The 72,089-nt window shown below is 37.5% G+C and overlaps 5 protein-coding genes across 5 annotated transcripts; 1 reads left to right on the forward strand and 4 right to left on the reverse strand.

Annotated features, from left to right (window-relative positions):
* Positions 1-6,183: 6,183 nt before the first annotated feature.
* Positions 6,184-8,337, forward strand: LOC141533454 (uncharacterized). The gene is made up of 4 exons (XM_074252347.1): positions 6,184-6,198; positions 6,505-6,886; positions 6,983-7,810; positions 7,896-8,337. The coding sequence occupies exons 1-4, from the start codon at positions 6,184-6,186 to the stop codon at positions 8,210-8,212; spliced, it is 1,542 nt and encodes a 513-aa protein (XP_074108448.1). The 3' UTR covers positions 8,213-8,337.
* A 4,416-nt stretch (positions 8,338-12,753) lies between these two features.
* LOC141533455 (uncharacterized) lies at positions 12,754-13,725 on the reverse strand. The gene has a single exon (XM_074252348.1). It carries the CDS (start codon positions 13,723-13,725, stop codon positions 12,754-12,756), a length of 972 nt encoding a protein of 323 aa, XP_074108449.1.
* A 13,022-nt stretch (positions 13,726-26,747) lies between these two features.
* Positions 26,748-27,668, reverse strand: LOC141533456 (uncharacterized). The gene has a single exon (XM_074252349.1). It carries the CDS (start codon positions 27,666-27,668, stop codon positions 26,748-26,750), a length of 921 nt encoding a protein of 306 aa, XP_074108450.1.
* A 33-nt stretch (positions 27,669-27,701) lies between these two features.
* Positions 27,702-30,117, reverse strand: LOC141533457 (uncharacterized). Its single transcript, XM_074252350.1, has 2 exons — positions 30,088-30,117; positions 27,702-29,780 (listed from the first exon to the last, which is right to left on the reverse strand). The coding sequence occupies exons 1-2, from the start codon at positions 30,115-30,117 to the stop codon at positions 27,702-27,704; spliced, it is 2,109 nt and encodes a 702-aa protein (XP_074108451.1).
* Positions 30,118-30,209: 92 nt separating this feature from the next.
* Positions 30,210-31,124, reverse strand: LOC141533458 (uncharacterized). The gene has a single exon (XM_074252351.1). The coding sequence runs from the start codon at positions 31,122-31,124 to the stop codon at positions 30,210-30,212; it is 915 nt and encodes a 304-aa protein (XP_074108452.1).
* Positions 31,125-72,089: the final 40,965 nt, after the last annotated feature.

A 72,089-nucleotide genomic window follows, 5' to 3' on the forward strand; every position in this document is an offset into this window, starting at 1 on the left:
CGATTGGCTTATGCGAATGACCATTACCGTTGGGGTTGGAGATAGTGGACCGGTGTCTTATGGACTGAGGAATCTCAATTTTGTCTTCATGGCAGCGATAGACGATCTTTCGTTTGGCGCCGTCGTGGGGAACGAGATCGGGATGGTTTTACGAGACCAGTTGTTGGTCATCGTTCGTGGGGCGTTGACTGCCAATAGGTACGTCGACAAGATTCTGGGACCACACGCCCTGCTTATGCGCACACGCATGGGAGTAAGACGGTTCATTTTGATGCAGGATAATGCTCGTCCTCATACTGCAGTTCGCACGCGAACTTTTCTCCGCGCCAACAACGTAACAACGCTTAATCATCCAGCTATGAGTCCTGATTTCAACCTAATTGAGCATGTTTGGGACATGCTTGGGTGTCGGTTGCGGCGAGACTATCCGCAACTGCACAATCTTCATCATTTGACTCAAGCGTTGTTACGTTGTTGACAAGGAATTTCGCAACGTGACATTCGACGATGCGTCAACATGCAAGACCGCTTAAGAGCTGTGATTCGGAACAGAGGTGGCAATACACAGTACTGAACTGTTACTGCCGTGCGTACAGAGGTCCTTCAACAGCTGCAGACAGACAGCAAACACACAGACACACACACACACGACCGAGCAACCTCCTTGTGGTATGCTCTAGGTAACGCTGATGCCGGCGGTAAAAGAGCAGTCGAAAAAAATCTATAAAATTTCGAAAAAAATTGAAATTTTTTTTTTTAATTTCTCAAACAGCTAATCTTATTGATCAAAAAAATAAAGATTTTAGAGACTGATTGATTTGTGATTTGTCCGGGCACTCAGCCATGAAGCCATTGTACCCGGGCCCTTTGATGGGCTGTCACATTCTTCCTTAAGGAGACAGTTGGATTAAGCCCGCTTCTCCAGCAAAGTGAAGCAGTCTTCCTATCCCCGTCTCCAGGAGTTCAGTGATGCTGAAGAATTATAATAATAAATTTGCATGCTGAAAAAAATTGTGAAATAAGTTGATAAATTTTTTTTTGAAAAAAAAAATAATCAAATGGAAATAAATAAATAATTCTTTATAACATTGAAATATTTTTTTCATAGTTTCAGGAATACGAATCAACGTCAAACGATATTGATCGATCAATATATTGATTTTAATATAATCATACCAATGCTTTGGTATGATTACTTCAATTATGATTTAGAGGAACTAATTAACCACATACGCTGTGAGATAATAACTGTTGTGATTGCGGAAGAAATCTTTTACCATGCAAATATTTTCATCGGCCGCCTGGCTGCTGAATTAACCTTAGATCTGCCAACTCAGGCATGGTGGTTTAGAGTACCAAGAGTTGTTGTTTAAAATCAAACCTATTTGATGATTGAAAATGGTGCTCGAAGAATTTTTTTTTGCATGGAGGATTCCATCGTCGATTGGAGGAATCGAATTGACTATAATTTAATACAGGTCGAGAGGGAGCAGCGACGTCTCAGACAATAACGAAGAAGGTTGCGACAACAACGACAACAACAACTCAAAGCACTGCAAGTCCACCACTAGACCTAAATCCAGATGTGAACTCAACTCCACAACCACGTGGTGGTGTAAGCTGAGATTTACCAGCATCAACCACTGAAGCACCACGACGATTAAGGAGGTAGGGGGCTAGAACACCACCACCACTACTCTCGTCATTGACATCTCTACAAGCGTGAACGTTAAGTGTACAAGGAGTAGCAGTAGTAGAAGAATGGACACCTCCACTGCTACTAGAATAAGAGCTCGTGACACCATCGAAGCGACGATGTGAGTTTTGTAACTATAACACCAACTCACGTCATCGCTTATTCGGAAATTCACTAACGTCGTCAACAGCAACAACAGTGCTGTTGTCATAAAGACGTTTACAATCTGATGGGCGTTCACTGTCACTGTCACCAATTAGATTTGATGGGCGTTTACCATCACCATTTTCAATTTCTGAATTATCAATTTCAGATATTGAAAATGATGATGATGATGATGAATATTTTAATAACTATTGAATCATTATACGTGATAATTATTGATTATTATTTTGAATTGTTTATTATTATTATTATTATTATTATTTGTATTATTTTATTCATTATTATTATTACTATCATTATCATTATTACTTAAATAAACAAAAAAAGTTCTTTATTCTATTTATCCCATGTTTTTTCTATATCTATCGCTAAAAACATTTATCATCATCATCATTATTAAGCTAACAGAAAAGTAAGTATTATTATTATTATTATTATTATTATTATTTATTATTATTATTATGTTATTAAATGCACAGGGGGGGTTATCCCCGGAGTCCGATTCTCCGAGGGCCCAGCCTGAGCTCCATCCGTTACTGCTGGACCACTCCGCACAACAAAGCGGTTAGTGATCACAGCAGGCCAAAGTCATTTCCCTTAAGAGACGGAGAGAACCAAGTAAAACAGCCTTCTGCATCCTAACTGTCAAGAACTCAGCTTTTGATGAGCAAGCTGGAACTTTGGCAAGTGAGGATACAAAAGACTGTTTCATCCCTCCTAGGACGCCAACAATCAGGACGACAAGCTTGACACGGTAACCTGGGTAAAGTTTGCCAATTTCAAACAGGAGATCCTGATATATTTGTCTTTTGTGCTCTTCTTTGGCTGAGATGTTGTATTCAGCCGGGGCCGAGAACTCAATGACATAAATGTCACGAGTGGCCTTGTCGAAGAGCACAATATCAGGTTTGTTGTGATCTATCCGCCGGGTTGTTGCAAATGGCATGTTCCAATAAATTTTGCATCTGTCATTCTCAACAACCTGGGGAATATCTCCTGGCAAATAAGGCAGCACTGGTGTCACGTCAATACCGTAGCAATGACGAAGATAGTAGTACAGTACTCTCAGGGCAGCATTGTGACGCTGGATATATGCACCTCTCGCCAGCACTGGACATGCCGACAAAAGGTGCATAAGCGTCTCCGGATGTTGTCTACACCTCCTACAGGACGTGTCCGGAAGCTGCACCTGGAGCACCTTGCTACGGTACTCAAGAGTGTTAATGACACCATCTTGGCAGGCAAATATGAACCCTTCAGTCTCGGACATCAGGCCCGCTGACTTTAAGAAGGAAAACGTCAGCTGGATGGACAAGCCATGATCACGCACGTGTTTAAAGAACACGCTGTGCATGGACTTGTCCATCAGTTCGCCAAGGAGTAGTTTTTCCTCGGCGTTCCTGATGACGCTCTTAAATTCCTCCTTTCGGAGTTGCATAAGAGCGTTTATTTCTCCAAGACCAAGGGTTCTTGCCGCATATATTGCTGCCTTATACAAGAATGACTCCTTATGCGCATTTTCATGTTTATGTACAATTTGCATAAGAAAGTCATCCTCGTCTGCAGTGAAATTGACAACTTCGTGAGTTAAACCCAGGACCAAACGGTCGTGAAGCCGCTCCAAACTCTGCAAACCTCTCCCACCGATGGACCGGGAGAGGTATAATCTGGCGACTGATGAATTGGGGTGCATGCTCCGATTCATATTAATGATCTTACGGGTTTTGATGTCGAGATCTCGTAAATCCTTTCGGGTCCATTTCAGGACACCGAAAGAGTATAGTAAGACTGGGACAGCGAGCATGTTAGTAGCTGAGACTTTGTTTTTGCCGGAAAGTTCGGAGGACCAAATTTTCCGGAGTCTCCTAACATACTCGCTCTGGAGAGTTGTTCGGACTTCAGAGACCGCATGCATGCGGTGCTCTTCCATTCCTAGATATCTATACAACTCCCCGGCGTCTAATTGGCTTAAGACGCTCCCATCCACCAATTCGACATCATTACCAGTATCAGAGCACTTACCCCTCGCCAGATGTACGACCGCACACTTGTCCAACCCAAAAGACATTCCGACATCTCGTGTGTACTCTGCTACGATGTTGAGGGCCGCTTGTAGATGATCTTTATCAGCGCTATACAGCTTCAGATCATCCATGTAAAGCAGATGGGTAATCGAATAGTTTCGATCACCCGGAGGCCCCACAGAGTACCCATGAGTTTTACGGAGAGCAACAGATATAGGCAGCAGTGAAATGCAAAACAGCAGAGGGCTCAAGGAATCGCCTTGGAAGACCCCTCGTTTGTACTCTACAACTCCGGTTACGTGCAATGCGTTTCCACTTCCAATGTGAAATCGCGTTCGCCAGAGCTGCATTGTACGCCGAATGCATTCCACTATTTCGGGATTGACTCCCAGGCATTTGAGTAGATATAAAATCAACTCATGTGGAGTTGAGTCAAATGCCTTGCGATAGTCAATCCAAGCCATTGACAGGTTGCGTTGATAGTAGATCGCATCTTGTAAGACGCATCGATCCACTATCAGGTTCTCCTTGCAACCTGACAGGCCTCTTTTACTGCCACGTTGTTCATATATCTGTTGCCATACAGGCTCTATCTGCTGCAAAATACGGTTATTTAAAATTTTTGTAAAAATTTTATAAACCGCATTCAAGCAGGTGATAGGCCTGAAATTCTTAGGGTCAGACAAGTCACCTTTTTTAGGTATCAGTACGGTTCGCCCTTCTACAAGCCAGTCCGGAATCGGATCGTCAGCTCTAATGTATGATGTAAATATGCGGGCCAGATGGAGGTGGGTAGAAGTAAACTTCTTCCACCAGAAGACATTAATGCCGTCTGGTCCCGGGGCAGCCCAATTTTTGCTGCCATTTAGAGCTGAACGAACTTCATCCACACTGACTGCAGGGCTCTCTTCATCAGCATTCTGTCGACGGTGTTCCCGACAGAATACTTTGAAGTCGTGCAGAGCTGGAGTGTTGGCGTTCACGTTTGGTTGATCTCCATACAACTCAGTCCAAAAAGCTTCCACCCGCTCAGGTGTTGGATAATTCCCGGTAACATCAGTCTTTGGTGTCAGAAACCGTGAAGGGCTGGATCGAAACAACGAGTTGTCGACCAACCGCTTCAGCCTTTTCTCTAATGACTTTTTAGCAGCCACTAGAGCCCGCAATTTATTAAGAGACTCTTCCTTGATGACATGAAGAGTACTCTTGTTCAGTGTGTGATGACGCCACCGAAGTTCAGCAGCAATGCGCCGAATTCGGGGCGTGTATGGTGTTTGAGTTGTGTCGTACTCAATCACACACTTATTATTATTATTATTATTATTATTATTATTATTATTATTATTATTATTATTATTATGCTATTAAATGCTCAGGGGGGTTTTCCCCGGAGTCCGACTCTCCGAGGGCCCAGCCTGAGCGCCATCCATTACTGCTGCACCACTCCGCACAACAAGGCGGTTAGTTAGTGCAGCAGGCCAAATTCATTTGCCTAAGTAGACGCAGGGATCCCAAAATGACAGCCTTTTGGATCCGCACTGCTAGAGACACGGCTGCTGAACTGCAAGCCGGTATCTTCGCAAGTGAAGACACAAAAGACTGTTTCATCCCTCCAAGTACGCCGACAACCAAAATGACGAGCTTGACACGGTAACCTGGGTAGAGTTTGCCAATTTCAAACAGGAGATCCTGATATATCTGGTGTTTGTGCTCTTCTTTGGCCGAGATATTGTATTCGGCTGGGGCCGAAAACTCAATGACATAAATGTCACGAGTAGCCTTGTCGAAGAGCACAATATCAGGTTTGTTGTGGTCAATCCGCCGGGTTGTTGCGAATGGTATGTTCCAATAAATTTTGGAACTGTAATTCTCAACAACCTGCGGAATATCTCCTGGCAGATAAGGCAGCACTGGTGTCTCATCGATACCGTAGCTATATCTGAGATGATAATAGAATATTCGCAGGGCAGCATTGTGACGCTGTATGTAGGCACCTCTTGCCAGCACAGGACATGCCGACAAAAGGTGCATCAGCGTCTCTGGATGTTGTTTACACGTCCGACAGGACGTGTCCGGAAGCTGCGCCTGGAGCACCTTGCTACGGTATTCGAGAGTGTTATTGTTATTATTATTATTATTATTATTATTATTATTATTATTATTATTTGCTAAAACATTTTTTTTTGACGTGATAACGTCTTATAAATTGATGAACACCGCCAGCACTCACGAAAAAGTATCGCGTTCCGCTTGAGTCTGTGAGTGCAAGCAAGAGCGTGTGACAAAAAATAGAGAAGCATGATCAAACAGACGGTAGAAAGAACCAAGCTTGTGACACATATATATATCTCTCTCTTCTCGTGTAACGTTAGAGCTAACAGTTGAAATATTGTTCTATAACTAGTTGCTCATGATTATATTTAAACAAATTATTCGAATTCAATTTTCAAAAACTGTAAATTATATATTCTAAACAAAATTTTCAAAGTCGACACAGGTGTTCGATCGTAATAGCTTCCGCGCTTTCAGACCTTGACGTTAGACGCCAATTTATAATGTCTTGAGAATTCGGATGAGGAACAGATTTCGAACTCTGAATTTAGTTTCCTCTGAACTCAGATTCCTTGCCCTGAAAAAAGTTTTAAAAGAGGCACAAAAAGTTTAATAACTCCAAAACTGGTAGCAGCTTTAGATCGATGCCAATTAAGCATAAGGGACTCAGTTTATATTCTCCATGCGGTTGTAGAAGCGCTTGGTCTGAACAGCGATGATTTCCCTATAAACAAATCCTCGATTCAGCGAGTTCGTACTCAAGCGAGAAAATCCAGGGCAGAAGCAATAAAAACTGACTTCCAGAATAATTTGCCTGACGTAGTCACAATTCATTGGGATGGAAAACTATTACCTGGATTGGATGTACGAAGTTCAAAAGAAGAACGCTTGCCAATTATTGCTTCATTTGACGATAGAGAACAGCTTCTTGCAGTACCGAAATTAGAGAGTTTTTCTGGAAAACATCAAGCTAAAGCCATTTCAACTGCTCTCTTTGACTGGACCCTCCATGACAAAGTACAGATAATGTGCTGAGATACAACAGCTTCCAATACTGGCCGCTTCAGTGGAGCTTGTGCTATTTTGGAGCAGACTTTAGAAAGGAAATTGCTGCTTTTTGCTTGTCGTCATCATATTTATGAGTTGGTCCTTAAAGCTGTTTTCGAAACAAAGGTAAAACATATTACAAGTAGCCTAGATATTCCAATTTTCAAAAAGTTAAGAGATAATTGGAAAAATATTAACACTGATAACATTGAGTCACCTCTAAATTTCGTTGAAGCACATATTGCTAAGACAAACATTACATCTTTGTTAACTTTTTATAAGACTGAACTGGAAAAATCTTTTGTTAGAGACGATTACCGCGAATTGGTTGAACTATGCGTTGTGTTCTTAGGAGGAGACACAGAGAATAAACTAAAACTCAGGCCCCCCGGAGCTTTGCATCAAGCGCGATGGATGGCGAGAGCAATCTATTCTATAAAAATATGTTTGCTTCAATCGCAACTTAAAATTACTGCAAAGGACAAAAATGCTCTACAAGATGTTTGTTTATTTATCGTCACCTTGTATACCAAACCTTGGCTCGGATGTACAATGGCAGTTAAAGCACCTAACCAAGACTTGTCCTTTTTGAAAGCTCTAAAAGAATATGAAAAAGTAGACGCGACAAGTTCCAAGGCATCCATAAGCAAGTTTATTCATCATTTATGGTATTTGTGTGAAGAAACAGTCATGTTATCACTCTTTGATGAAGAAGTTGATACCAAAACCAAGACAAAAATGATTAATAATTTAAACAGAGACGAAAGTTCAGATTCCTCTAAACGCTATGTCCCATCGAAGGAAGATATTACGCAAAATTTGTTTGGTAAGTACTTAATATTTTCATGTTTCTTTTTCAAAGTTTTGTGGTTTAGTTTTTGCTTATTTTAATGGTTTTTTCTTTATTTCAGATATGACGCTGGATGATTTTGTGACTCAAAGAAGCAAACGATTTCTATCTCGACTACAGATCGACGACAGTTTTCTTCGGGAAGACGTATCTTCGTGGGGTGACAATCTTGCTTTTTTGGGAGCTAGAAGGCGATTAAGTCGTTTGAAGGTCGTAAATGACACTGCTGAAAGAGCTGTTAAATTAATGCAAGATTTTAATGGTCTTATCACGGCTGAAGAAGAGCAAAAACAGTTTTTGTTGCGTTGTGTTCAGGAACATAGAAATCTGTATCCAGACTGTAAAAAAACTACACTAAAGAGAAGTTACCCTAATTAATTATTATTATAATTTGTATTTAAATAAAAGTTTGTATTGATATTTTTTTAGTTTTACTCATATTTACTTTATTTGTTGCATTTTAATTAGTTTTGGATCAAACCAAAATGTCAGACCAAAACACCGTTTTTTATTAAACTTTAGAGCTCGGTCGGCACGGGTTGCAATCATGCTACAGATATGAAATTTCATATTTAAGTACATTTTAGCATTTATAAAAAAATTGGAGGGTATGCGTTTCGAAATTCTAAAAAAATTTTTTTTTTGCCATATAAGGGACACCTAATATATATATATATATATATATATATATATATATATATATATATATATATATATATATATATATATATATATATATATATATATATATATATATATTTATGGATTTGAAAATTTAAAAGTTATGTTTATAACAAGTTGTGAGAAAATATTTATGTCATATTATTATTGTTGATAAAATTTATGATTTTTGATTAACAATGTATCAATAAGTCTTTTTTTTCTTAATTAGTTATTATTTAGAGTCAGTTTTAACGGCTGTGGTCATATCGCCGACTTTAACTGTTGGGAGTGGTACGTTGGGGTGTATTTGGGTTGTGAAAATCTTAAATCTCCGCGGCGAGGGTCGAATATCAATCAAGATAGTTTCTAAGACCAGCTTGGGATTCGAACTTACGCCTGGCCGATGAGCCAGTCCGAGTGCTCTATAGGCCTTGCGTCTTAGACCACTCTGCTTACATCACTGGTTAAGTCGTTTATATGTTTAAATAATTTTTGAATATTTAACAATTTTTTTTAATTTTTTAAATACAAAATAATAATAATTCTATGATAGCAATAATTTTATTCAATTCAGAAGAGTATGCAATTTTTCATCAATATTTCTTTGTCGTAAGACTATCGTCTATAAACCGACTTTACAGACGACCAATTTTAAAAATTTTTTTTTTTAAATATTTGTTTTTTTTTAAATATTTTTTTTAAAAATATTGATAATTTCTCTTGTTTTAATTCAAGAATTAGTTAAAACATATTGATAAAGTTGAGGAAGGATGTATAAGTAAGGGCTCGAAATCATAGTTTTTTTTTGTTGAAATTGTTTGTTATTGTAAATTTCAGATTTTATTACTAATTTGAGACCCCAAAAATGTTGGCATGGAACTATAAAAATTGCGAATTTCCCTTGATTGCTCCTAATTGCTCAGCAATTGCTCAATTAAAATCCGCAATTGCTCAACATATTGATTAATTGTTTAATTAGTTATAAACAATTAAAAATACAAAACTTTTTTTTCATATTTACGCATAAACCACTCAACTTTTCTTATAAATCTTCTCTTTATAAAATTGCTCACTATTTGCTCATCTTATTTTTGTGCAGAGTTTTAGTAAATATCTTTTATTTATTTTTAATTAGTTAAAACTAATTATTAAATTTCAAAATGTTGATGTACTGCTAGGTAAGATAATATATAAGAAGGTATTCCAATCCTGCAAAGCATGATGGGAAATGTGTCAAGCGGTCGCGCCACCACGAGTGTGTCAGGCACACTAACTGGCAACTTAAGTACTTTCATGCTAACTCCAATAATAATGAAATATTATTTTTAATAATAAATCAACGTTTAAAAAAATTATTTCCACCCTCCAATAACAATAATAAATGATAATAATTAATTAGAAACTGTTAATTTAGTTTTTTTTTGTGTCCTCAATTTCTCCGGTTAAACCGGCTTCTCTTAAATGCGGCTTATCATTTACCTTTGATTCCATTCTAAGTGCTCATTTAGTAGCACGAATGATTTTTGCTTGCCAAAAGTTCCATGCCAACTTTTTTGGGGTTTGAGATAATTTGAGTAAATTATTTTCTTTTTGATGATAGTGTAGGTAAAGAAGATTACTTTCTGCAACTTCTGATAGTTTTGTAAAGATATCAGCATGAGCGTTGAAGTACTTAACAGTCTTAGCGGGGCAAAAAATTTGAAATTTTGTTACAATTATAGCGATGTTGTATTTCAAACTAAACTTAGTTGGTACCGTTTTTAGATGGTTAATCCCGTAGATTTTACCCTATTCCAAATCGTAGATCTTCTTCGTAGGTAGATATCTTGATGAAAAGTTGACTTTGTTAAGTTCTTGTAGATCCATTTTTATAGGTCAAAAGTAGTTCCTGATGAATATTTGATTAAAATAAGCTTCCACAGCTCGGTTCATAGTGTTCAAGTTCAAGAACAGAAATGGAATGATGATCTCGCAGTTGTAAGCTGACTTTATATCGTTTATTCCCCACCGCAATACACGATAAAAAGTCGAAGTAAATTGTACAGTAAGGATTGCGTCAGTAAAATGAGGTCATCAAACTAGTTATAAAATGGTGGAGGTAAAATGTAGCTGATGGCTAAAAAGCAGTGAAAGGGTTGTAGATATGGTTAAAATTGCGGCTACCAGATGGCAGACTAAAAAGGGTGATGTGGTCGCGGCAAATGGCGGCTACATCGTCAAATAAGGGTGAGAAAATGGTGGAAATAAAAATTCAAAAGATGGTGGGAAAATCGAGGAAATGAAAATCCAAAATAGTTGATAAAAAAGGGCTGAAAATATAGTCGACAATTTAGCATGGACACAAACTACTCGGTCGGGAATACAGATTCCTACCTAATCGATATCCAGAATCCCCTCTGCTATACTACTTATTTGGATCAAAAGAAGCCAAAGCAGTTTTTTCTTCAGTTAAATACCACCGATTGTATTTGAATTTGTGCAATACTGCCTCAGACATTTTCTTATCAATCGTCTTGTATTGATACACAATCTTGATATAATTCAAATCTTGGTATGGAGTTGATGCTGCAAGAGGTGCTACAAACCAAAATGATACTTAAATAAATATTACGCTGATAAAAAATTTAACTTGATTCAAAAGGGAGAATTTTAAACCAAAAACACTATTTTGAAGAAAGCGAATTTCTTGAGTCAAGAGGATAAATTCTTTAGTCAAGACATAATTTTTGGTTCGAAAAAATTTTCTTGATTTAAGAATTTTTCTTCTTGACTCGAAAGTGTTTCTTTCTTCAAAATGGTATTCTTGGTTCAAAATTCTTGATCTTGAGTCGAATTTAATTTCTTGCCCGGGTATGAATAAAAAAATGTCAAAAAGATTTTGTTGCGTTTCAAGATCCAACTTAAAAATGTCTCAAAAAATATATATTTTCAGCGAATAAATTGCTTTTGATGTCTATCGTACATGGTGAAACGCACCTGGGTTGTAAAATTAGATTTCATCGGCACTCTAATAAGGCGACTAAAAATTGCTTTACAAATAAATGTGAATAGGGACAGAAAAAAAAAATACAAATAACCAGAAATATTATTAAGAATGTATTCGATACATCAGATATCGTTAGCGTAACAGTAAGCAGTAACTGTTAATTTTTTTAATGAAATTTTTGGAACATATGAGGTACCCGCGGATAATAAGGCCTGTCGGGTATTAAGGCCCAAGTGATAGAAATGTTATTTGAAATAACCACTTCCGCTAAAGATTTCTCTAGTAGAAGCGTCTAGCATAGAAATGTCGCTACAAGTTTATAGAGTCCCGATACAATGTTTTTTGTCTTCTATATTTCATCATCCGTCATATGCTAAAGTAGCGCAGAAGAATTCCTAAAAAACGATTTGAGTAAATGGTAAACATTTTTTATGATTTTATATTTAATAATTTAAAATCATTGTTCTAAGTTTTATCAATATCTTAAAAACTCTTGTTGCTCAATTAAAGTGATGATTGATCTTTAATTCCAATTTTGTCAATTATAATATAACTATTTCCTTCCTTCAAACTTGGGTAGGTTTTCTTACAAATAAAATTATTTATTGGTCTTGAAAAAGACCGATTGGTTAAGACTACGTAGTAGTCTTGAGATAACTTATTAGTCACACGCTCTTAAATAAGAGAAAATGAATATTGAGCTCTGAAAAGAACTTTTTGAATTTTAGCTCTTAAAAGAGCTGATTTAATGATACTCGAACGTAGCTGAGATTGAGATGACTGGATAAAGACGTTCGATTGAAGATAGACAAGCTTTGCACGCTTGCTATCCTAAATACTGTACTGTTGATGTAAGCCTTGCTCGCTTACTGTAGACTGTTGGCGTATTTCCTTCTTCTTCTTCTTCTTCTTCTTCTTCTTCTTCTTCTTCCTCGCTTGATGGTTTAAAGTGGACTGTCGTATAGCTCTCCTCGCTACCTCCTTTTAAACAGTTTGTTGATTTGAGAGGGGATTAGAGTCTGTCAATTCACTGGCCCGGCAGCTCCGATGGACTGAGTGGGAGTTTCGAAGGTAGCGGCCCAATAACAATTTAGAATAATTTCCCACTATAATTGGAATAATTTTCCACTAGCTCTCTAGTTAAGGTCCGTGCTTTTGTTAGTACCATGACTAACTCTCTAGTCGTGGTCCATGCGATTTTTGATGCCAAATGATGATTTTGGCTTTTTTCAACATTCTCCCCCCCCAAATTCTGCAGGAATGCAGAATTTCAATCAGACGACTCTTGGTGAGGAGCTAGTGGGAGAAGAGCTAACTTGACAATTGGTCGAGTAAGAATTGATGTAGCGGTCTTGAGAGTGACTACTCGAGTAAGTCCATCTTTCCCAGGGTGAAGTTGGATTACTTTCGCGAGAGGCCATATTGAAGGAGGAAATCTTTCATCTGTTATTAAAACTAAAGACCCTAGTTTGATATTGTCTTGTTGGTTGCGCCACTTTGAGATGGACTGATGTGCAGATAAGCATTCTGCTGACCATCTGTTCCAGAATTGTTGGAATCGTTCCTGTATCCTTTGAAATTGAAATAATCTTGATTCGTTGACGGAAGTTAGAGATGGTTCAGGTATGGAGTTGAGCGCAGCTCCTCGAATGAAATGGCCTGGAGTTAGGGCTGAGAGATCTTCTGGATCATCTGATAAGGCACTGAGAGGTCTTGAGTTTAGTAGTGCTTCAACTTGTGCTAGGAGAGTAGAAAAATCTTCAAATGTGAAGCTGGTTTCTGATATTGACGATTGGAGATGACGTTTGACAGATTTCACTGCAGCTTCCCATTTTCCTCCCATGTGAGGTGCTCCTGGGGGATTAAATTTCCAATTTGTGCCATCATTAGTGAGTAGACGTTGAAGCTCTTTTGATTCTGAGGTAGCCTTGGAGAAGAGACGTTTCAATTCATTGTCAGCTCCTTTGAAATTAGTTCCACAATCACTATGTAGTGTTTTGCAGATTCCTCGTCGGCTAGAAAATCTTCGAAATGCCTTCAAGAAGGCTTCAGTTGAGTAGTCTGAGACTGCTTCAAGATGAATTGCTGACGTTGAGAAACAGACGAAGACTGCTATCCACCCTTTAAATTTCCTTGCACCTCTTCCTTGAAATGTCTTCAATGTGATTGGTCCAGCGTAATCAACTCCAGTTGTTTCAAAAACTAATGATGGAGTTACTCGAGATAACGGTAGAGGAGCCATGAGTTGTGTTCGGACTGCTCGGATTCGGGCACAGACTAAACAGTGTTGGATAAAAGACTTGATTGGAGCTCTTCCTCCTAATATCCAACATTGACGTCGTAGGTACATTAGTGTAAGTTGAGTTCCACCGTGGAAGGTCCGGGCATGAGCATCTGCGATGAGAAGTTCAGAAAGTTTACATTGTAACAGGGTAAATTACCCTAAATCGATAAGTCGCCAGAGATCGATAATTAGTCGACTCAGCACTGGTGCGCCCCGATCTTCGGGGTCTTCCGTTTAGTAATTAAGAAGGGGGGGGGGGTGGATTGGGTAAGTGCTCGGGAGTCGGAGAGTGACAAAATCAGAAGAGGTTTGATAGTCAGCCGCACCGGTCACTACTCAACGAAGCAGCAGGTAATTATTTTTTCGCACGTGAATTTTCGGAACGCTGCGATGATTTTTTAAGATTGTCTTTCCAATCTTTTAGACAAGATTTCTAACGTTAGTTCTGTTGCAGGAAAAACTGAACTTAGAGTGAGGACAATTCCCCGGAGTGAAAAAGAATCTAACAACCGGTACCTGGAGGACTCACCACGGTAGACAGACATCGTGGACGTAGTAAGACAATTACCCAGGTACATTATTTCATTCCGTGGGTGGAAAATAGACCGCGGTTTGTACTCGGTCTATCATTCCTCTTCTTTTCTTAAATTTTATTCAATAAATAAATCGTGGAACATTTGCTAGTTTTTGGATTGAGTGATTTTCATGGGGGTTTATACCCGAGGATCGCTCGATCGACCTTGCGGGGGAAATTTTTAATATCTAAAAGTTTTCAATCAATTAACTAACATCTAAGAAAATTCATTTAATTAATTTTTCAATAATTAACTGAGTAAAATTGATTAACTTTTGTCATTGAGAAAAATAGATAAAATTTTTTGTTCGCGAAATTTTCGTCAAGCGTCAGTTTTGTGTCGTATAAATTCCAATACCCAAGGTCAAGCAAGACTTGACTAGCGAATGTTCTAGCAAATGAATTTGACTATTTCGACTCGTGTCGAATTTTTATAATATATAAGACGAGTAGAACGCTAGTGATAATGTTTTATATTAAGAATTAATTATTAAGAATTCTATATTGAGAATTAATTATCGAGGATAATATAGAGTGGAAAATTATTAAGAATATTATATTAGGAATTATTTATTGAGAATATTATATTATAAGATTATTCCGTCAAGTGTGAATTTAATAATTTTGGGATTAAGTCCGTGAATTAATTAAATTAATTTTACTCTAATTTGATAATTATCGGCGTGGACCTTAAGTCCTAGGAATTAGTTAATTGAGTCAAAAATTGTCACAGTAAAAACTTAGTCAGAATTAATTAATTAAATTTGTGTTAATAATTTTGAAGTGATGTAAAAATTATATTGTGATTAATTTATTTAGTTATCAAAAGTTCATTCAAGGCATTAAGACCTTTTGTTCTAAATAAGTATTGTTATATTCTTAAGACCATGACAATAAGTTACTGAAGAATTTTAATCCATCTAAAATTTTAACGGAATTAAAATTAACAATTGGAATTTGAGAATGGTAATAGTTAGTTAGAAATTGGTTGTAAATTGAATATTGTTTGCCGTTTTATTAATTTACTAATGATTGAATAATTTAATTTAAATATTTTATCTAAAATTTAATTACATTCGATTTATTAAAAATTAAATTGTAAAATCAATTAAGCGAAGTGTGGGTTATGTGTGTGAAGAATTGAACGGGTTATGCGTGATAGAGAGTGTTAATAGTGTTAAGTTCGGTAGTCCTGTGGACTTAATATTAAGTTGTAAAGTGTGTAAAGTTAGTTAGTTTTGGTCGTCCGGTGGACGTTAAATTTTAAGTTTAGTTCTAAGACAGGTGTGGGAGACCGTTTGTTCGAAAAAGCCCAATTAGTTCTAAGACAGGTGTGGGAGACCGTTTGTTCGAAAAAGCCCGTCTAGTCATCGTATCGTCAATTGGAGGTTCGTTTGTAAATATCGTTTATTTCGCAGTTATTCTCCGCTTCGTTAGATTATAAGTGTGTGTGAGCGCTTAAATTTGTTAAGTTTGTTAAATTTTTATTGTTAATAAAACTGATCAGATTGTTAATTGAATTTTTATTATTTAACAGCACCTTCCTCCACTCTCTCTACCCTAAGATAAGTTTTCTCAGCTCTGGACCAGTTCCAGGAACCGTGATTAATAATCCTGGTGGCGCTCTGATAATTTTTATTGTTGTTAGTTTTGTTAGTTAATTTTAAAATTGATTAGGGGCTAACCTGAGCAGGTAAAACTGTTACATTGGCGCCCAACTTCTTAAAAACCCCATAGAGAGAGAATGGAAGTTGTTGAGTAATAAATTTTTGATTAATTAATTAGAAACATATTATTCAATCATTGGAAAAATTATTTTTTTTATTACTCGGAAAATTTTTTTTTAACTTAGAAAAGTGCGTTACTGAGTGTCGAAAAATTTTCTTTCTTCTAATTTTCCTTGAAATTCAAATTTTAACATTAATTTAATTCTTAAAAAAAAAAAAAAAAAAAAAAACTCATTATCATTCAGCTAAACCCAGTAGCTTGTGGTAGTTTTCTTTTTTTTCTACAATTCACAGCTATCTTGGGTACCAAAGAAAATCATCATAATAGTCAAACCCGGTAGTCGAATTAAGTCGAAGTATTTTTCTTTCAATAAGGATTAAAATACTTATCGATTTTGACTACCTCGGGTAACTTTACTTCTCATTTTTGAGGAATTTACTTGAGAAAATTCGACAATTGCTTTTGAAAAGAATCTTAATCCTATTCAATTTAAAATTAGCAAAAATTCTTTTCTTTCATAGAGAATTATAATAAAATATTAATTGACAAAATTTATAAAATCTTTTTTCTTTCGAACAAATTCTTTTGGTTTTAGAAATTTATTTCAATGTAAAATTTTCTTTTATTGTCTAAATTAAAATTTGACAATTGTATTACAACATCGTAAAGTACTTTTCAAAAGAAATTTTGACATATAATCCTCAAAAGAATTTTTATCCTATTTAAATTAAATTTATCAATAGTTTCTTTTCCTTCATAGAGAAAATAATTAGTTATATCTTATTTGGAAAAATTATAAAACTTTTTTCTTCTGAAAAATTCCTTTAGTTTTGGAATTTATCGCAAAAAAAAAAAAAAAAAAAAAAAAATTTCTTTTATCAAATATTTTATTTTACTTTCTTTAAATTATAATAGAATTAATATTGGATATTTCAATTACAAGTTTATTGTCATGTTTCAACAGTGAAACTATTCAGATTCGAGGAATATTTTGTAAATTTGGACACAATGATACGTCAAGGTGGACCGGGGACCAGGTCTCAATGACTCGAAGAGCCAGAAGAAGAGGCTCGACGACTTTCCTTCGGTAGAGGCCGGGGTAGAACATCACCGACTATTACTAATAGACCAGGATCCAACGTAGATCAGAGACCCTTGGGGGAGTCAGCTCAAGTACCCGGGTCAGGCGTCATGCCTGCGCCCATGGGTGAGTCGACTCATTTAAACCCGGGTTATAGACAACATGGATCCGCGGGAGTAATATCTTCGGTCCAAAACAAACAACGTATATCAATAGGCGAGACTCCAGGTACGAGTGGGACTGCGTTGTTCCCTGGAAATCAAAACATGGCCAGAATCAGCGATGTAATTGGAGGGAATACGATTACACCAGCTCCAGCAGGTTCGTCAAACTCTTCATTACATTTCGGAGAGGTTGCTGATACCATGAACGGAATAATTGACGACATGGACCGTGAGCTCTCCTGGATACAACACAGACTCCGAGATGATCCTACAACCAATCAAGCACCTCGAACACGACTTCTAGGAGTCGATGAAGCAATAAGAGAACGAGAGACACGGGAACAGGCATTAAGAGACCAGTTGCGACAAGAACAAATTCAACGAGAACGTCTCGAACGCCTGCATCAACAACAAGAGCAGGAAATTCGTCAACTTCGTGAACGTGAACGACTGGCTCGTGAGATTTACTCAGGGACAGCGCATCTTGGAGGAAATTCGAGTTCTCCTTTATACCAACAGATAAATAATCAAGAGACTCGACCAATCGGCTTGACTTCTCGCCCATTGATCAACATAGTAAACCGACAGAATTATCAAACAACTAATGTCGGACAACAAGATTGTTACCGGGGTTTCACACCAGGTAACACTTACATACCACAGGCTAATTATCCTGGGAATTGTCCCGATAATTATACACGTAGATTGCCTGGAGGTGACTTCAACGGGTTGAACACTAACATTAGGCCTGGACACATTTCCTATAGCCGCTGGAAGGAAATCAAGGACAGCATACAGATGTCCGGCATTTCCTTTCCTCAAAAAGACACAACAGCTAACGATTTCGTGAATGCATTGGAGGCTAGAGCGAGACGAGAGGATTGGAGTGAACCAGAGTTAATGAAGGTGATCAGTTACACCCTGAAGGGAGCAGCAGCTCGTTGGGTGGACACGAACTATTACAGATGGCAAAATTTCGCCCAATTCAAGCAGGAGTTCTGAAAAGCTTTCGGGAGCCCTGTTACCGACCATCAAATGATCCTGGACATAAGTGAGATGAGGATGAGTCCTGGGGATAATGCCACGGAGTTCGTGCTCAATGTCCAACAAAAATATCAATCGATGGAGATTCCTCCACCAGTCCAGGAACAGGTGAACTGTATCCGTAACCACCTAACAGACGAGCTGAGACTCATGGTCTTCTCCAGACAAGTAACAACATATGAAGACCTTCTCAACGTATTACACGAGGCAGCCAGGTGTACCAAAGACTCGAGTAGCAAGAACCAGTCTAATTCCCAATCTAAGAACACGGATAAACCTCGTTTTGGAGCTATTCAACTTCCTAACGAGGATATAGAGTTTGTTGAGGAAATGGTGGAACTCCCCGAATTCAATAATATGCAATTAAATTCAGGGGAATACGACAACCGTTATGGAGTCATCAGACGTCCGAATAACCAGTTTCCAGCCACCAAGCAATATTATCGTTCGAGGTTTTATCCATCACAGCCAACGAATACTACTCAACTAGAAAACCAACAATTGCCTGTACGGAATATGCGAACTGAAACCCCTAATACCATCCCATCAGGACAATATGGAACTCTTCAACAACCAGGACTACAATTTTCGAATGCACCTATACAAGACCTGGGCCAAATGTATAACTTAAAATACATCAGAGGACCGAGCCCCTGTTTCAACTGCGGCACACCAGGTCATACATTCGAAGTCTGCCCGGGTCCAAGAAGAGAAGTTTGTAATTTCTGCTACAAAACAGGTCATACCAGGGAGAACTGTCCCTTATCAGCTCTCTGGAATAACCAACCTGGATCAGCAGCAACTAATACTGAATCTCCTGCTGAGAAGGTCGTTCAATCAATTCAAAAAAATGCTTAGAGGTAACACGTAAGTTTCCCACGTGTTTACCAGAACAAATTGAAAACCAGGGAAACAATAATTTCACTGTATTAAACGAAACCAATCTAGATTCATACCCGGGAAAAGACGTGGGATTGAAACCAGTCTCTTCTCGAGGGCCCGATGAGGTAGACAGTGACAATGTCATTGATTCTGTTGCTGAATTTGATATACAATATAAGCCAATAACTAAACCACTCTGTGAAGAGGAGGTATTAAGAGCAATTACCTTATTAGAGGATCCCTTAGCGGTTCCTCCTGATGTAGTAATAAAACCCTGTATATCCTTGGCTGAACAAAACTCCGAGAATAATTCAGCAGCAGAAGAAATCTCTGATTCGGAGTGGGAAGACGAAGTTGAGACTCTATGTGAACCAGCAACAACACCAGCTGTCTTGGTACCTTCTCAAGCTTCATTTATACCTCGAGTACTTCAAGGCAAACCTCTCTCTGCGTCTTTTATTCACAGACTGGCTAGTAGACGAATTTTCAAACCTGGAAATGGGTCACCACCTGAAAAAACGTCACGTATCCCGACCTCGGTGTGGATATTTGGAGTAAAACTCCAAGGAATTCTGGACACAGGCAGTGAGAGGTCGTATATAAATGAAAAGGTGTACCAAGATATCAAACATCTAGCTGCTGGTGAGCTTCAAGACGATCAAACTAAGAAAGGAGTGCTTCTTGCTAATCTCTCTACTTGCAAAAGTAAGGGTGGAGCCCCTTTCATAATTCAGATCGGATCTGTTGCTGGAGAACAGTATTTGAGCGTTTTACCCGACCTAGGTTATTCCTTGGTCTTGGGGATGGACTTCGCGACAAAATTTGAGGTGCAGATCGACTACAAGAACTGTACATGGAAATTCACTGATTCTCTGGAGGTTTTTCTTTTCCAACCTATCAACTGTCACGAAAAGTCAGCACCTTTGTGTGCTATGTCAGAACTCCAAGAGGAGGAAATGGAAAAATTCTTGAAAATTGAGTTAAAAAAATTTGATGAAGTGTCAAACCTGGGGGCGACAAAAATTATTCAACATAAAATTCTTTTGAAACCCGGAACACAACCTGTGCGAATAAAACCATATCGCAGAAGCCCAGTTGTGAATGAAGAGCTGAATAAACAGATCGATGAGCTGTTAGAGAAGAAGTTCATCCGCCCGAGCTGCAGTGTCTGGTCATGTTCACCATTGATGGTTTCGAAACCAAACAACAAGTGGAGATTTTGTATCGACTATCGTCCACTCAACAAAGTCACGATTCCATCAGCTCATCCATTGCCGAACATGCTCAGAATTCTGAGTGCTCTTCATGGAGCCACCTTTATTTCAACAATGGACTTACGTGAAGCATTTCATCAAATTTTAATGTCTCCAGACTCAGTTCCACTGACAGCCTTCTCTGTAGAGGGAAGAGGCCAATTCGAATGGTTAAGAATGCGATACGGACTAGTAGGAGCTCCCAGTACCTTTCAAAAAGCCATGGATCATGTGAAAACAAGATTCTGTGAACTTTTGGTCCAGAGGGAGCTGCCTCTCAAGTGGGCTGAACAGGTTTTCGCTTATCTCGATGATTGGATTGCGATAAGTGAAACATTTGAAGAACACTTGAAGGTCTTGGCTCTGCTGTTCGAGGTATTTCGTGAATTTGGCCTCCTCATCAATCCAGAGAAGTGCAAATTCTGCAGAAACGAAGTTAGATTTTTGGGATTCGTGGTCAACGAAACGGGATTATACCCGGATCCTGAAAGGATTGCACCTGTTGTCAATTTCCCTACTTCTACTAACAAGAAACAATTAAGAAGCTTTCTGGGCCTAGTAAACTGGTACCACCGTCATCTCCAGAATGTTGCGAAGGCTCAAGGTCCTTTAAATAAACTAACTGGCGCAAATTCGGAGTGGAAATGGGGTCCAGAAGAAGAAAAATCGTTTCACGAATTAAAACAAGCTCTCGTTGATGCTCAGCCCTTGGCGATTCCAAAACCAGACTGGCCGTATGTATTATACACTGACGCCTGCGATACCGGTCTAGGTGCCTTTCTAGTGCAAAAAGAACCCGGAACGGACAAGGAACATTTAATTATTTGCCTTAGTCGCCAGCTCCGAGGTGCAGAAACTAGATATACGACTACAGAAAAGGAGTGCTTAGCTGTAGTCTGGGCGGTGAGGAAGCTGAGGTGCTATCTAGAAGGTGCTCCATTTACCGTAGTAACAGATCACGCTTCTCTATTATGGCTGCACTCACTTAGAGAACCCAATGGACGCCTGGCAAGATGGGCAGTGGAGTTATTTTCTCACGAAGTTACCATCAAGCATCAACGAGGTACGACGAACGAAGGCCCAGATGCTCTCTCTCGTCTATATGAAGATGATTCTCCCGAAGATTGGATGGAAATAAAGAACAGATTACAAACAGCAAGGTTTGTCAATATCCAGTCTTCCAGTTGGTATGACCTAAAATTCAACAATGTCAGAAAACATCCGAAGAACTTTCCAGACTGGCAAATACGGGAGGATTGTCTTTATTATCGCAGACCCGACCCCCTTAAGGAGATCCTGGGTGACGAAGACGAATGGAAGAAGGTCCTAAGAGACTATGAAGTACCAGAAATACTGAGGAGAAATCACGAAAAACCAGATGCTGGTCATCTAGGTCGTGACAAAATGTACGAGCGTATTAAAATAAAATTCTACTGGCCAGGAATGTCGAAAGACGTTGAAGACTTTGTTCAAGCCTGCGAGACTTGCAAACAGGTCAAGTACAAGCAGAGTACATCAAAAGCTCCATTTCAGACGAGACAACCGATTAAACCCTGGGCAGTGGTGGCAGCGGATGTCACGGGTCCCTTCACACGGTCAAAACTAAGGAATGCATACATTTTTATAGCACAAGACTTGTATACCCGGTTCTCATTATTCTACCCGCTGCGTAAACACACTGGTAGTCTCATACTGGAGTGTCTTAAGCGCTCTTTCTCACTCTGGGGATACCCAATGTTCCTGGTAACAGACAATGGGAAAGAGTTCATAAACTCTCAAGTACAAGAGTACCTGGGGCAAGTTGGAGTAAAGTTTAGCCCGATTGCAGTCTCTCATCCTCAGGCAAATCCAGTGGAGCGCATTAATCGTACTATAAAACCCATGATTAGAGCGTACATTCATAAGGACCAAACAGAATGGGATAGACATATAGGAGAGTTCCAATTGGCCTATAATAGTGCTTTCCACTCATCTCTTAAAATGTCACCCTATTATCTATGCCATGGCCAAGAACCACGTCAAGCGGGTGACATATGCCACCTGGAATTAGAAGACCTGGATTTTAAAAGCCAAGATTGGGCTAAGAGAATACAACGTCTCGATGAGCTCAGGCATAAAATAGAATCCAACATGAGGAAGGAAAATGAACGACAGGAAAAATACCACGGGTTAAATTTTAAGATTCCGGAGGTTTCCGTTGGAGATAGAGTTTATTATCCTAATCATAAGCTTAGTAATAAGACGGCCAGTTATAGCGCGAGTCTCGGAGCTAAGTACTTAGGGCCTGCAATAGTCTCTAAGTTAATTAGTCCGTTGGTCGTAGAGTTAAAAAACGAGAAGGGAAAATTGTTAGGTCAGCATTATATTCCTGATTTAAAACTCCCGAGGCGCAGTAATCGATTAGCTGATAAAAAGCTCTAGTATTAAGGAAAAGTATGTCGTGAAAATTTTTCTAATTAATGATTTTTCCAGGATTATGGAGAGAGATGGAGGAGGAACCAGAAACCAAGGGAAATACCCGAGGCAGGGAGAGACAGCCCAGACCAACATCGGAGGAGTAAGGCCAGGGACCAACTCGGTGGCCGTACAATGTACTATCCCCTCTGGGCTGCCAACAATTCAGCCTTCTACGTCACGGTTATCTGCTTTTTGGAGGCTGGGACCTCAAGTGCCTGGTTCTCACATAGTTCCAGCAACAACTACACCCTCGGTGGCAAGCCCTGTGGGGGTTGCCGTTTCCGAGGCGGGTACTCCAGCCATAGTGGACGCTGGTCCATCGGTTTCAAACCGAGAGGAGTCCGCTGTGACTGGGGGGCGCGCCTCGACGGCGTCAGCTGCCAAACCCTCGGTTTTCCACCGAATGGGGGTTGCTGGAACCAGCAAATTGGAACCAAAATCTGCTGAACCCTCGGTATCTCACCGTGCGGTACCAGTTCAAATTAAACAAAGAGTATCCCAAAGGAGAGTATACACTAGTGAGTCGAAATGGCACGGCTGCACTGAAGGACAGACCCGACTCAACAGGCGTCGTGTTAGGTTTAACCAGATGCTGCGGGATCCCCAGACACCAAGGGCGAAACTGCGGGCTGCGTGGGCAAGGGCATCGACAGTGGCGGAGCGGAAAGAGGATCGAAGGCCCAGACATCTAGAGCTGTTGACGTTTGCAGCTCGAGCTGTTCAGAGGGAGAAGGGATCGGAGACTTCCCCTCCGACAGTTCAAGTTTCCATTCCGCTGGAGTCAATTGGAGCACCAACTCCTGTGCTTCCTCTCGAGCCCCATCCGCCTATGCTTTCTCCTAAGAAGACCAAGGTGTCAGTAATCGCTGTACATACTGTAGCATCTGTTGGGGGGAATGGCGCTATACCCGGACACGCTCCAGATGTGTCCAAGGGTGCTATACCCCGTCCTGAGACGACCTCAGCTAATACGTCGGTTGAGTCTAGAATACCAGTGAAGACCAGAGTCTTCACCAGGTCTAATGTTGCCATGACTCCACCTCGGAGACTGTTTGCTCCATGGAAACCTCCAATATCTCGGTCCAAGCCAGTCCCATCCAAGAAACCAACATCTAGATATGTAGTTGATGTTGAAGCTGCTCCAACCCGAAGCCAATGCGCTGCTGACACTCCGGTAGCAACAACATCAACATCCACGTTCGTGCTTCCTGAGTGTCCACCACATCTTACGCCTGCCTTCGCTGCATATCGCGCCAGCCAATTTAAGGAGGCCATGGAACGAGCGGTCAGGACTGGCAGGATGGAGACTGGCACCCCGCGCGCCGAATTGATGCCGTGGCCGGAGCCAAGTGACGTCCCGGTCCGTCGACGAACGGCGAAGAGGAAGAAGAGGAGGAACAAGAGAGAACTACGAGGCCCGAACTGGAGCGAGATGGAGGTTGGTGGCCAGGGCGAGCCGATATCAGAGGACTCGGGCCTAGAAGACATTGGAATTTTCAACGACCAAGAGACCAGTGACGAAGATGTTCTCCAGCTGGACCTCGATGAAGACCTGTAATTGGGCTAAATAAAAAATTTTTTTGTTTAAGTTAAAATTAAATTACGCTGTTTTAGTTTTGATTCATCAACCCCAAGGAGAAGCTGAGGATCGGGACCCCCCAGTGCTGGTCTGGTGGGGAGGAGTGTAACAGGGTAAATTACCCTAAATCGATAAGTCGCCAGAGATCGATAATTAGTCGACTCAGCACTGGTGCGCCCCGATCTTCGGGGTCTTCCGTTTAGTAATTAAGAAGGGGGGGGGGTGGATTGGGTAAGTGCTCGGGAGTCGGAGAGTGACAAAATCAGAAGAGGTTTGATAGTCAGCCGCACCGGTCACTACTCAACGAAGCAGCAGGTAATTATTTTTTCGCACGTGAATTTTCGGAACGCTGCGATGATTTTTTAAGATTGTCTTTCCAATCTTTTAGACAAGATTTCTAACGTTAGTTCTGTTGCAGGAAAAACTGAACTTAGAGTGAGGACAATTCCCCGGAGTGAAAAAGAATCTAACAACCGGTACCTGGAGGACTCACCACGGTAGACAGACATCGTGGACGTAGTAAGACAATTACCCAGGTACATTATTTCATTCCGTGGGTGGAAAATAGACCGCGGTTTGTACTCGGTCTATCATTCCTCTTCTTTTCTTAAATTTTATTCAATAAATAAATCGTGGAACATTTGCTAGTTTTTGGATTGAGTGATTTTCATGGGGGTTTATACCCGAGGATCGCTCGATCGACCTTGCGGGAGAAATTTTTAATATCTAAAAGTTTTCAATCAATTAACTAACATCTAAGAAAATTCATTTAATTAATTTTTCAATAATTAACTGAGTAAAATTGATTAACTTTTGTCATTGAGAAAAATAGATAAAATTTTTTGTTCGCGAAATTTTCGTCAAGCGTCAGTTTTGTGTCGTATAAATTCCAATACCCAAGGTCAAGCAAGACTTGACTAGCGAATGTTCTAGCAAATGAATTTGACTATTTCGACTCGTGTCGAATTTTTATAATATATAAGACGAGTAGAACGCTAGTGATAATGTTTTATATTAAGAATTAATTATTAAGAATTCTATATTGAGAATTAATTATCGAGGATAATATAGAGTGGAAAATTATTAAGAATATTATATTAGGAATTATTTATTGAGAATATTATATTATAAGATTATTCCGTCAAGTGTGAATTTAATAATTTTGGGATTAAGTCCGTGAATTAATTAAATTAATTTTACTCTAATTTGATAATTATCGGCGTGGACCTTAAGTCCTAGGAATTAGTTAATTGAGTCAAAAATTGTCACAGTAAAAACTTAGTCAGAATTAATTAATTAAATTTGTGTTAATAATTTTGAAGTGATGTAAAAATTATATTGTGATTAATTTATTTAGTTATCAAAAGTTCATTCAAGGCATTAAGACCTTTTGTTCTAAATAAGTATTGTTATATTCTTAAGACCATGACAATAAGTTACTGAAGAATTTTAATCCATCTAAAATTTTAACGGAATTAAAATTAACAATTGGAATTTGAGAATGGTAATAGTTAGTTAGAAATTGGTTGTAAATTGAATATTGTTTGCCGTTTTATTAATTTACTAATGATTGAATAATTTAATTTAAATATTTTATCTAAAATTTAATTACATTCGATTTATTAAAAATTAAATTGTAAAATCAATTAAGCGAAGTGTGGGTTATGTGTGTGAAGAATTGAACGGGTTATGCGTGATAGAGAGTGTTAATAGTGTTAAGTTCGGTAGTCCTGTGGACTTAATATTAAGTTGTAAAGTGTGTAAAGTTAGTTAGTTTTGGTCGTCCGGTGGACGTTAAATTTTAAGTTTAGTTCTAAGACAGGTGTGGGAGACCGTTTGTTCGAAAAAGCCCAATTAGTTCTAAGACAGGTGTGGGAGACCGTTTGTTCGAAAAAGCCCGTCTAGTCATCGTATCGTCAATTGGAGGTTCGTTTGTAAATATCGTTTATTTCGCAGTTATTCTCCGCTTCGTTAGATTATAAGTGTGTGTGAGCGCTTAAATTTGTTAAGTTTGTTAAATTTTTATTGTTAATAAAACTGATCAGATTGTTAATTGAATTTTTATTATTTAACAGCACCTTCCTCCACTCTCTCTACCCTAAGATAAGTTTTCTCAGCTCTGGACCGGTTCCAGGAACCGTGATTGATAATCCTGGTGGCGCCCTGATAATTTTTATTGTTGTTAGTTTTGTTAGTTAATTTTAAAATTGATTAGGGGCTAACCTGAGCAGGTAAATCTGTTACAACATTGTCGAGGTAAGATGGGTGGGTACTTGCTGTCATGATCAAGTTGAGAATTTTGAAGACGTCCTCCAACTCGAAGTGTACCTTGATGATCTAATCTTGCAGTTAGTCTAGAGAGGGCATGAGATTTTGCTAGGGGTTTTCCTGACATTATGGTGCTGATCTCAGATGAGAAGTATGCTTGCTGAGTTGCTTTTATCCAAAATAGTTTTGCTTTCTCTAAGTCTGCCGGTCCAATTGGAGATGTTGATACGTTCGAGTTGGGGATCCGCTTGAAACATGAGATGGCTCGATGACATAGTGCTGTTATTCGTAGTAACTTGTTGAGGTCCTTGTGAAAGGTCTTTACACATGGAAGATCGATCAAGTCCCAGATTGTTGGTTGTATTACTGCTGTTAATGAAATGCCAGGTCGTTCTTCTAGATCTTCTGTTGGAGATGAAGCTACTGAGATTGGCCAATATTCAGGACATTGAGCTAACCAAGGTGGACCTGTCCACCAGAGATGATGACTAATTAGTTGAGAGGCGTTTAGGCCTCTTGAAGCACAATCTGCTGGATTGAGTTTTCCGGACGTGTATCTCCAACAGGCGTTTGAAAGTGTTTGATGAATAGATGAAACTCTGTTTCCAACGTATTCTTTCCATTTCATGGGGTTATTTTTAACCCATGCAAGGGTTATTGAAGAGTCGGTCCGTAGAAATACGGGGACATCTTGGAGTTCTAATGTAGATTGTGTATGCTTTATAAGATGGGCGAGAAGTACAGCAGCTGAAAGCTCTAATCGTGGAATGGTTAGTCGCTTGATTGGAGCGACTCTAGTTTTTGAGCAGACTAGAGTGACTTTCAACTTTCCTTGACAATCAGTGATCCTGAGATAAACAACAGCAGCCATTGCTAGCTGAGATGCGTCGGAGAATCCGTGGAGTTATACCGAATAAAAATTGGATTGCAGATTAATCCATCTTGCTATTCGAAGTTCAGTTAACTTTGAGATGTCTTCTCGAAATTTGGCCCATTGATTTACTGTATCAGGGCAAAGTTGATCATCCCAATCAAGCTTCTCAAGCCAAAGTTGCTGGAGTAAAATTTTTGCTTTAATAACCACTGGAGAGATGAGGCCGAGAGGATCGAAGAGTTGAGCTACTTCTGAGAGAATTGATCTCTTGGTTATTACTGCACTTTCTGATATGGAGCTTTGAAATGTAAACTGATCATGAGTTGATGACCAGGAGAGACCCAATACCTTCGATAATGATTCATCAAATGTGTGAAACGATGACTTGTCCTTGGATTGAGATGTCGATGGAATAATAAACTCTTGTGTGTTGCTTTTCCATTTATCTAGTGGAAGACATGCTGAAGCGCACATGCTGTTAAGCTGTTGAGCTATTGTGTTGAGATGGTCAATTGAATCAGCTCCACCTGAGATGTCATCAACATAACTGCCTTTTAGGATTGAATCAACTGCTAATGGGTAACTTTCCTTTTCATCTTCCACTAGTTGGAATAATGTTCTGCAAGCTAAGTATGGTGCTGATCGAGTTCCATACGTAACTGTTTTTAGTTGATATTCTTGGACTTCATTCTGTTGGTTGATCCAGAGAATTCGTTGTAAGTCCCAATCATCCTGATGGACTTGAATCTGTCGAAACATCTTGACTATGTCAGTCATGAAGATGAATTTGAAACGTCTGATGAACAGCAATACGTCAAATATATCTCTTTGAGTTTTTGGACCAGCATGCTGAATGTCATTGAGTGATACTTGTGAGGTGGTTTCACATGACCCGTTGAAAACGAATCTGAGCTTTGTAGTAGTGCTTTGTTCTCGGAGAACTCCATGATGAGGTAGGTAGTAGACTTGTTTAGGTTCAGGGGCTTCCTTTGGAACTGCTACCATGTGGCCTAATGTTTCATACTCGTGCATGAAGTCCATATACCGCTGTTTGAGAAGTCCGTCAGATTCCAGACACTTGAGAAGTTGTTTCAAACAACGATAAGCGATAGCTCTAGAATCTCCTAACTGTGAGATTTCAGCTGATAGTGATATTCGCACTACGTAGCGCCCTTCTTGGTTTCGTGAAAGTGTGCTAATGTAATATTCTTCACATTGCGCTTCTGCTAAACTGAGAGATGGCTTTGTTTGATTTGGTACTTCTTCCTGAATCCAGAATCTTGTGAGGGAGTCTTGAAGCTCATCGTTTGTCACAGTATGAAGAGACCTGAGAGGGAGATTTCGTGCTTGAGATGATGCTGGTCCAAGAAAGGCCCATCCAAAGATTGTGTGAATTGCTAATGGCTCATCTGATTGCCCTTTAATTATTGGAGATGTTTCTAGTATTTGATTAAGCGTATCAGCCCCTATGAGGATTTCAACGTGTCCAGGCTTCAGGAAGTCTGGCTCTGCTCTTTCTAGCTTGCTCAGATGAGACCAATGCTGGTCTGTGATGGAGACTGATGGAATCTTAGTAGTGATTTGAGGCAGGATATGTGCTCTGAGATGGACTTGTTTATGTGAGATGCAAGACTCAATGGTTAAGTTCGTTTGACCAAGAGTTTTGCTTGAAGACTGATTACCCACGCCTAGGATTGGTATCACAGCAGCTAGTTGGTTAAGTTTTGCTTCTTTAACTAGCTTGGCTGAGACTAATGTCAGTTCTGATCCTGGATCAATGAGAAGACGAGTTGTATGCTTTTTCATGTTAGGAGACAATACTAATGCTTTGCAAGTAGCCAGGATTACTGCAGTTCTTGTGTTAATTGCTGATAAGGCTATTGCATTTGCCTGAGCAGGCAATTGTTCTGGTTGAGATGACTTGGAGATGTCAATTATCTGAGATGACTGGTTTGCCTGAGCAGGCAACTGCTCGGGTTGAGATGACTTGATGATAGTAACCTTTTGAGATGACTGCTTGTATTTGGTGATGTTGGTATCAGTTTGAGATGCTCTTGATCTGAGATGTCTTCCTGGCTTGAGATGACTGCGTGGGTTTCGAGATGACGGCTGCCACCGTCATTGTGGAGCTGGCTTGTCTTCTGTCTAAGAATGTTGAGACAACGATGATAACTTTTCAGAGAAGGCTGTGAGAGATGTTGGCTTTTCCTTTGGTTTTGCAAACAAGCCGTGCAACAATGTGTGATGGCGTTCTTTACACAGCTTACAAGTTTGAGTGTTAATACACTTGTACAGGTAGTGTCTACCTAAGCAGTTGTAACACAACCGCTCGGTCTTGACTAACTGAAGTTTTTCAGCATCGGGCTTCGTTGAGAAGTCTGGACAGAAGGCAAGGTAATGATTCTTGCCACAGTACTTGCAGGTGTTGTTCAAGTCCTTCACCCATGGCTTTACTTCAGTTTGAGATGACGTTCCAGGTTGGTCTGAGATGACGTGATGTACTCTTGATGGTTGAGATGGCCTTGTAGTAGTTTTTGATTATTCCTCAATGCTTTCCAGAGCTCTGGCAGCACCAGTAAGAAAACCAGTTAGCTGCTCTAGAGATGGATACTCAGTTGCTGAACCAAGGTGCATTTCCCAATCTTCACGAGTCTTGGGATCCAGATGGTGTGTCATGAGATGGACTATCATTGAATCCCAGTGGTCAACTGGAAGTCCGAGGGCTTTCAGTGAATTAGTTGACTCAGAAACCACGTTCAGAAGTGCGTTGATAGTAGTTGATGATCGAACTCCTGGCGTCTTTAATCGTAGCAGCTTATCCAGCTGAGCTGCGATTAGAAGTCTCTTGTTTTCATACCTCTTGACAAGCATGTCCCAGGCTACTTGGAATGAATCAGCTGAGATTTTGATGTTTGAGATGAGACTAGCAGCATTTCCAGATAGACTATTTCTGAGATGGACAAACTTTTCTGCATTTGAGATGGCTGTGTTTTCTCCGATTAGAGAGGCGAACAAATCTGAGAAGGCTCTCCAATCTCCGAAATTACCGGAGAATGGTGGGATTGGAATCTTCGGTAATGATGATGGTCGTACGGCAGAATTCGCACTTACGCTAGTGTTAGCTAGAGATGCTCCATTCGCAGGAGTAGCTGCTTCAAGTTCAGCTATCCTTTCGTCAAGCGCAGCTTGAATATTAACAACGCATTGCATTGCCATCTCGTAGGCGTTATTCTTAACGTATGGGTCATCCAGAGGGATCTCAGCCTTAGATAAGATGATCTTCTCATGCTCAGCTTCAAACTTCTCCCAATTGGTTTTGAGCATTAGCAGCTTTGCCTTGGCCACGTGAATGTTGAAATTGTTGTGTGCTCCTGCGTTGATCTCCTTGCTGAGAGACATGATGAAGGTGTACTTGGACTGCTGCAGTGCCAATCTTGCCTGAAGTGTCGACATCTTTGAGGCTTTGAATGACTAGACTCCCCGCAGCACTTGGTGCTCCGCAATGCGCAGAGTCTTGAAATCCAATCTCAAGGAATATCACACCGGCTTGAAGAGATGTCTTGTAGTAACTACCCAAGCTGAAGGAAGATCCGGCTCGAGGGACCACGAGTTGTTCAGTACTAATACCGGTACCTTCCTTCAAACTTGGGTAGGTTTTCTTACAAATAAAATTATTTATTGGTCTTGAAAAAGACCGATTGGTTAAGACTACGTAGTAGTCTTGAGATGACTTATTAGTCACACGCTCTTAAATAAGAGAAAATGAATATTGAGCTCTGAAAAGAACTTTTTGAATTTTAGCTCTTAAAAGAGCTGATTTAATGATACTCGAACGTAGCTGAGATTGAGATGACTGGATAAAGACGTTCGATTGAAGATAGACAAGCTTTGCACGCTTGCTATCCTAAATACTGTACTGTTGATGTAAGCCTTGCTCGCTTACTGTAGACTGTTGGCGTATTTCCTTCTTCTTCTTCTTCTTCTTCTTCTTCTTCTTCTTCTTCCTCGCTTGATGGTTTAAAGTGGACTGTGGTATAGCTCTCCTCGCTACCTCCTTTTAAACAGTTTGTTGATTTGAGAGGGGATTAGAGTCTGTCAATTCACTGGCCCGGCAGCTCCGATGGACTGAGTGGGAGTTTCGAAGGTAGCGGCCCAATAACAATTTAGAATAATTTCCCACTATAATTGGAATAATTTTCCACTAGCTCTCTAGTTAAGGTCCGTGCTTTTGTTACTACCATGACTAGCTCTCTAGTCATGGTCCGTGCGATTTTTGATGCCAAATGATGATTTTGGCTTTTTTCAACACAGTATGTGTAACTCGCAGGCCTTATTACCCTACCGTAGTAAAATAAGGCCTATTTGCAAGATTTTCGAAAAAATTTAATTTTGTGTTTGTTTATGGTAAAAATCACCATTACTCCATTACATTTTATGGCTAATGTATTAATTCGAAAATTAATGAAAAATTGCAATAATTAAATGCAATACTTTTGATTTTTTTCAAAATCTCCCTTAGCTAGGCCTTATTACCCGCCGGTATCTTATAGATAAAATGAATGACTATAATACATAAGACTTCTGGATAACTTGAGAAACAGCATCGTGCATGCTCTAAATACAGCTTTTCAGAGACAAGCTCATTATTACAACTAACGACATAGAGCACGTGAAATTCAAGTTGGAGTCGAAAATCTCGAGAGTCGTTTATGAGCCTAGTGATTTAGAAGGGAGAGGGGTGGGGAACTACTGCATTCAGCATTTAAAGCCTTACGTTCCCACAGAACAATTCTACCTTCCAGTTATAGGTTCCTCTTCCTGTTACAGTTAAGTTAATTTTAGTTATAGTCAAGCATTGTTGTTACCGTTCACTAATTAGTTTATATTACAGATCCTGAATGTCATAATGTAGTCTAGCTCAAGAGATGGCCGACCTAGAGATAATCATCGACGTCTCCGACGACGACTCCGTAGTAGAGGAGCAACCCGCAGAAGAGCCAGGCGAGAATGACTATGAGAGTATTTATGACGATGTTATGTCCACCCCAAAATTTTTTTTCTTTAAATTTAAATCACCCGCGCAGATGGAAGACTTCTCCATGCGCGAAAGCCACAATAAAATATAACCTACGCGACTGCTGGTTGACTAGCGGGGACTTCTGCAATCTCAGCACCGCGAGTATTTAAAAGGGCGATCAACAGCCAACGCCTCGTCTTTGAGCAATTAATTCGACTTCCGCGTTTAATTGACGGACCCGTGCCTTGTAAAAGTCCCTCATCTTAATTTGCGCTGCACTTAAGACGAGTTCAGACTTGGTTCAATCGGCAGGCCACGTATTGGTCTTTGAGCAAGTAATTCGACTTCCGCGTTTACTTGACGGGCCCGTGCCTTGTTAAAGTCCCTCATCCTAATTTGCACTGCACTTAAGACGAGTTCAGATTCGATTCAACCAGCAGGCCACGTATTAGTTATTAATTAAAAATCTAGAGAACCGGAATCTCAAAGTTCTAATTTGCCCTGCACTTAGGCGAGAATCCGGGTATTAAGTTTAAATAAAATATCTCTAAAAAGCTAAATTTGCGCACTTTACCCTACGGGGGACTGGAGGACGTTAGCTCAAATAAATAAAATTCATTAATATAATTTCGATTAAATAAAATTTGTGAAAGTGTAAAAGTTTAGGTGTTTATTAAAATAAATCTTAAAAAGAAGTGAAATTCCATTCGAGTTCGTTAATTTCGTAAGATAAGAAGCCCTTAGAATAAGCAGCCCAAATCCACCCTACTCCATCCGCTGCAAGAACCAACCAAAGGGCCCAATCAAGGAACAGGCGCTAACCGCTGCCCTAAAACCACGGATCTGACCATCAATAAAGTTCCTGTAACAGTAAATACATCTACTCTCATAAAAATCCGTCAGTCTCAAACGAAGGCGTGGTAAGTTCGTATCTCGAAAACGTCCCACATAAATAATTAAAACAACGGAATTAAAACCTCCGTTGCGTATTCATTAAACTGTTAGTCCAAACCTCCACCGTTTACGCTACCGCTCTAAAAACGCCCTTGGACATAACATAAAGAACACTGGTGGCAGCGGTGGGATTCGAATACGAAATTATTTAACTTTTGTTTGAGAAAATCTTATAATCTCTGAATATTTTCTTTTCTATTTTTATTTTCTATTTAAATTCCACTGTCTAAATAAATTCAAGTCTAATTGTGTTCAATTTTGAAATTTTAAAACTTTTCAAAAATTTTTTTTTCCTTTTTCATCATTTTCGTCTTATTCTCAAAATTTTAAATTTTTCTTTAAACTTTATATAAACCAATAACTCCCGAAATTTTATAAAATTTGCTTTTTCTTCATATTTATATTTTTATTCAAAGGAGTTATTGAATATTTAACTATATCATAGATATTATTTTCATCAAGTAGTCTAAAATTACAATAAAGAAATCGCTTACGTTTCTTTATTCGAGGTGCGGCTTGTCTTGTACGGACTTGCACCAACATTCTTGGTCAGCAGAAATGATTTAAATTTAGAAATATTTTCTTTTCACTGAATTTGCAAATAAAAATAGTTGTAGAAAAAATTTACAAAAAAAAAGGGAAATTTTTTTTTTTAAAGACTCCAACAACTTTCGTTCGTTATTCATTTTATCTAAATCAAACAAATTAAAATTCTCTGTGTAAAACTGCAATTTTATCATAGAACGAAATTCGAGTCTTACAAAATTTTCTCTTATATTTCGACATATTTTAAATTTCATAAAATTTATATTTTGCAAAAATTTCCTTTGTCCGGAATTCTTTTTCAAAAGGTTATAGAACTCAAGTAATATCGTTTTGCAATCGTTTTTTTTTTAACTAATATACTGTTCTTTAGACAATAAAATATCGCAAAAAGAATTCGCTGACGCGTCTATACCCGAGTTGGTCAACACCAAACGAACTTTCGAAAAGACAGCGGCCACTACTTTCTACGAATACTTACCAGACTTTTTACGATGCCTATGTAAAATGAGAAGAGCCGAAACATTAGACGACATGTACAAGGCCATCGAAAATGACGCGTACAGAAGACCAGACGGTAGACGCGCAATGAGAGACAACGGAGTCATACCAGGCGAATCCCTACCGCCCTCCGTAGAATTTCACAGACGAACGGGACAAGACGGTAATAGACGCTATCCACAGATGCCGAGATCTTCTCGTGACTACGATGACCGAGGTAATTATCGCGAATTGCCTCGCACTTTATCATACCACGAATACAGACAAGTCCCAGAGACATTCACTCATAGACTAGTACATCCGACGGACTACTATGAAGACCCATACCCTGACACTTATGAAGAGAATTACTATGGTCCGAATTATCAGAGGGAACAGCAGATTTTAGGCTCCACTTTCGCGTTCGGAACCGAACGAAACCCACAATATACACCGAGAAATCAAAATTACTATCAACCTAGAACTTTTCAAAATTTTAACCAAAATCATTATCATCCTGGAGTAAACGGTCCCACTAAAAGAGCGGTTCGCTTCGAAGACGACGAAGATTCCGAAGAAGCCAAATTACGACATAAAAGGGACCCTTCGGTAGTCTGTAATTGTCCTTTTTGCCCTAACGGAGAACGACGAGACGCCTACGACCCTTTAAACGGGACGGGCGCTCGTCAATAGGAGGCAATGGCGAGTATGCCCGTCCCGTCTCCGATTACACCTTCGAGGAACCCCAACAGCTATCATCAGTATCAAAGGGGTCCATATCGGGGCTTTCAAAATCAATACCCCCGACCAATCCTCCAAAACTCCCAGAGGCCAGACCTAGAACACCATCCAGAAACGAACGAAACGATAACTCAACCGAGATTGGAACAACGAACCGACCCGAACAACGTAAAACCACTACTTGCTCAGCAGAACCCGCCATTGATGACGGCAGGAGAGTTACGAGCCCAGGGAAGGGCAAACCAAAATGTCTAACGACCGGAAAAGGCCCCACGGTCCACATACGAAGCCCAGCATTTCGTAATGGAGGGGTAAACGCACTCCTGGACACCGGCTCCGACCTCAATTTACTCTGCATCGAAGAACTATGCGACGAAGTCCTCTGTAACATCGAAAATACAGGAGTAGTAGGAGGCATCGCTACTAGCTCAATGCCCATAACAGGTTCAATAAACTTAAAAATATTCGGAACAAAAATTACTTTCCATCTCGTACCGGAACCACCCGGAGGCTATAAGGCCATACTCGGAAATGAATTCTTTATTCGAGAACGCGTAACTATCTCATTTTACTGGAACACCTTAGTAACGAAAAATAAACTAATACAACCCATCCCTATAATTAACCCAAGAAAGTTCCCAGAGCAAAAATTCCTCGCCCTAGGAACTGGGCCAAAAATATACGTGTCGTGTAACTCACTCCTAGGCAATTATCAGCGCTTCCTCATCGATACCGGGGGGGATGTATGCCTCATCAATGCATCCGCTTTAAAACCCGAAATAACTATCGACACCGAAAAAACTAGGAGATTCCGAGGACTCAGTGATAGCACTTTCGAAACGTTAGGAACAACCACCTTAAAAATCCTCAATATTGACGTAGAATTTCAAGTTTGTTTAGAAGATTTACCATTCCCTGGAGTCGGAATCTTAGGAAACAACTTTTTCGAAGCCAAAAAAGCTGAAATCTCTTACGATGACCAAACCCTAGTTATATTGTCCTGCCCTTCTAAACCAACACCTTTTAGCCTTGAAACAAAGCCTTCTTCCAGCTACACCTTGCCACCTCGGATGAGAGTATCAGTAGCAGTACCAATCCAAAGTTTCGAAAAAGGAGAGGGATACCTCCCCCGAATGAACCTTCCGAAAGGGGTACTCGGAGGAGAAGCAGTTGTCAAGGTAGACGACGGGTACGCCATGTGCATGATCATTAACCTAAATTCCAACCCGGTAGACATCGACATAGGACCTCAAACACTCGAGGATTTCGAATTTGATAATCCAAGCTCAGAAGGGGACGAATCCGACTCCCCTTCTATAGAAAACTCCAACCGTATAATAGGTAAACAAGAACGTATAAAGATTCTACTCCAGAAAATACCAGTAGATCACCTCAACGAGGAGGAAAAAGAACAAGTTCAAAATCTCATCAAAAATAATCACGACGTATTTCACCTCCCCGGAGATAAATTAGGTCGTTCGAAGAATTTCACCTGCCGGATAGAAACCACCACCAACGAACCGGTGAGAATAAAACAATATCGATTTCCCCCAGAACATCGGGAAGAAATCGCCAGGCAGGTCGAAAATCTTGAAAAACAAGGAATAATCCGAAAATCTAACTCTCCGTACAACTCACCCTTGTGGATCGTACCAAAAAAATCAAATGACCCCTCTATAAAAAAATATAGAATGGTTATTGACTTTAGGCAATTAAATAAAATTACAAGAGGGGATGCCTACCCTTTACCCCTAATTATCGATATATTAGACCAATTAGCCGACGCTAACTACTTCAGCGTGTTTGATCTCGCCATGGGTTTCCACCAAATCCCAATGCACCCCGCAGACGCATCAAAAACGGCGTTCTCTACCCCAGACGGGCACTGGGAATATCGTTGCATGCCTTTTGGACTAGAATGCACTCCATCTATCTTCCAACGAATGATGGACTCTACCTTAAGGGGATTAAAAGGGACAGAATTGTTTATTTATATCGATGACATAGTCAGCTATGGAAAAACCCTACAAGAACATGGGGTGAGAATTCAAAGACTATTCAATAGACTGAGAGAAGCTGGTCTCACCCTTCAACCCGAAAAATGTAAATTTCTCTGCCCGGAAGTAGATTATCTAGGTCACGTAATAACGAAAGAAGGCGTAAAACCAGATCCGAAAAAGATTTCATCACTAAAAAATGCCTCGAGACCTAGGAATCATACAGAAGCCAGAAAATTTATGGGACTTGCAAACTACTACCGAAGATTCATACAAAACTTCGCTGAAAGGGCTAAACCTATAACGGATCTTACTCGAAAAACTAAGCCCTTCACATGGAACGAAGAAGCGCAAAAGGCATGATATCAAAAATGCCCTCTGCGTAGACTCATTCCTCAAATACCCGAATTTCAATAAACCCTTCATCCTAGCAGTCAGCGCGTCAGACTCAGGAATATCCGGAATCCTCAGTCAGCAGATGACAGAAGGGGACGATGACTTAGACAGAGACGCAGAGAAAATAGTGTCATGTGTCTCACGTGTCTTTCACGACACCGAAACTCGATATACTGACATTGAAAAACAATGCCTCGCAGTAGTTTACGCCATTCAACAATTTCGACCTTATCTCCAAAAACATTTTACTTTAATAACCAGTAGCCCTTGTGTCGCCTGGCTAAGGGACAGCACGACTGTCACCGAAAGGCAAGCTAAATGGCGGTCGAAATTAAGCAGATACAAATTTAATGTCCTTGTTCGTCACAAAATCACGGAACAATACGCGGAGGGACTCTCATATAACCCCGAAGGTCGTCCCGAGCCCTTAGAAAACGAATCAAATAATATTATCGAAAATGATTATTTAGCACTGCCCATCACAAATAATACTACGATAATAAAATCACATAAAATACTCTCAGATGAAGAAGCGATTCAATCGATCAAGCGCCCTGGTCGCCCTCTCGGATCAAAAAATAGACCAAGAATCAGCAGCGCCCCCGAAGTCAGAGAAACAATCGCTTCTCGTCTTAGAAAAAGGGAAATGGGAAAAACGCGAATCCCGCCCAAAATAAATTACTTCGAAGATAGCAACCTCGATTTAACTACAGAAGATCCTAAGACAAGAAACGTCGTCAACGAACAAGAGGGGGACGATGATGTTTTCTTGCCCGCCTCAACTCCCGGACCCTCTACGATTAACAAACCAGATACTGGACAAGAGGGGGACGATGAAGAGGAGAAGGACGAAGAATTAGAAAAGAATAAAGAAAACTTCACCCCACAAAGACAAAGACGAAAAACCCTCGACCTAATAAAAATGTTCGATGAAATCATCAAAAGGCGACCCCCACCGGAAAATCCTTATAAAGAAAAAGCTCTAGAAAAAATGCTTCTAGAAGAAACATTATTCAATTACACCCCCCAAGAACTAGCAAAAATGAAAAGAACTAGTTCCGAAACAGCGAAAAATATCCGCCAATCGCTAAGTAAAATGCCTCCACTCTGGCGAAGCGAAGAAGATTCCGTAGATGACACAGCAACTGAAACTAATGTCGACGAGTTTCTTAGAGACAACAGCGATGACCTCGAAGCAGAATCAAGCAGCGACATCAGCCCAGAAGATACGGGAAGAAGCGAAAATCCCAGCGAAACGGAACACCCCGTCATCGTAGAGCCGGAACCTGCAACCTTAGCAGAAATTGCTAATACAAGAAACGTCGTCAACGTACACGATAAAAATGAAAAACAATTAAATAAAAACTCTCTAACACCACAAAACTTAATTAAATCCCGATTCACTGGATATTTAAGAGCCGGTCCAGAACCCCGAACCCCAATCTTCGGAAGAGTCCTCATCCCTGATGAACTAGCGGCCATGGGTATCCATTATGACCACACAAGCCGCCAGATCGTAGACGAACGCGGCAAGGGAATACAGGAAATAATCGAACTTGAACCGTCCAACGCGAATAACACCCTTATCGAACCAGAACGGGTAGAACAAATAAATAATTTACCACAAAGGATTAAATCAACCAATCCACCAGATAATAATAACTCGGAAAAATCCCACGAGTCGGATAAAACCCAAAATAAGTTAACAACACGCGGGAATAAAACAGTGGGGGATGATGTAGGGAAACACCGATTTGGACCACCCTTCATCGCTTACGACCCTCCAACTTTCGAAGAAGCCGAAAATATCTTTGCCGAACGACGTAATCGACCAAAAATATCTTCACCCTCTAGTTCAGGCGAAAGTATACCTGAAAAAGGTCCCGATATAAAAATAAAATTTACAACCAGCTGAGATGGGCTTACCTATGCCCGAGACCATTTATTACATTTTCTAGCAGCCGACTGCGAAATAACAAAACCCGTAGCGAAGCTGCTTCGTGACTTAAAATTCATAAATGCTGACGACTTTCAGGCCTCAAAACCTACAAAAGGGGACGTATTTGTCACCAAATTAGGTCGTTGTAAAATCTTCACGGTATTTATTAAGACAAAACATTTCAAAAAACTAGACCCAATCGACCTGATCGAAGGATTGAGAAATCTTCGACAGTCGATGCACAAACACGACATTCATTCACTCCGCTGTACAAAACAAGGAGATGAGTTCGATGACCTTAACATCCAAGGTTATTTATCACAAGAATTAAGAGACTGCCCACTAACAATTACTTTGTGCGAAGGGAATGTTGAGGTACCAGACGAATCCCTACGAACAAAAATAATAGAAGAAAATCATAACAGTTTAATAGGGGGCCACAAAGGTGTAATAAAAACTTATTGGCGTATTCGCGAAAGATATTACTGGCCAGGAATGAAAGACAATATCTATAATTACATTCGAGCTTGCGAAATCTGTCAGAAAAATAAACTCACGCGAATAAAGACCAATCAACCTATGTCCATCACAGATACACCCTTTGAACCTTTCGAAAAAATTAGTATAGATACGGTAGGGCCCCTACCTATGACCCCTGACGGTAACTTACACATCCTAACGATCCAAGACAATTTTTCTAAAGCAGCCGCAGCAGTTCCTCTCCCCGATATCAGAGCAGTAACTGTCGCAGATGCTTTATTAAATCATTATATCGCCCTTTATGGGTGCCCTCGCGTAATTCTATCAGATAAGGGCACCTCATTCACAAGCAAATTAATCCAACAACTAGCCAAAGCGCTGAAAATTCAAAGAATAACAACTTCTTCCTACTATCCTCAATCGAATGGAGCCTTGTAGCGATCTCACCAGCCTTTAGTCAACTACCTCCGAGCTTACGTAGATAAATTCAGTAACTGGGATCGATACATCCCAATGGCAATGCTAAATTATAATACCACCGTACACACGGTACGAAATTCCACCCTACGAAATTTTGTATGGAAGAAAAGCCCGTAGTCCGACTCAATTTCCAGACTTCAGTAAAATCGAATCATATAACGATTATCTAGCAGACCTGATTAGCCGAATTTCCGAAATCCAACGAATATCTGCGGAAAATCTAACGAAAGCTAAACACGAGTCAAAAATTCGATTCGATAAACATATACACCCGGCCCAATTTAATGTAGGAGACTTCGTATTTACATTAAAAGAACCTAGAAAAAATAAATTAGATCGTTACTATACTGGCCCATACAAAATAGTGGAAATAAACGAAATGGGGAATTTAATAATAGAAAAAGAAAACGGAAAAAGGAAATTAATCCACCCAAATAAGGCTAAAACAGCCAGCCGCGAAAATTTCGACTAAAAAGAACTTAGATTGTTTGTTTCAATAAATATACATATAGACGCAGAAATCTACAAAAAAAAAAAAAAAAAAAAATTATGATAGCTGCACCACTTCTCCTCCTGGGAATCGGATACCTGGCATGGGGAGCTGACGAGGTGAAAATAAAACCAATGGAAGCGAATCCGGGCATACTATACGACCCATTCAAAAGAGTCCACCTCATCAGAGAAGAATGGCAAATCATCAGCTCAATAAACATCAAAAACCTAATAAATCTTTACCCCTACTTAAATCAAAATATATGGGAAGCTTATGGAATATGTTCTCAAAAATTCAATCATTCATCCTGTATGTCGTACCTGAGAACCAACACACACCGGGAAATATATGCCGAAATTGAGCAAGCAAAACACCGGCTAAGGCAATTTCTCGAAGATCCTCAACTCGAAGAACTACATCCACAGAATCGCACAAAAAGAGCACCATGGTTCGGCTTCGTAGGCTCAATTGCAAGAAAACTATTCGGAACCATGGACTACAGCGACAAAGAACATATCTCAAACGAACTAGACAAGTTATACCAAGACAACAGAGAACTTGTACACTTATCGCAAAATAACACCCACATCATTAAGAGCGAAATCAACGAAATCCTCAAACACGAAATAAATATAACCAACCGAATCAAAGAACTGGCGAGAACTTCAGCATCTCTGAAACAATCAACGAATAAACAAATAACAGACATACAAAAGATCCAACTATTCTCAATGGTAGGCGACGAAAATATTTACCGAATGACTAACCACCTAAGAACTCTCAACAATGCAGAAAAAGCCATAGAGGAAGCAAAATGGGGAAAACTGACCTATTTAACAGTGTCAGCCAAACAACTAAACCAAGCCACAGCGGACATGATAAAAAAACATCCAACCCTAAATCCGCCACAACCTCTGGACCACATGGACATCAGCACACTGGTGAAGGTGGCGAAAATAGAAACAGGAAAATCGAACGGTCACTTCCTGATAATAATAACGGTACCACTCTTCGACCAGACGCCGTGGCTAGCATATGAACTAAAATCACTTCCCAAGGCCGAGAACATTGGAGATCAAGTATCAACATTAACGATTCAACCTACGTCAAAATATCTAATGACGGAACCTGCATTCGAAGAATACTTCCTCGCTGAACAAGACTACATTGACAACTGCAATTCCATTGGACCAGATAAGGCCTGCCCAACTGACATCCCGACGAAAATAACAAAATTAGAAAAAGAAGTAGACTGTGAAATGAAGTTACTCATGAATCCAAAAACAGAAAACCTCAGAGAGTGCAACGTAAGAATAATTGAAAAATGTAAATTAACTTGGATAAAAATGAACGAGAAAAACACGTGGGCATACTCAACATGCAAAGAAGAAAACATCCAGTGGAAATGCCCAGAACTGATAACCGGAAACACAGTAATCAACGGAACCGGACTAATACACCTACAACAAGGATGCCAAGCAAACTGCAACCAATATAAAGTCCGAGGAACAGCTAGAGAGTCAACAAACATAGAAATAATCGCACCAAGTTTCAATCTATCTCTCGAAACACTAAACTCAAGTATCATATTTAACAGCGAAAATCCCAATCTACTAACAAAAGTTTCAGATCCAGCCACAATCATCGACAAATTCGAACCTTGGGGTCAAGGGCTAGAAGAAAATGAAGAAAAAATGTCATTAATAGCACTAGATCACCAAAAAGAAGAAATAAATAAGAAAATAACCATCGGATCGGTATCAACAATCGGAATACTATCGATCATTCTAAGCGGATTCGCCATACAAAAACTCATTCGTCGATGCCTACTAAAACCGCAGCAGAACAACAAAATAATCGAAAAGCCAGTTGTTATAGAACTAAAAACAACAAAAGAAAAAAAGTCATCACCGATGAAAGTCAACGAAGCACTTCCAGAGAAATCGGAAACCAACGAAGAAGGAAGTCCACCGAGTAAGCAAACAACGACTGAAGAAGCGCCGGAAAACATCGAGAAACCAAAGAAGTCAAAAACATTCCGACTCAGAGACTACAAATCACCGATCTAAATACAAACCAAACATCGACATCGTAGAAAATAAAATCAACACTAAAGAATTGTTAATAATAAAAGAGATAGTAAAATGCAAGATAAATTTTCATTTAATTTACAAAAAAAAAATATATAAATATATTTTAACTTACAAATCTTTTGCGACAGTAAGACTCACAAGACTGAAGATAAAATTATCCCCGGCCTTGAGGGGATGAGTGGAAACAGCGCAAAATCTCAAAATTTTTGATCTAGATTCTTTTTCAAAATTTTTTTCTATAAATCTTACCAAAAATTATTCTTCCATTTTACTATCACCATATCATACAAATCTTTTTTTTTTACCATATTATAATATCAAATCATTCAACTAGTTAATTATATTCTATATTAAACCTATATAAATCTTATATAAAGATTAACTTAAAACTATATAAGGAATCCAATTATACACTATTTAATTTTCTATCACATATATGTAACTAATTATTATATTTAACCATATTATTATCTATTAACATTATTATCGTGTCAAAATTTTTTTTTTTAAATATATACACACAACAGTTTCCATATACAAAAAAAAAAAATATTTTCTCTTCATAATATAAAATTTTATTTCAGAGCTAACGTCACTCATACAAAAATTTTCTTGATTTCAAAAATCTTTTTGTAACTCAAAACGATTAACTTGTAACCGTGGGGTTAAGCCCAGGTCCAGTTAGCTACCCCTTTCCTCTTTAGAAAGGGCGCCACTGGGATTTTAGACACGGTGTCCCAGAAACCGGAGGAGCATGAGAAGGAAAGGACAGGGTCGTGAGAAGTCCGAGAAAGGCTGTAAATAAAACTGAGAAAATTTATTTATAAAAATTAAACTGATTTATTAACCAACTCCACAAACTTAACAATCTCCTTAAAACTAACTTAATTGTGAGAACCTCTCACCTACGTTAAATGGCCCTTGCCAATTTTTCCTATAACTAATTAACCAATTTATTCAACCTCGTCACTCCGACGGAATATCTCAATATCTTAATTTCCTCATCAACCTGACGGAATACCATAAAATACCAACTATTTACCTCGTCAACCTGACGGAATACCAGTTAAAACCTATTCCCGACTGCGCCCCCGACTCGGGCGTCTACGCAGCGGTTTCCTAACTTAATCCGTTGTACCCCCGACTCGGGCGTCTATACAACGTTTCTAAATACTCACTAAATTCCATACGAAAATCGTCCACCGGACGCTAACTTAATACACACTTTCTCTAATTACTCAATTTTCTTCGAATTACTAATTATCTAAATTCCTTGAATTTTACGCTTAACATTTCTTTAATACCAATTACCAGATTCACTAATTTAATTCATTACCAAATTTTATCAATCAAAATTATTCAATTAAAGTCATTAACTATTTTCTCAATAAACTAATTTACTAGATTTACTAAATTAATTAAATTCAGCCCAACGGCCTAGATTTATATTTCCACAATTTCCAAGAATTTAACACACAACTATAAATGACCTTTATTCTAAACTACGCACTTTACCGAATTTACCAAATTTTCTAAACTAATTGTTAACTAATTTTGAATATTTATAACAAAAAGACCGAATTTATTTTAATTAATTTCTTGATGACAGTTATTTGATAATTATTCTTAATTCTATTTTCTTAATTTCTAAATGACCTTGGCAAACTTAACCCGATTGGAATTTGAAAATTATGTATAGACTATTCGAGACGCTTAATTTTAGTTTCAGTAAAACTTATATTGGTTAATTCAGCCTAATTGAAATACAAGGGCCTAAATAACCAATTTACCTGAAGTTCCAATTATTTCAGCCAACGATGGAATTCTCCCAGAGCAAGTGAAATTTAGCAAACAGCACTTCCTTCAGCTTCTCGAGTCCGTAAATCCCTTTTTCTCGTCTATTCGACCACAATTATTTCTCGTACAAATTCTCTGTTTATTTTGATGGTAAGTCACTAAGCACTGTACAACCACAAGTTTCGTCCGCCAAAAAGGTGCTGTTTTGGTCTTCACCGGCTCTTTTATAACCTCTCTCTCAGGTTCTCGAATTTTCCCATTATCTCGTTCCCGCTTAGATTTTCTGGGGAACAGCGGTGGGGACTTAGCGACCCGTACGACCAGGTGACGAGTCTTACAACTAGCTACTCACGCTCAGAAGGTACGGAGTAGTCCCTACACACCGAGACAAGATAACAGTGACACAAACCCCGCGCGGGAATTTAAATTCCCTGTCACAAACTTAAACGTTTAGTATTTAATAATCAAAAGTAAAATAAGAAAAGAGAACAATAAGAGTCATCTAGCGTTAATCGTAACGAGCTACTAAGTCAAGCGGAGTAACTTACCGACGCCCGTTTCATCGCGACCGCCTCTCAGCAAGCCACTCCCACAGTTGTGTTACCGCGTGGGTATACATGTAATACACGTATACACACATACACACTCCTCTCCCTCACACTCTTCTAAAATAAACCTTCAAGAAATTTTTCTCGCTACCTAAACCTAAATTATCTAACTAAATTACCTTAGTTAACTATTTTACACTAATCAATTACTAAATTACCTTTAAACTCTACTTACCTTTTTTTTACCGGTCAAAAAAAAAAGGGAGAAAGTATGGAAAACAAAATTGAGAAACTAATTTAACAAAAAATATTTTGTTTTTATTTCTTTTTTTTTCAAAAACATAAATTTTTTTTTATATATAAATATATATTTCTCTTTGAAGAGAAGACGCGTCCGGCTCTCGGCGGAAGCGATGACACCCGATATGTCTGGCCTGTAACAAAAGAGAAAAGAACAATTAAGAGATAAAGTTATTTTCTTAAATAGTAACCATGAAGCATATCGTAACATACCTCTACCCCATGGTGACCAAACCATTAAAGACCGCCTCGAGCAAGGCGATCCTTAAATGTTCGATATCCTCGTGGTTGGGGGCGAGCACCTTTTCAAAATCCTGGACCTCCGCGACCATCGCAAGGTCCTGGAAACTGAAAAACACAACCGCCTCCACGACCTCAGGAGGCAGAGAGCCAAACAGGGTCACCAGGCAAGAAGCCAAAAATAAAGCCTCTCGCGGATGGATGGGACGAGCCAACCCCGCCAGGAGACGAACCGCCCTTCTCAAATCCTAAAAAAAAAAAAAAAAAAAAAAAATAAAAAAAAAAAAAAATTTTTTTCTCTTAAAATAGCGCCTTACTTGACCTCTCCCCATACACCATTAGGGCCATCTGGTACCAGGTACCATAGCCCTCAAAATTCACCTCACAAGTATACATTCCTTTTCTTTTTTTTTTCTTCGATGAGAAACAGCTCACGGTTTGAAACACACTAACACTCAACCCGGCTACGCGAACTCGAGAGGCAAGCGAAACGAGATAAGAAAGATCATTTGTCAGCAAAATATGTACAATGTAACACAGTGCAGAATTAAAATATAAATTAAATTAAATAGCAAGCACTAGATGACTCCTCCTGTTACTCTTCTCTTTACATCAAATTATACCAAGTTAAATCAAAATTTGTAAGTGGCTCTCGCTTATGGGGAAGGTGGCCATAGGAAAACCGAAAAACTATACTAGCTTCTCGCTTTTCCGGGGGAATGTTACGTCCACCCCAAAATTTTTTTTCTTTAAATTTAAATCACCCGCGCAGATGGAAGACTTCTCCATGCGCGAAAGCCACAATAAAATATAAGCTACGCGACTGCTGGTTGACTAGCGGGGACTTCTGCAATCTCAGCACCGCGAGTATTTAAAAAGGCGATCAACAGCCAACGCCTCATCTTTGAGCAATTAATTCAACTTCCGCGTTTAATTGACGGACCCGTGCCTTGTAAAAGTCCCTCATCTCAATTTGCGCTGCACTTAAGACGAGTTCAGACTTAGTTCAATCGGCAGGCCACGTCTTGGTCTTTGAGCAAGTAATTCGACTTCCGCGTTTACTTGACGGGCCCGTGCCTTGTTAAAGTCCCTCATCCTAATTTGCACTGCACTTAAGACGAGTTCAGATTCGGTTCAACCAGCAGGCCACGTATTAGTTATTAATTAAAAATCTAGAGAACCGGAATCTCAAAGTTCTAATTTGCCCTGCACTTAGGCGAGAATCCGGGCATTAAGTTTAAATAAAATATCTCTAAAAAGCTAAATTTGCGCACTTTACCCTACGGGGGACTGGAGGACGTTAGCTCAAATAAATAAAATTCATTAATATAATTTCGATTAAATAAAATTTGTGAAAGTGTAAAAGTTTAGGTGTTTATTAAAATAAATCTTAAAAAGAAGTGAAATTCCATTCGAGTTCGTTAATTTCGTAAGATAAGAAGCCCTTAGAATAAGCAGCCCAAATCCACCCTACTCCATCTGCTGCGAGAACCAACCAAAGGGCCCAATCAAGGAACAGGCGCTAACGGCTGTCCTAAAACCACGGATCTGACCATCAATAAAGTTCCTGTAACAGTAAGTACATCTACTCTCATAAAAATCCGTTAGTCTCAAACGAAGGCGTGGTAAGTTCGTATCTCGAAAACGTCCCACATAAATAATTAAAACAACGAAATTAAAACCTCCGTTGCGTATTCTTTAAACTGTTAGTCCAAACCTCCACCGTTTACGCTACCGCTCTAAAAACGCCCTTGGACATAACAACGAGATACCGGAGAAATTACGGTGGGTTTTGCTTGAAGACCAGTTTTGGGCCGCCATCCGCCCATATGCTGGGTACATGAGATGGCTAGATTACTACAAACCCGGATTCCCTAAAGCTCTAGGGAAGATGGTAGTCCACATGAGCCACAAGAAAGATGGCACATGTTTGCTCCAGAAATTGTCTGGTTATAAAATTCGGGTGTCGGAGAAGACAAAACCAAACTCATCCAAACAGGATGCAGGGGTACAGGCAGGACCATCGACGTGTCACGCGATTATTCAGACAGATATCGTCGAAGTCCCGATGGACGTCACGGAGAATACCCCACCGACAATCGTGAATAAGCTCCAGTTCCCCGACAACGATCCAGAGGCAGCATCATCCTCCAAAGTCAGGTTGGAAGCACCGACTAAAGTCCCACTACGCAGACCATCGGAGAGGCAGCCGTTGAGACCACCGGTGTCAGCAAACAAGCGACTCAAGAGAGCCAGAGAGTCAGTACGAGTGGCAGAGACGGAGAAGCGACGCTATTCACCCATAAGGGAAAGAAGAAGGTCCAGCCAGCGTCGAGAGAACGAGTCGGAGAAAGTAAAGACTAGCTACGCTACAGGCAAGGAAAAGGAAGACCGGAAGAATCGAGTTCCGCCCGGTAAGCGATCCAGATCGACCAACCGGGAGCACGACAAACCATTTGCGTGGCACGGCAGACCACGGAAATGCTGGAATTGCCGAAAGGAAGGTCATCCGTACAGTCAGTGTCCCGAAGAACGGACCATCTTTTGTCAGATGTGTGGTAGAGCTGGTGAGACCGCTCGTACATGTCCACACTGCAGTGAAGCGTGGAAGCCGATGGGTCCATAGAGACGACAGTATGGAGGAAACGGCCCATGGGAGCAGTTGAGAAAGCTCCAAAACGAAGTGAGGGACAGAGGTTATCAGTAGACCGACGCTGAAAGTTTCGATCCACGGATTACAGATATCTTATAATACAGTTACAGTTGAGTTGAACTCTCGTTATCGATACATGTTCAGAAAGGACACCTCGCCAAGACGACGTGACTACAGTGCAGCCCATGACCAAAAGTTACATGAAGTTTATTAAATAAAACGTTACAGATGGTTACAAAACCGCGAGATAATTTTTTTTTGTCTGCGAGCTGTAGAACTCGCAGAAAGTTAGTTACGAACACCGAGTGGAGACAAGAGCACGTAGTGCCGTAAGACAGTCAGCAACCACCAAAACAATGGACCTGATCCAGTGTCGAGCAGTTCAAGTGATACAGTCTAGCCAATCATCGAAGCAGTATGAAGTTAACAACATCAACGTTCAGCGAAAGATAACATCAACGTATCGAAAAGCACCTCCAGGGGGGAAAAAGTTGTGACGTTATTTTAACGACCGGGGTTAACTTAAAATGAACGTCACTAGCGCCAGCGAATTTTTGTATTTATAAACTGACATTTTATGGCCAAATATCATAGAAACTAATTTTTGAGGATTAAAGAAAAATGTTTTATGAGTAAAGTGAGTGCTGATGACGAGTAACAAAGTGCTACAGTTTTAGAGTGAATTTAGAGAGTAATGTTACAGTTGAGATTTTGGAATTTTTAAGCGTAGAGTCAGTTTTAGTGTCAAGTTTTGGAAAATATTGAGGTCAAGTCATTCAAGGGCTTTATTGAGTTATTTTGAGTTTTAAGTTTTGCGTTTCGAATTTTAAGTTTTGAGTTTTGAGTTCTGAATTTTTAGTTTGGGGTTTTGAGGTTACAGAGGATGTGGGTGAGTCAGCGTTAACGTGGAGTGGGGCTATTAGTCACCCGGTTTCGTTTGACGTTAGACGCCAGTCTAACCCTTCGAGACTTCCAGGTGGGATGCCTAAGTCTGGTTAAGATGCCAGCGCTCCGATATAAAGGAACATGACGAAGGCATATGGGATCAGTTTAAGTTTTCGATTAAGTTTACGTTTTGGCTAGATTTGATTATTGCTGGCGAATAAAAATTATCTACTGTTACGTTCCCAATTTTTAATAATTATTTTATCACGCCTTTAAATTGGGAGTGACGATTTTTAAATTGAAATATAAGGTTTTAATCAAAAACTGACGAATAAATTCAGATTTGGCGTCATTGGGTGATCTATTGACCCCCGGCGTGCGGTCACAGATGAGCTTACTTTACTTATCTAATATTTTTAGGGACTCACCATTATTGGCCCCATAAGTCAGCCCAGATAATACCCCGTTTCTCTAACGACTTAGCCTCGAAGGGCAGGTACGTGTCGTGGCCAATCTTCGGAAAGTACTCCTCCGAGTAGTATCCGTATTGTGGGTCATCGACCGGGATGACTCCTCCTGGAATCTCAACAGGAATCAATGTCCAGGTCCTGGTGATGTCCGTCCAGATAGCAGGACGGTTGTTGCAGATGGGAATGGACTGATCGTCTGGACCCTTGTACGAAGAAGGGAGTGATTTCGAAGAGTCTTCTTTGCACGACCCTCACCCGAGGTTCCAAGAGTATTTCGTCGTCGATGATCTTTATCGGTGGTTTCACAACTGACACTACTTTTACCTGCGGTTTGACGAGTATTTCGTCATCGATTATTCGCCACGACGGTTTCGACGCCCGCAGTACTTCTACTCCCAGCTCAACTGGTTTTTCGTTGAATTGATGTTGGCGGAACGCCAGCTAGCGCTCGCACCGAAGAGACTGGAACCTGGTGAACGCTGATAAGCGCTCGCCCAGAAGGATGGATTAAGTTGGCGGATCGCTGGCTAGCGCTCTCGCCGAAAAGTTTTCTTATATGGGTTGGAACAGCTTATTAAGCGCTCGCCCCCATAATAAGTATAGTGGACTATGTATTCGGTATAGTTGGTTTCTATTTGGATAATAGGATCTGGAGAGATTCAAGTCGAAGGGCAGAGCTCTGTACACTAGAGAGTCTCGAGATCTACTGACTGAATTAGCCCCAGATTAGTTTTTTATACGTGTTTTTCAGTCATGTTTGCAGCTCAGGTTACTCCCTGAGAGAGTCATCGAGGCCCGGCTCCCATGCTGACGTAAGATGTTTGGACTATCCGCGGCCGCGGTGACTCTCTGCTGATGCCTTATCGCGAGATTTCCGTTACCAAGCTGCTGATCAAGCCACCAGCAAAGTAACGGATATCTCTTAATGTGCATTCGGAGAATTGAATTAAATATATTTATTTAAAATATAATATTTATGAAAGAATGAAAAAAAAAATTATAGGCGAAATTCTGAGAACGTAACACTACTTTCGTTTGTAATGTTACCTTTACGTTTTGAGTTTTTGGTTTCGATCCCAGTCGTAGTCAGTTCCTGGAGAGCATCCACCAAAGGAATATCCGTACTCAGAGCCTCAATTGGTTAATTAGATATTACAATGTTTGGGAATTAATAGTTTATAGAAGTTTAGTTTGTGAGTAAGTCATGTTTAGGAGTTGAGTTTTGGGTTTCATAGTGTTCAGTCGCAGCAGTCGTGTTTGGGAGTTGCCCCTGATCACTTCGGGTGATCGGACGTGCGTACCGTTTCAGTTCCAGGTTAAGATTTTAGTCTTTTGCGTTTAATTTTGGGGTCCAGAAGTAAATACAGAGTTTATGAAGTTGTTTAAAAAAAATTCGGAAAACGGCTGACCCTGACGACCATCCCTGCAACTTCCCGCTACTTTCGTAATTAAGCGCTCGATATTGCACTTATTATGTTTTTGAGCTCTTCCAGCTCAAAAATCTAATTTTCGTGTAGTTTTGAACTCTCCGAGCTCAAAAGTTTGATAGGAGTTTATTAAATCAATATTTTTGGAATTTTCAAATTCTGATAACTTTTGAATGGATTAACCGATTTCCACGCGGTTGGCGGCATTCGACGCAGTTTCATCATGCTCATAAGATATTTTAAGGTTTTAATTAATCGAACCGAAAATTTCAGAGTAACCCCGAAAAAACAGTTTTTTCGGTTTTCTTTCGTTCACGATCTCACGAACGAATCAACCGATTTTGACCGGACTGGCGGCAATCGACGTGGTTTTTTGATGTTAAGAGCTGAATAGTTTCTGGAATTTATCGGTAAAGCCGTTTAAAAGTTATTCCAAAAAAACCACGTTTCAAAAAATTTTTTTTGTAGATTTTTTACAATTTCTCAAAACCTACTGGCCCGAATCGGTACAAATTTTCAGAAAATCTAAATTTGGTCAAGCCTTTTCGAATGGCACCAACCAACCGCGATGAAATCGGTCAAGCCGTTCAAAAGTTATAAAAGGGTAACATACATACATACATACACATACACACACGCGCGCGCGCGCGCGCGGAGACGGACACGGACACGGACATCATCGCGAGAATAGTCAGGGAAGCTTTCTAGGACCTTACAACGTCAAGATCTGATGAGAATTCGATTTTCGAAAAACGGGGTGAAACCAATAACTGTCCGATTTTTGAAAATTTTCAATTTTCTTAGCGGGAAGTTAAAAATAAAAAGTTACTCAGCATCGACATTGTTTCTATCAGGTATAAGATCGCTTTATCCATTGTAGTTTGAGCGTTAATAATTGAGTTCTTGGTTTTGAGACATTACCCAGGTGGAAAAATATTATAATGTCATTGTAATGATTTGAGCATTATAATGTCATTATAATGACGTTATTACGTCATTATAATGCGTGTCAAAAATATTTATTTTTCCAAAATTTCCTATAGAAAATCTAAAAAATACCAAAACTCTGCTTTAAGATAATCAAGTTTAAGTTGGAAACAGTCATAGCGAGAGAGGTCAATTGATAACTTTAAAATAATATTTTCTGAAGGATCAGGAACTCAGCACTAAAACGTTTTTTCCATAAGCTTTACTTAAACGATTAAATCAAAGGAGGTTTACTCAAACTTCACAAAAAAATTGTACAACGATTCGGAAACATTGCGCCAAAATTTTTTTCTCGACCTTGAAACGCTAAAATTTGAGCTCAATTAATTTATTAATTAATAATTATTATATCGTCTTGAATTTTTATAATAACTGTTTATTGAAAAACAAGAAAAATAACAAGAATCATTTAAAGATTTTTTAAAAATAATTTTTTATCTGAAACTTATTAGTAGTCTCTAGTAGTCTCTATTCTCTAGCAATTTATTTCAGAGACTTTGCTTTATGGCTTGATCGTCTACCTTCTTCCAGGCTCTTCCTTTTCTAAAGGTGGCGAGAAAAATTGAAAGATATCTATTATCAAAATTACATACTTCTAGTAAAAGCTACGTCGATTTTATTACAAAAAATGATAAAAGTAGAAGTTGATTTTGCAGAAGAATTAATTCGCAAATTTTTTATTGAATTTGAAAAACTACATGGACTTAACAAATGTACCTTCATTATCCATCAACTGATTCACTTACTACGATTTGTAAAATTATATGGGCCAATGTCAAATTGGTCAACCGAACCGTTTGATGATGGTAACAAAGAATTATTGAAATAATCGTCCAAACAAAATTAATGTTGAAATTGCTAATACTTTAGAATTTTTTAATGTTATGAATATCATGGAATCTAAATTTACTGAAGATAATAATGTAAAAGAAGAAACAATTACGTTGCTGAACGTTATAAAAAACAATTTAATTACAAAACGAGTAATATCAGCTTTATACACTAGTCACAAAAATTAAGGGATATAAAAAAAATTCCAAATTTTTTGGTGATTTTCAGCGAGCTGTAACTCCGAGGAAAATGATCGCACAGAAAAAAAAAAAAAAGCAAATTGTAGCTCCAAGTGTCTAGTTTTTAGATATGATCATGAAAATTTTTTGTCATCGTCAGGTCTGAAGAAATCCTAAGAAAACTACTGAAAAAAATTTTTCGAAATTTTTTTCGTCTTAAAAAAGGTCTACGGGCTTCAAAAATATTTTTCGATTGTTTCGTTTAAAAGCTCTTTTAGTAAATTTAATACCCTTTAATTTGACGTAATCAAAAGCCTGTACGATAATTTGCCGCGGAGTTATCGTCAATCAAAGCAAAAAGTTTTTTGGACTTTGGAAATCAATAACTCTGGAAATAATGACCGTATAGGAAATCGAAGGAGGGTTTTAAAAACTACACAATATTCTCTATAAGAAAACGTAAACCGCTTTTGAAGAAAAAATTTTTTTGAATTGAAAACTCGGACTGAAAAAAAGACAAAAATTCGCATAATTAAGGATATTTGGATAACTTGGTATAACTTTGGATAAAATGGATGAACGAAGGATATCGTTGGTAATTTTTAACTTCAAAGTGTCCCCTAAAATCCCTAAGAAATTCAAAGCTCTGCGATTTTTTGTTCATAGTGCCCAGAAGCTTCAAATTCTGTGTTTTCGCAAAAATCACCATTATGAGCAATTTTGTGATTTTTATTCATTTTTCCATTGAAAAAAATTTTTTTTTCAAAATTCTTTATTTTTCGATCAAAGAGATTGATTTTTCAAGAAATTTGAAAAAAAAAAAAAAATTTTCAATTTTTTCGAAAATTTTTTCGAAATTTTTTTATCAAAAATTTTTTTTTAATTTTTTTTTATCGTCTTCAGAATGCTTCACTATTGTCAAAAAAATTAACTCAATTTTTTCTGTCCGCTACAACTGCCTTAGTTTTAAATCTCATTTTAAAAATTCAATAAAAACAAATTGATATACCCCCCGCGGAGTTCGGCTTTTCCTCACACAAAACTTGAATTTTACGTTTTCTTTTTAGCCTAAATTCCTTACGTGAATTTTATGTAAGCTTTTCTTTGATAAGCACCTTTTGATATGCCTCGTCGACATTTAGCTGCCACAGATGTGGCTCGCATTGTTATCCTCCTTCAAGAGGGCTACAGTCAGGTGGAAGTAGCAGCTTCTATGGGAGTGAGCCAGTCCGTTATCAGTCGGGCCTATGCCCGATTAAGGGGTCAAGGTAGACTACGAATCACTACCGAGCGTGATGATCGAGCTATCATTCGAGAAGCTCGTCGAAACCCTACTGCGCATGCCCACACGATCGCTCATCAATTTCGCAATCGTCGACAACGTCCTCCCCAACAACACATATCGGCATCGACGGTTCGAAATCGCTTTCGAGAGCAAGGACTACGCGCTAGACGCGCAAATCGCGTGCCTATGCTCACTCCACGACATCGCCGAGCCCGATTGGCCTATGCTCATGATCATCACCATTGGGGTCGTAGACAGTGGACCAGTGTATTATGGACTGACGAATCTCGATTTTGTCTTCATGGCAGCGATAGACGATCTCTCGTTTGGCGCCGTCGTGGAGAACGAGATCGGGATGGTTTTACGAGACCAGTTACAGCTTTCAATGGTGGATCAGTCATGGTGTGGGCAGGCGTGTCCTTCAATACCAGAACCCCGTTGGTCATCGTTCGTGGGACGTTGACTGCCGATAGGTACGTCGACGAAATTCTGGAGCCACACGTCCTGCCTATGCGCACACGCATGGGGGCAAGACGGTTCATTTTGATGCAGGATAATGCTCGTCCTCACACTGCAGTTCGTACGCGAACTTTTCTCCGCGCCAACAACGTAACAACGCTTAATCATCCAGCGATGAGTCTTGATTTGAACCCAATTGAGCATGTTTGGGACATGCTTGGGCGTCGATTGCGGCGAGACTATCCGCAACTGCACAATCTTCATCAGTTGACTCAAGCGTTGTTACGTTGTTGGCAAGGAATTTCGCAACGTGATATTCGACGATGCATCAACATGCAAGAGCGTTTACGAGCTGTGATTCGGAACAGAGGTGGCAATACACGGTACTGAGCAGTTACTGCCGTGCGTACAGAGGTCATTCGGCAGCTGCAAACAGACAAACACGCAGACAAAGACACACACACACACGTGTGTGTGTGTGAGAAGCGTAAATCCGACCGAGCAACCTCCACGTGATACGCTTTAGGTAACGCTAATGCCGGCGGTAAAACAACAGTCGAAAAAAATTGAGAAAATTTCGAAAAAAATTTTCGAAAAAAATTGAAATTTTTTTTTTTTCAAATTTCTTGAAAAATCAATCTCTTTGATCGAAAAAATAAAGAATTTTGAAAAAAAAAATTTTTTTCAATGGAAAAATGAATAAAAATCACAAAATTGCTCATAATGGTGATTTTTGCGAAAACACAGAATTTGAAGCTTCTGGGCACTATGAACAAAAAATCGCAGCGCTTTGAATTTCTTAGGGATTTTAGGGGATACTTTGAAGTTAAAAATTACCAACGATATCCTTCGTTCATCCATTTTATCCAAAGTTATACCAAGTTATCCAAATATCCTTAATTATGCGAATTTTTGTCTTTTTTCAGTCCGAGTTTTCAATTCAAAAAAATTTTTTTCTTCAAAAGCGGTTTACGTTTTCTTATAGAGAATATTGTGTAGTTTTCAAAACCCTCCTTCGATTTCCTATACGGTCATTATTTCCAGAGTTATTGATTTCCAAAGTCAAAAAAACTTTTTGCTTTGATTGACGATAACTCCGCGGCAAATTATCGTACAGGCTTTTTGATTACGTCAAATTAAAGGGTATTAAATTTACTAAAAGAGCTTTTAAACGAAATAATCGAAAAATTTTTTTGAAGCCCGTAGACCTTTTTAAGACGAAAAAAATTTCGAAAAATTTTTTTCAGTAGTTTTCTTAGGATTTCTCCAGACCTGACGATGACAAAAATTTTCATGATCATATCTAAAAACTAGACACTTGGAGCTACAATTTGCTTTTTTTTTTTTTTTTCTGTGCGATCATTTTCCTCGGAGTTACAGCTCGCTGAAAATCACCAAAAAATTTGGAATTTTTTTTATATCCCTTAATTTTTGTGACTAGTGTATAATGAAACATTGATTGACGTTGATGCATTAGAGCGAGAACCTTATACTATTTATGCAAAAGCAAAAGTTAATGGTATTATTTATAATTCGGAAAAGTATTTAAGAGAAAAAAAAAGATGCAATTCTTGTGTAGTCTGGAATAACAATCAGTCGTTTGGTACAATTGAACTGTTTGTCAAGTTTAGGAATTTATCATTTTCAATCATTAGACAGTTTATTTCCCGCTCTGTTAATAATATTGAAGTTACGATATAAAACAACAGAAGAACTCAATTGGATTATATTATTGCAATACAAGATTAATTTCAAATTCAAGCCGTTCAAGTACATAATATTGAACGGAAAGTTTTAAGAATTCAACATTTTGTTTGCTTGCTTCTACCATTAACTTTACAAAGTTATCTTTAATATATTAGGTTATTATTCCGTTTTATACAACTATCTGTTAATTTATGACAAATAAATATTATATTTTATAAAAAAAATCTGGTGTTGAGGTCCCAATCTTTCATAAAATTTTATTTTGAAGTTATCATAATAGACCTTTCTCGTTTTCACTGTTTTCAGCTCAAACCTAATTATCTTAACACAGAGTTTTTTGTATTTTTGACATTTTTGATAGAAAGTTTCGGAAAAATAAATATTTTTGACACGCATTATAACGACATCATAATGACATTATAATGCGCAAATCATTATAATAACATTATAATATTTTTCCACCTTGGTAGATAGCCGTTCTACAGAATACTCTTGTATTGTAAATAATTTAGAGTCCGTTGACAGATTTATTTGAGATTATTATTCGAGTTGTTACGATTTATTTATTTATTTGAGATTATTATGCAAGTTGTTAAGATGTTTGGAACAAAGTTCCTTACGGCAGGCTTGGAGGAGATAGGGATTTTGCTGGGGGACCTAAGTGAAAAAATTGTGATAGCCGTGCGCAGGCGCTGCAGTCATATACACAGCGAGTAGTGTATAATATCTTATCTTTTTCCCTCTTCCTTTTTGTTCTCTCATTTCTTCTCTCTCCATTACCACTCTACCCCGCCAATGCATAGTATATCGCGTGCTTAAAGGTAAAAGGGCTTATAGCTAAGGGTTAATAAGGATTTGTGGTGAAGGGTGTATAGAAAAAAAATTTTTTTTTGCCATTCGTTTTAAAATTGTCTGAAACGTAAAAACCTGTGAAAAAAAAAAAGTTGGTATTCTAAAGCTGAAAGCGCGTATCTCAAGATATACGCCCTTTTAGCTTTAAGAAAAGTACTATTTAATGGTAAAAGCGCATAAAAAAATTGTAGTTTTGATAACAAATGTTAAATAATAGTTTCAAAAGACGAGTTATGCTCAAATAACAGCCCCATTTACAAAGTTTAATATAAACAAATAGAAAATAAATCAATCAAAAAAAAATTAAGTGATAAAAAAAATCACAATGACAGATAACATTCAAATATTTTGAAATTTCCCGCTTTTTTTTAAGCATTGTGATATTTTAAAATTATAACATTTAAATATTCTAAAATTTCTTATTTTTCTTCAAACATTATAATTTCATGATAATTGTTCATGTCTTTAAATTTCATAATAACTATTTCTTAAAATAAAAAGCGAGAAAATAATCACGCGTACTTTATTGTTTTTTGAATATATTTTCTTTTGTAACTTTAAAAAATTGTACATTTGAGGTTTTACGCCGGTACTACCACAGAAAGTTTTTTTTACATTTTTAAACAACAAATATGTTCCTTTGTAAGCCGGGCCGAAAAAAAAATATACGCCCTTTCACCTTTAGATCACCGAAATTTTGAATTCTCAGAAGTAAAAGAGCGTATAATTAAAGACATACGCCCTTTTATCTTCTAAATTTTTTTTTCAATTTTAAGTGTAGAATGTGTCTACTACTGAATTTGCAATAAAAAAAAAATATACGCCCTTTTACCTTTAGACACGCGATATACTCATGAATTTATGACCTTATATTTCTATGTTATTTTATGTTGTTAAACAAAAATAAAGAGACATATTTTGTTATTTTAGTTGATAATGTGGATTACGATTTTTTTTTATTTTACATAATTTATTTTATTATTTCCTAAAAAATTGAATTTCCTAAATACTTTCCTGTACTTAAATAAAAACTAATCAGCAAAATTTAAGAGAAAAAAATCAAGAAAACCTACATATAATTGAGCACTATTTTTTTTTTTTTTGCATATTGTGTCGATTCTACATTAGCCGAAGGAACTTCGTTCCTACCTGGTGTCCCACGACACCACATAATTTTTTTTTAATTTATTTGTTTAATTTTGTAAGAGTAAGAGTTTGTAACATGACTATAGCGTTACCTATTGTTAGCTATACCGTTCCGATAATTTTGTCATGAGTAATGATCTAGTTTGTTATTTAAAATAAAGTTTTGTTGAATAAATCAGGATTTTGTTGAGCATAAAATTTTGGTGTTGCGAATGAAATTATTCCAATCATGTATTCACTCTCTTCACAAATCACGCCTTCTCTCCACAAACCAGCACACTGAGCAACCCCAAGGTATCCCGTTGTCTTTCCGGTCTTTGGTTCTGTGGTCTATGTTTTGTTAAGTTTTTGTGTTTCTGATTAAGTTCACGTTTTGGCTAGTTTTGATAATTTCTAGCGAATAAAAATTATCTCATTTTGTTTAAGTTCAGGTTACAGTGACGTTTTCATTTAAGTTTTGGTTTGAGTTTTACTAGTTTGATAATTCCTAGTGAATAAAAATTATCTGATTACGTTTTCACTGGTTTGGTAATTCCAGCGAGTAAAATTTACCGAGCGCCCTATTTTTATTGAGACTAAAAATTGGAAGGATAACGAAGTATAATTCAGAACTTTATTTAGAATGAAGTTCCCGTACACCTCCTGAGCAAATTTCGGTTATAAATTGGCGTCTAACGTCAAGGTCTAAAAGCGCGAAAGCTGTTACGATCGAACACCTGTATCGACTTTGAAAAATCTGATTATAATATATAATATATATATATATATATATATATATATATATATATATATATATATATATATCGTCTCAAATTTATTATAGATCTTTAGCAAACTGAACATATGTAATCTTTAGGCGAATACCAAGGCCAAGTTCAAAGATGAGCTCAATTGGTCAAATAGGATAGAAATTACAGGGTTTTTAAATTTTTCAAGTCGTAATAATTCGTGTTTTGGCAGTTTCTTTCGCAAACAGCTTTTGAGTGAAATAACTTATCGGATTTTTTTAAATTGCATTTCAATGCCCATCAAAAGAGCTTTTCTTTCCATGCCATTATATTTTTCAGGACTGATAAAAACCTGTTCGTCTGTAGGTACTTAATAAAGTTTATTTTTGCATTTATTTAAGTAGAAAATCTTCTTTCGTTTCGGCTGCCAAATGTCACTTTTTTTTATGTTATCTATGATTTCGCTTATTTTCTGCGTTTTTTCGTTATTTATCTGAACTTAGAGGGTAAACAAGTCAAACTGACTTTGAATTTGGATTCAGCGCATAAACATACATTAGCAAAATACTTGATCGTAATTGAGAAAATTTTTTTCGTTTACATAATTGCAATTTTCTACGAATTTTTAGTCATTTTTCATGGTTTTTCGCAATACAATCTGATTCTGGAAACATTACCAGCTGAATAATGTATTCGCTTGCATTATTGCATTTTTTATCAGTTTTGGCAGTTTCTTACAATTCACTCAAAATTTCAAGGGTGCACGGGCTAAAGTTGACCACAAATTCGTATTCAGATTTGGCGCATTAAAATGTATAATCCAGGATGGTCTAGACAAATGCACAAGCCATTTTGTTTTTTGTGGGTTGGTGTAATTAGTCAAATAACGTTTATAGAGTACGTACCCTTTGTCTCTCAAAAATCCCAATATTAAGTACAGAAGTTCATTTTGGTGTTGCGAAACATGATATTTGCTCTGAAAGAATACAAATTATACTTGAATAAGGTTACGTCAAGTGATTCAAAATGAGATTTACGACTAAAAAATTTAGGTAAAGTAGCTGATCCAAATCATGAAATTTATATGAAAAATATAAACTCTCTATATTTTCTAAATCAGGTTTGATCGGATCTAACTATGTTCGACTCAATATACACTGTTTGAAAAATTGTAATTTTATTAAAAACACCAGCACTCAAAAAATGAAACTAAAGTCAGTTTTGCTCGTACACCTCCAAAATTTCGAGTAAAATACAAAAAACCCCTAAAAAATTGCGGAAAACTGCAGTCACAGCGATGAAAAAATTGGACCCAGATCAAGTATGATTTTTACGTTTTTTAATTAATTGAATCTGAATCTAAACGTTAATTAGCCCGCTAAGCCGTCAACATTAAGAAAAATTGCAAAAACGTTTTTTTTTTAAATATTTTATCTTTGAAAATTTGAAGACTTTCTGGAACAACAATGTCGAAAAAGCCCGGAAAAGAATTTTTGTTTCTCATTTTGAAAAATTGTGAGCTTTCCAAAGCAAAAAACGTGATCCCTTAATTTTTTAAAAAATTCGATCGAGTGAAACAAAAAAAATACCATTTGACAGCGGAAATGGAAGAAGTTGTCATATTTAATGTAAAAATCTAAGGAGTAAGGAATAAAAGTGTTTTTTGTTATTTATTTTGACAATTCCAAAAAATTATAGAAATTTTTTTTTTAATATTTCTTAAGAAAAACATTCTAAAATCACTGATGGATCTCAAATGGTTGAGGGATCATATTCCACAAATCACACTTTTCTTGACAGACGTTTTTAACTGATCATTAAATACAAATACTTTTCCTGATGCCTGGAAATCGGTCTTCATCATACCTATAAACAAGGTAAATCCGCCGAAGACAATGTCAGATATGCGACTCATAGCAAATTTATCTCACCTAACTAAGGTTTTTAAACGCATCATAGCCAATCAACTTACAAATTACCTCGAAACCAACAACATCTTAGACGAACATCAATCTGGGTTCCGGAAATAACACAGTACTCAAGCAGCTCTTCTACTATTAACTGACGACATACGTAAATCCATTGATAGAGATGAACTAACCTACCTCATACTCTTTGACTTTACGAAAGCCTTTAATTATGTCAATCCTAAAGTCCTATACACCACAATGTACGAAATGGGTTTTTCTATTGAGGTCATATGTTAGTTTCAATCGTATCTTACATGCAGGTCACAATCGACACTCAATCTAGCTCATCGACATCAAATTCTATCAACACCACCTCAGGTGTTCCGCAAGGATCAATCTTAGGTCCAATCCTCTTCCTAATAGTCATAAATGGAGTATCACAGCGACTAAAATTCTCAAAACATGGACTCTTTGCTGACGACAAATACGCCTATCTCCATTTTAAACTTTCTGAACTTGATGTTATTGCAAACAAACTTGCAAACGATTGTAAAGCGATCGTTGATTGGGCTACGGAGACAGGTTTTGAAGTTAACTTTCAAAAAACAAAAGTGATGATCTTAGGGAGTAATAAAAAACTTAAACATCTAAACAGCTGCAACCTTCCTTAAATAATTATTGATGGAAACATTTTACCCTATGTGAATACAACTAAACATCTTGGTATTCACTTGTCAAACGATCTGTCCTGGGATGTTCACGTAGCTCACATAGCTCGGAAAGTTTACGCTACATTAAATTGCTTTAAACATAGAAAGAATATACTCTCTATCTCCACTCACAAGCTTCTTATTATGGCTACATTCATGCCAATTGTCGATTACTGCTCACTGGTACTCATCGATTCATCTAAAAGATTAGACTACAAACTTCAACGTCTTATAATAAATTTTATAAGGTTTATTTACAATTTAAGACGAGATGAGCATATCACCCCTTTCAGACAATCGTGAAATTGGCTTACGATTAAATCTAAAAGACGTTACACGTCTTGCGTGCTTCCTTTACAAACTCTTTAAAAGTGGTAAACCTGAATTTCTGAGAAATCTTTTTGAGAAAGAACCTGCAGACATTTGAAGGTCAGAGAGAATAGCAGCTATAAACAACAACATTACGTTTAAAATCCCAAATTTCTCAACCTCAACATTTGAGCACTCTTTTATTATATCGGCAATCAGACTTTAGAAAGAACTACCCATCGAGAAAATAAACTCACTGAGCTATAATACCTTTAAAATTAATGGCTATAAATTCTTCCTAGATCAGGAATAAGACGGCTAACGGCTAACTCCAAATCTACACTCTGAAGTTAGACTATCAATTTTACTTACTGTATGAAAACTGATGTCGACATTTTTACCATTTAAGAATCAAAAAATGACCTGATTTATTTATTTTAGTTAATTTATTCAATTTATATGATTTATATGGAATTATATTGTTAATTTTCTTACGTGTCCTTCTCTTAAGTGTACTTTAAATAAACCATAAATATGTATATTTGCCATTCGGCTAATGCCTTGGCAAATTTTTTTTTCTTTTTTATCAACGTGATTTTTATTTCAAGGTAAGTTTATTTATGTAGGCGCAGGAAAAATATTTTGTTGTAAATATTTTCTATGCTTCGACATTAGTATAAGTATTCGGTTACAGTATTTTTATTTTAAGTTGCAAGAATAAGTGGTTGTAAATTTAAGGATTAGATAAGTAACTAGTATTTCTGATATGCTGTCACCAGATGTCAAAATATAGTTACTCTGCAAGATGTTTAAGAATGTTGTAGATTGAGTGCGAGTGAGAAAATGAGCAAGAGTGTTCGAAGTATGTAAGTATTAGGGTGCTTTTTTTTTGCGACTATTTTTTTTTTCGCTCCCATCCCGAAATTTTGTTGGAAATACACCCAAAAAAATTCCCTGAAAGTTTGAGCCCTTAATATTAATATTAAGTACTCCTACACAGCGTGTGAAGATTTCCCATTTGAAATATACGAGAACTTTCATTTTTTTTTTTAATTTCTATAGCTCAGTGGCATTTCATAGCATCGCTTTGACCATGGACGGGTTTTTTTCAGAATTGAATGCTCTACAAAAGTGTCCATTGTCGCGAAGTCGTAACTCATACTGGTGGGGTAGTACGGACCGCCAAACCGAATTTTTCATAGAATTCTTGTTTTTTCACTCATTATCTCATAAACAACAAGACATACAGAAAAAATGTAAATGATAATTTTGTAGGAAATTCAATTCTCTACAAAAAAGGTCCTTACCACCAAATCACTAAGATCGATATTTTCTGAGATATTAGTCATTGAAGTTTACGTAGCATTGAATTTCCACAAAATGTTGAATGAAATCTTAAAAAATATTGATTTTTTTATTCGTATCAAAATTATAATTAGTAATTACTTATTGATTAAGTTGCAAATTCAACGAAAAAAATTTTTAATTGTATTTTTCTGAAGTTTTTTTATTTGTAAATAAATTACTAAGATATCAGGTCTATGTAACTTTGAACTCAACTACATGTATGATCAAATACGATAAATTAAATATTTTACACAATTTTCTTTATGCTGTAAGTTGATTTAGTACACAGTTTATGTTGCGAACGGTGATGCTGTACTATTTGAAAAACTTTTTGTCGTTCATCTTCATTGCGGGTGAAAGCTTCATTGAATCTTTGAGTCAGAGCTACTCCTCGCCCAGCAGTATCATTTACAACTTTTAACTTTTTGAATGTTTCAAAACATTTTTGGTACTCAAAATTTGATTCCCATGTATGAAATTCAGAATTTAAAAATTCATATGAAAGGTTAAACTGTTTAAAGATGAAAACTGAATTTGGTGTCACAAAATCACTGATGTTTTTTTCACTGAGTGAAGTAATTATTTTGTAAGGCTCTGAGTAATGCTTATTCGATTGCTTTACAGCGGGAATACCATTAATTTTTTTCGCAATTTTCAATTTTTCTTCTGGTAATACTGTATTATCAAACAGCGCCAAGCAAGCAAGTTGTTCATGCAAATACCATAGATATTTAGATAATTTTTCAAGAGCTGCATTAGCGATTTCCGGATGAATTTTTCGATGTTCGATAAGATTTTTTACTAATTGTAAGTCTGAGTTTAGGGCTTTTATCGCATATGGAGCAGTAAACCATATTTTCACGTAAAATAATACAACAAAAACACAAATTTTTCGCAAAGCATCTGTTTCTTTCGCTGGTACTTTAAACTGCTTACGAAATAAATATATCTTGAAACAATAAAGAGCTTTTGAAAGCCATCTTGCATGGTGACAAGCGCCAGGGGCTTTAAATTGAACTTTATCACCTCCACCACCTAAAAAGATACTGCTTAGTTCCAGTAATTCTTTATAGTCTCTTGGATGATGATTCTTATTGAAAAATATGAAAAGAAAGAAAAATAAAAAAGTGAGAAAACTGTAATCATTATCAGCAACCAATGGGTTTCTTTGATAGTAAATGATAATGTAATTAGTTAAATTTGTAAATAAAGTTAATGAAAAAATACACTTTGTAAAATATTCGAGCAAAAAGATATTTGAAATTTATCAATTAAAAACTTATAAGTCCTTAATACACACAAAAATGTGTCAAAAACTAGTTCATCATTTAAATACACAATTATTAATGTAAAATTGAATTAATTCATACCTTTAATTGATTGTCAATAAAATCGAGAATGTCTTTTTTTTCGTCGTTCAAAATGTCGGTAATATGTTCATCATTGGAACCGATTTCATATACTACTTTATCAATGTTATCCCAATTGTCTCTAACTCGTTTGAAAATAGGTACATTTGGACCATTTGTGGCTGGCCAAGCAACCTCTGCTATATTTCGTAACATCAACTCTGACGTATGATGACGACAAGCAAGGTATAATAAATCACGACCAATTTTTTTCTCTAGTAAAGGACAAGCACCTTTGGTGTCACCTTAAAAAAAAAAAAGACCATTCGGCAGCCGAAATGGAAGTAGATTTCATTTGCGTACAGAAAATAATATAATTTTGTTATAAAATATGTATATTAGGGTAGGGTGTGCCAAAATGTAACTTCCTTGATGGACCTTTTAAAATTGGAATTTTCAGTTCCGCTTTTGAAATCAGCTGTGTTTAGGCCTTTCCTAAGATATTTTGGGGTAAGACGATAGATTTTATTTTCATAGAATTTTTTAGCAGGAGGTTTAATTGGGCACTTCCGGCGAAAATTTGAATGTGATGCTTTAAATATAACCATAATTGTCATTGCGGTAATGAAAGATACACATGAAAAGAGTTGTATTTATAAATATTTACCTAGTATCAGATATACACTAATATCATTCACAATTATAAATGAAGTTAATTGGCATTTCATAGCAGCTCATAGGAAACTTCCTATGAGTCATCCACGTTTAACGGGAAAACATGGCAAGATATTCATATAGTTGAAATAAAAATTGATTCAAGTATAAGTTCTAATTACAGTAGACCACAGTACAAACCAGATCACGAAGGAATTGATTCTAATACTTTCAACTCAACCATTGATTCTATTGATATTGTAGTTGAAAGATTGAGTAAGTAAGAAATATCTAAGAGTATTGTTAAAAGTTTTACACATGAGGCACAACAAATTGTAAATAAAATACATTGTTGTAAATCTTTAAGTGACATCTTGAATATTATTGAGAATAACCGAAATTTGATTTTACAAATTTATGACAACGTAAAGAATAAATTTGAAATTTACGCGAAAAACTTAAATCACGATAAGAATTTGATTCGAAAAAGGAAAGTGGTTGAAGCAAGATTCCCCAATTTAATTTTAAATAATTTCTTTGTTGATAACGTTAACGGTGATGGAAACTGCTTGTTTCGAACATTTGCTGAAATTATTTTAAATGACGAAGAAAGATTTTATGAAATTAAAATATTTGTCATTTATCAATTAGAAATTAATTTAAATTTTTATGAAAAATTATGTACATCAGGAGAAATTGAAATTAGAACTAGTAATAGAACAGAAGATATATTAGAAAGCCCGAGAATAGACGATTTTTTCAGAATGATTACTTCTAACGAGATTTGGGGTAACGAAGGAACTTTATTTGCAATAAGTCATGGCTTACAAACTAAAATCTTTTCATTTTGTATTAACGGTATTTGTCAAAAACTCATTAGTCTTATAACAATAAATCTTTCTACAATTAATACATCGAAAATATTAACAATAATTTGGTTAGATCAAAATCATTATCTTGTTTGTCAGTATAAAAATAAAACTATCAGTTTTGATCAGTTTATTGACTATATTCGAGAAAACGAAAATTTAATTTTTATTGATCATAATATGGAAAACTTACAACAGAGATGGTTTTCTTAATGAAATTTATGAAAATAACTTAGATAATATCGATTTTTATTATTGAATTATAAGTGTCTTATCTCGATGATTATATAAACGACTTCAAATATAAGATCTAGAAATTATATAAACTACTTCAAATACAAGACAAGAAAAAAATAAATGAAAAAAAATAAAAAAAAAATGAATGAAAAAGACAAGGATATTAGGGATGGGTGAAGTGGGGCAAAATTAATTGTTTTCTTATCTGACCAATTACATACATTTATAACAATAAATGTGGGTCGTCTAATAGTCATAACTTCAAATCATAATAATCCCAAAAATGAAAAACTGATGAATCATTTTCTAAATTTTACGTAATTAATTTGTCAAATATTGATTAAAATATTCAGAAATCCGTTTTGCTCCCTTCGCTCATTTCATCGTGGTAAAGGCCTAAAGGGGACCCGCCACATAAAAGAAAGGGCACGCATCACAACACAGTACCTCATGGGTGATGTGGAAATCTGTGTAATACATGAATAACTAACTGACTAACGTCTATTATCTTCAGATGTACGAAAAACATTTTCAAAACGACTGCAATAGTAAAATTTCATTAAAATTATACTGAAAGAGTATAATTTTTAAGTCTAGAAAAATATATAGGTACGTATATTGAAGCTTATTTTCTCAGCTTTCAGATGCATTTTACCGAATTCGATAATCTCGAAGCATTCAAAAGTTATTTGGGGGAGAAGCAGTGAAAATATGCGAATTTTGATTTTTCAAAATTTTAAAATCTTGTAATTTCGAAAATACTCATCCGATTAAGCTCATATTCGAACTTGACCTTTGTTTTGAGCCAAAAAATGAATATGTAGAGTTTTATGACGATAGGTTAAAAATTGTAGACGTCATCGTGCCGACAAGCCCGCGTTATAACCATATATATATATATATATATATATATATATATATATATATATATATATATATATATACATACATATATAAACTTTTGAACTGTATATATTTTCTGATTCAGCTCGTCAAGCTGAGTACGGAGGTAGCAAAATTTTTCGAAAGTTCCGACATGATGACAAATACAATAGTTAGATTTCTATGAAATCTACTAAAAACATTATCTGTTTTGATTGAAATGGTTGATAAAAATATACACTAGTCACAAAAATTATGGGACATAAAAAAATTCTAAATTTTTGGGTATTTTTTAACGAGCTGTAACTCCGAGTAAAATGATCGCAGAGCAAAAACAGAAAACAAGCAAATAGTTGCTCTAAGTGTCTAGTTTTCAGATACGATCATGACAATTTCTTATCACGTTTAAGTCTGAAGAAATCCTAAGGAAACTATAAAAAAAAAATTTTTCCAAATTTTTTCTTGTCTAAAAAAAGGTCTACGGGCTTCAAAAATGTTTTTTCATTCTTTTACTCAAAAGCTCTTTTAGAAAATTTAATGCCCGTTTATTTGACAGAATCAAAAAGCCTGTGAGATAATTTGCCGCGGAGTTATCGTCATCAAAGCAAAAAAGTTCTTTTTACTTTTGATAAACAATAACTCTGGGAATTATTAAATGACCAGAAAAAACTATGAAAAAGATTATAGTTTCAATTTAGACCTCGAATAACTTCAAAACCGTTAGAATTATCAAAAAATGATAAGAGACCTTTTTTGTAGACCGTTAAATTTTGCATTAGAAAAAATATTTTTTGATGTGATTTGTTGGTTAGTTTATGACGTAAAAAATTCCAAAGTAAAAATATAACTTTTCCCATGTTACTTTCCTTTAAAACTTTGACCGTCGGGGGGCGCGGGTTAATATTAAAATTAAGAGCTATAACTTGGCATGATTTTTTTTTTATAGATTTTGAACTGATTTTGAACTATCGTGAAAAAAAATTTCAAAAACCCAACATAAGGACCACCCTAATATATATATATATATATATATATATATATATATATATATATATATATATATATATATATATATATATATATATATATATATATACTCAGCTACTAGCCGCCGCGCAGCCAGTGACGCGCATCTTTTGAATCTTAAGTAATTGTTCTTGCCAATTTCGATCAGTTTCGCTCGAATTGGCTAATTTTGGTGTTAGGTGATTCGTATTCAGAAATAGAGTATTTTAGGTATTAATAAAATTTTTTGACAAATAAAAATTCATAGAGTTATTAAAAAAAATGAACTTTTTCTATTTTACTTTATATCTCTTCATCAAATTTCTTGAATCGAGCCATTTTGGTATCGATAGATTTGCTTTGAAAAATAGCAACTTTTGGTATTCAGAGAATTTCTTGTCCGATAATATTTTTCATAGCTAACCCGAAAATTCAACTCTTTCTATTTATTTACGTTTTTGATTAATTTTCAGCTAATTATGTATGGTGATGGCGTCTGCTATGACGGATTTACCAGGTTTCACTGATGGATGGTGATTACTCGTAGACTGGAAGTGATGGTTTTTTTTCTTGTAAGAATTAATTCGTTTCAATTAAAATTCTCTTTTCTCTAAGATATGTTGCGTTTGGCAATTGTCATCGAATTCGTGGCCGCCATCGAAAACCCGACAGCGGCCCTTAGTGCCATTCGTATGGTCGACGAGGAATGTGGATTCCTACCATCTGAACTAATATTGGCCAGGACGGTTCTCCGGGCGGCTCTGTCGGAGGCAGGACCATTTGTGTAACCGAACGTTTCCAATCTTGTGGCCTTATTGAAAAATTTTGTGTCTATGGCCGCATCCATCTGTCCTTCAACCGTATTTATACATTGTCTGCTTTCACACCATTATTATTTATTCTTTTTTCTTCAAGGTCTCTGTATTTTCCCGCTAAAAGTAAAAAATTTTTTTTTTTGAGGTTTCATTCACTTTAATTATTTTCCAAAAATTTTGTTTATTTATAAGATTTTAGAGGCCCTTTTCCTAAATAGAGTTTCTTTTTCGTCGCTTATAGCTTTCTTTAATTTTCGCTAACCCTCATTCAGTTGCCTTTTTTTTTGTTTTTCAGGTTGGTTATTCAAACGTAGGTGATCAATTCCCAGGTTTTCTGTAGCCGTGGGTGCTACTATTCTGTTGTTGACCGATGTCGGTACTCCATTTTCTTGATCGCTGGTGAGTGTTATTCATAGTTTATTTTTTTTCATACATTGTTTATTATTTTATTATTATGTTTCTTGGGTAAGACCTTATTCCAAATTGCTCTTTTCTGTCTTTTATTCCTGTAAGATGTTGTTTGCGGAAGATCTTAGGAAAGGGGAATGTTTGTGATGACCATAGGTTCTTTTGGTTTAACACGTACCAATTTACGTTGGGAATTGGGAATTGTTTTTTCATTTATTTTCGGAAATCTATTACCAGTCTTCAGTTTTTTTATCTATCAGGTTTTGGTTTCTTGGGTACGATCCATACGGGTGAGCTATAAGGTGATTCGGAAGGTTCAATTATATCAGCATCCAGCATACCTTGTATTCGAGTTTTTAATACATCTTTTAAATTATGCGGCATTCTACATAGTTTTATATTTATTGGAATGTCGTCAGCCGTTCTTATTCGGTGAGGTGGTACTTTCGCTGCATTTAATTTATCTCCTGGCAGGATGTATAAGTCTGGGTGATATTGAATATTGCTTCATACCATTTTTAATTCTTCTCCCTCCAGATGATTCGTAACTATGGTTTCGAGTACTTTGTCCGTTCGATTCTGTCTTCTCATATTGTTTGGTTTCTTCTCTCGTATCAGGTGTACTGTAGTTTCGCTTGTTGATTCTTCAAATTCATCAATCTCTAAGTACGGCATTGAGAATATGTTCTCTTCTTCTGTTGTGTTATAAACATATATGCATGCCTTCCCATTATTTGCTGAGACGACTGTATGTATCCTTCCTTTCTGGAATTGATTACTCTTACGTGTACTAACTGCACACATCTTTTACTAATCTTAATGGTTTCTTCTACAAATTTTAGTCTTCTATTACCGAACGTTATTTCTTTATCTTTAAAATTTATTTTCAATCCTTGATCTTCTAAAAATGGTAAACCCAAGATTCCATCATCTTCTAAATAAATTACTTTCCAATGACATCGAAGGTGGCCTTCCGCCCTTCAATTTCCAGTTCTATTTCTCTTAACGTGATTACTGCCTCTGCCATTATTCCTTGCAATCTGGTTCTTTTTGATTCATCGATTCTTACTCCTGCTTCCAGTGTATAGTTTTGAATTAAATTAATTTCTGCCCCTGTGTCTATTTAAAATTTTGCTTTTCCACTATATGTTTTACTTGCATTTAATATTACATTTGTGTGTGTTCTCCCGTACAGTTTTATTCTTTTTCTTTCACCTGGTTCATGCTGTTTCTCGAGATTTCAGCGTCAGCGTTTCAGCGAGAGATCATGCTGTCCCGGCCTCCTTCAGTTTAAATGATTCTTTTTTGAATTAGAGTCTTGCCGATTCTTCTGCCTTTGTTGTTGTTGTGACGCTGTTGTGGTTGTGGTTGGAATGACTGTTGGTGTGATGTCGATAATTGTTGCCACTGCTGTTAAGGTGCTGACGGTTGTTGCCATTGAGGTTGTTGCAACTGTTGTTGATACTGCTGTTGTTGCCGCTGGTGCTATTGCTGATCCACTGATCCCTTCCAATAATTGATCGATAAATAACGAACGAAAAGGTAGATCCACCTGTTACACTTGCAACAATTCTTATTACTTTCATTTTCGAAAAGTGGGAAGTTATTGGTTTCACTCCAATTTTCAAAAATCAAGTTTTTATCAGATCTTCACGTTTCGAGGCTTTAGAAAGCAATTCCGATCATTTTCCAGGGGATCTCACTATATTTGTTTTCATGTCCGTAGGTGTGTGCGTTTGTGTGTGTGTGCGTGTGCGTGCGCGCGCGCGCGCGCGTGTGTGTGTGTGTGTGTGTGTGTGTGTGTGTGTGTGTGTGT

The sequence above is a fragment of the Cotesia typhae genome, unplaced genomic scaffold (genome assembly GCF_013202065.1).
Source record: "Cotesia typhae breed Kobodo isofemale line unplaced genomic scaffold, CoteBio_Ctyphae contig_9, whole genome shotgun sequence".
Classification (NCBI taxonomy): domain Eukaryota; kingdom Metazoa; phylum Arthropoda; class Insecta; order Hymenoptera; family Braconidae; genus Cotesia; species Cotesia typhae.

Bases quoted from the DNA above. Each gene is read 5' to 3' on its own strand.
- LOC141533457 (XM_074252350.1), bottom strand. From the start codon at position 30,117: ATGGGTGAAGGACTTGAACAACACCTGCAA. The intron at 29,781-30,087 runs GTACTGTGGCAA...TGACGGTGGCAG, and splicing joins GACTTGAACAACACCTGCAA to CCGTCATCTCGAAACCCACG.
- LOC141533456 (XM_074252349.1), bottom strand. From the start codon at position 27,668: ATGGCTGCTGTTGTTTATCTCAGGATCACTGATTGTCAAGGAAAGTTG.
- LOC141533458 (XM_074252351.1), bottom strand. From the start codon at position 31,124: ATGTCGACACTTCAGGCAAGATTGGCACTGCAGCAGTCCAAGTACACC.
- LOC141533455 (XM_074252348.1), bottom strand. From the start codon at position 13,725: ATGGCTCCTCTACCGTTATCTCGAGTAACTCCATCATTAGTTTTTGAA.
- LOC141533454 (XM_074252347.1), top strand. The intron at 6,887-6,982 runs GTTTTTCTGGAA...GAGATACAACAG, and splicing joins TGCAGTACCGAAATTAGAGA to CTTCCAATACTGGCCGCTTC. The intron at 7,811-7,895 runs GTAAGTACTTAA...TCTTTATTTCAG, and splicing joins TATTACGCAAAATTTGTTTG to ATATGACGCTGGATGATTTT.